Below are 72,089 nucleotides of genomic sequence, written 5' to 3'. Positions count from 1 at the left end.
AAGATCATAGCTGAGGTAACAAGCTAAACGTCACAATCCACGCGAAGCTACTAGTGAGACTGAAGTCTCTCTGCAAAACATAAAATAAGCAGATGTGAGTACAAATGTACCCAGTAAGACTTACATCAGAACTAACTACATATGCATCGGTATCAACAAAGGGGGCGGTGGAGTTTAACTGCAGCAAGCCAGCTTTGACTCGGTGGCTATCCTCAACTACGACTGCAAGTAACTCTTTTGAGGTGGCGCACACGAGTCCACATATTCACCATATCAATACACCACTATGGATCCGCTCCCGTCTCCCTACGAGAAGGCCATCCATAGCACTCACGCTTATCTTGAGCATTTTAGAGCACTTTCACTTGTCTATGAACTGTTATAGGCAACCCAGAAGTCCTTTACCGTGGACGCGGCTATTCGAATAGATCATTTATAACCCTGCAGGGGTGTACTCCTTCACACATGTTTCCACCACTTAGCGTCTGCACACGACATGTGCTCGACAGACTTCAAGCGAAAGCGGACGTGGGTGTAGACCATGACCTGACTAACCACACAAGTCTCTAGTCTAGGTTTATTGCCTATTCGGGTTCCATCAGCGAGGAGATCCGACCGGGGTTTCGCTCACAGCCCCAAACGATGTGTGCAGGGTTCCCGAGACACCAAACGGGCGACTCGGTACACCGGGCCACGGTGTATCTACAGCATCATAGCCCACCCCTAGGGTCAGCGCTACGCACGGCCTCCAACACATATCCTACAAACACTAGAAACTAGTTGCAACTCCTGGACAGAGGACAAGGGCGGTTAATAAGTCGAGCGGGGTCATATTTCCTGGCCCAACGTGTGGTAGTAGCTGTTTCATGGATCACAAACACAGAACTCAGTTCCTGAGGACGGTTTCAATGAGACAACCCACCATGTACTCCTACATGGCCTCTCACCGCTACCTTTACCAAATCATGTTCACACACTTAGCTCACACACAGTAGGACATGTTCATCACCATTCCAATTCATCCCCGATGAACCAGACCTGACTCAACTCTAAGCAGTAGCAGGCATGACAAACAAGCATGAATGAGTAGGCACATGAGGGCTCAAACAACTCCTACTCATGCTAGTGGGTTTCATCTATTTACTATGGCAATGACAGGTCATGCAGAGGAAAGGGGTTCAACTACTGCAGCATGTAACAGTTGAATCGTTGTTGTCCTAATGCAGTAAAAGAGAGCAGAAGTGAGAGAGTAGGATTGTATCGGAATTAACAAGGGGGTTTTGCTTGCCTGGCACTTCTGAAGATAGTATAGCTCTTCATCAGTGTCATCGAACTCATCGTCGAAACCATGTCTACTGAGAGGGGACAAACACCGGCAAAAAGAGGGAACACAATTAATGCAATGCAACAATATGATTCATGATCATGACATGTCAAGAATGTTATGATTTACACTAATGCATCTAGCAACAGTTTAAATGAAGTCCATATGAGCTAAGGGTTCATATGCAAACTCCATATTTAGCATTTAAAATGTCATTATCATGTTTTCACCTATACAGCAGGTATAACTTAGTTTGACATGCATGAAAATTATACAGATGGATAGATTGCATTTTTCTGATAATTTTTCATATATAAATTATTTCATTTGGAGTTACGGTTGAATTTCTATGATTTTTAGAAGTTTTGGGAATTTTCTGAATTTCCTGAATAAGAATAATTCCAGGAAAACCTATTACTGCGTCACCATCGTGTCATGCTGACCTCAGCAGGTCAACAGGCGCCGTCCAGGTCAAACCTGACCAGTGGGGTCCATTGGTCAGTGACCCAGTGCTGGTTACAGAGGCTGACACATGGGACCAGGTCAACGGGCACATCAACAGGGTCAAAGGTGACACGTGGGTCCCATCGGATTAAGAACTAATCTAAACAGAAAATTAAATTAAGCTAAACAGGCACAGGGCGCACATGGCAGCGGCACTAGGGGTGTTTAGCAGGGTCATTAGTGCTAACTAATCCGGCGCCACGTCAGCAGTTGATGCCGGCGACCAAAAGCACGGCGGTGGCACGTCGGAGTTGCTCGGGACGGCACTATAGGCGGTGTTTTGGGGCGCGGTTTGGAGCTACGGCGAGCTGGTGTCCGTGCGCAGCTAGTGGTGCAATCAGCTTCACCGGGGGCAACCTAAATCGACCGCGGCGAGCTCAAAGGCGGCGGCCGGAGTTCAGGTGCGAGCGGGGATGCGGTTGCGGTGTGCGAGGGCGAGAACGGAGAGGAGGAGGAGGAGCAGCAGGTCACAGCGGTTGCAGCAGGCGTCGAACCAAGCTCGGGGAAGGCCGGACGGTGACGTACGGGCGGCGGCGATCCCGGACGACCGAGGAGGAAAACAGCGGCGTTGGAGATGAAGCAGAGCTTCTGGCGCCGCACGACTCGATGGAGAGGACGAGGAAGACGCGGCGGTGCTTCTGGGCTGCTCGAGGGGATGAGGGAGAGGCGATGGCCGCGGTGGTGCTTGTCGGCGGCGGCGGGCGCGTTCGGTGAGGAGAACAGAGGAGGGGGAGAGCGTTCGGGGGAGAGAGAGGGAGAGCAGGATGGCTCTGGGGGTCGCATGGCGTCGTCCAGACGCGTCGAGGAGGAGCCAGGCAGGCAGGGAGGGAGGAGGTGGCCACGGCGTGCGTCGGGCGCGTGCTCCTGTCCTCCTGGCAAGAGGAGGGGGACGACTGGCAGGGGCCAGTCGGCTGGGCCGACTTGCTGGGCCGCCAGGTAAGGCCCAGGTGAGTTTCTCTCTCTCTAATTTCTACTTTTGTTCTGTTTTCGAATTGGTTGCCTCTGTTTTGATTTAGTTTAACACCAAATCATTTCTTATAAATTCTGGAAAAACTTTGAGTATGCAAAATGGATTATTACAGAGACCCACCATCTTTTCCAGAATTATTGGAGTTATAATATTACCTATAGAATTTTACAACTCCAATTCAAATAAGTAGTCGGTTAATTCAAAGACCTAAAATGCCAATGAAAAATATGCATCATCACAGGATAAGGTTTACACCGTTTTCGTTAAATCATGAACATTTTTATGGGCATTTTGGGATCATTGAAAATATTTTTAGGTTGAACCTATTTGAATTTCATTCGATGCTAGGGTTTGAACATCCCCCATTTCAAATTCATTTGAAATTAACATGATGTCATGAATGCTTATGCAACTATCTGCAACCAAATTCTAGGGCTGTGACACTACGGGAACGGCCGCACTGTTGTGGATGTTGTGCAAAATGATGGTGGTATCCGGCCAGAGGTATGCAAGCAAATCTTCATTGGCACTGACTCAGACCTATATATAAGATGGTGGGCAGCGGAGAAATTACGGGATGGAAATGGAATAACTAAGTACTACATGATCAAACTCCATGACTGACCTGCTCATCGGACAAAATCCGACTACCTCTCAACGTCGGCAACTCTAGCAGAGTCAATGTGCAACCATGGCCAGGGAGCGGTGGACTGTTCGAAGGATTGTCCCATAGAAGAACATTCTCCTCGAGGATGCATGGAAGACCAACAAGCATGGCCTTTTTCCAAGCCTGTTTAAGCACCTTATGGAAAAGGTTGGTGCAGGAAGCACCGAGACTTGCGGCGGTGAGGATGTCGGAGAGGCGTGCGATTTCTCCCAAAGGATCATTGTCCAAGGTCTCCCAGCCCCGACGAGGAGGAGAACCGCCTGGCGAATCCATGGGAGCAGCGACAAACTGCCTTCTCTTCGGGGGGAGGGGAATTGGCGAGGAGGAGATAAGAGCGTAGTAACCGGAGGGCCTCATCCCTTCCAACTGTAGCTCCTCGATCATTCCTTAGCCAAGGGGTGAGGCTATTATTTACTACGTACTCGTACTGTAGCAGTACTAGTACTATTTTCTCAACTAGTAGTGCGATGTACTGTACTTCTAGTATAGTGCACCAGTTTTGAAATCTTAATCTCAGGGCCGAGGAGCTATAGTTGGAAGTGGAGGGTACTATTGTTCTCTAGAACCATCGTTGTACTATCAATGCAGGGAAAGTACACCTGCGTAGTGGGTACTCTCGGTGCTCTATTCAAGCGCGTAGCTGGCCTACTCAGCCGCTCCTCTCATGCACACACTAGCAGCCTATTTATCATCGACGGTTACTGCGGGGGCAAAACATTTGAGTTATTTGATACAGCGAGACTAGGCTTTTTGCTTCCATTTGTGGAGATGTAATGGGTCTCGTCGAACTTTGTTAGTAGTTCCTTCTTTATGAATGAGATGAGGCAAGGCTTTTGCCTCCGTTTCAAAAAAAATCACACCAAGAGGAATTTCTTTTATAGAGCCGATAATGGAGTGAAGTCCATGCGTGCAACGCCACAGGCTACAGAGTAGTAGAGTACAGCACTTTACGTACAGAGCCATATTGCACAGTTCCCAATGCCGCGCCAGGCTTTTCTGACTCCTCGGGCTTAATTGGGAGGTGCTAGTTTAAATATGCTACTAGCTGATGAGGAAGCTGCAAGCAAGTGTGATTAGGGCGAGCATGCGAGCCGCGAGATGATGGGAAGGAAAACCCGTTCACGTGGCTGGGCTATCCAGTGCACCCAGATTGTGGTGCGACACGTCCGTTCGACTTCAAAACTCAAACTACCCGTGTACAATATTGGCTCGTAGCGAAGTTACTATTTAAAAAAAGTTCGCCGTGCGTTCGGCCAGGATCGAACCCACAAAACGAGGTATAAACTCCTGCGACCACTAGTAGTTCTCGTTGGAGTACAACGCAACCTAGAATCGCCTTTGTCGCTAGTATTACATTGTTCCTTACAAGAAACCACTAATAATGCCAAGAAACCACTAATAATGCCAAGAAACTGCTACCACTTGCATACGTGGCCGACTTAAGATAAGACTTCCTTATCAACCATTGTACATGCCCTTACCAACCAGCCCTACCAAGAAACGACTACTCTACAAAGTGCCGTTATAGGCACGTTTCAACCCTTGTCGCCCCTTAAGTCAATGCCTTCTATTCGACCGGCAAGTTAGGCGTTATGACTTGTAGGACCTACATGTCAGTCTGTACAAAAATCCCCGAGTGACCTCCTACCTCCGGCCCGTCCACCTAGTCATCCTCGGCCATAGGACGCAGCTACCGCCGCCGGCAGAATGCGAGGTCAAAACCGCCGGCGGTGCGGAGCCCACCTTGCGGCAGCCCGGATGCCAGCTCTGTCCGGCCCTCGCGGCTGCTAGCTAGCCAAGATAGCTCCGTCCAGCTGCTTTTCTGCAAGGTTTGCTAGCTAGATTGGCATGGCGGCGCGGCGGCTTGCCCGCACGCGCCGCACTAAGGCCAGCCATCTAGCTTGAGCGAAGGCCAACGCGGCGGCTTGCTCGCGCGTGAGTCATGCTCGGGCCAGCCTGCCAACCCGTGCGGAGGCCAGCGCGGCGTCCGGCCCGTCCGACGGAGCGGCGGCCAACTCCCTCATCACCGGCGCCACCGGCGAACACGCATCAGTACTGTTTGAAGTAATGTTCAGGAAAAATAATGATTTGAGGGGGAATATAACAGGATAGAAGGTCAGATGTGGGTCCCTCGTGTCAACGGTCAAACCAAATGTGTTGGTTTAAGCCGCCTCGTCAGCACTGATGTGTGGGCCAACCCTGTCATAAACGGGTTTAAACGAGCCTAATCGGCACTAGGTAGTAGTTTTTGGCACGGATTAAGAAATTTTGGGTACGTTTTTGCTATTTTTTGTACAATAGTTTCTTCCTAGGGCTGGTTGAAAGTGGTAGTTTTTTGTTAAATACTCTAGATATCGTAAGTAGGAGTGAAAGTTAAGCTTTGGAAGCCAATAAGCAAGGCTAGTTACATAGTGCCTATGTGTACGTGATTGAAAGTAAATATCAACCATGAGTGACTAATATCTTCATGGAAAACTCGAAACTATGGAAATACTAGCATTTTTTGGGGAATGGTTGGAAATACTAGCAATGTTCACGTGCGTTGCAATGAATCATAATTAGAATAATACTTATTCACAAACTTGATACAAAACACTCTAATTTTGATATACATATATCATTAGAGATATATTATGTTTCAATCAGAAAATATTCCCGGGGCTGTTTTGGTGAGGTGAGGGAGGGGTGTGGTTGGTTTTAAGATGCTAATTATGGGTTTTTCCGCAAATTGGTAGATAGGTGGGATGTTGGTGAGAAAAGGCAACAACGTACCTCACAGACGTTAGATGTAGATCTAATGGTCAGAAATGACGGATGGCAGACACACCATCGTCACCAACTTAGTCTTCTGTAGGAGTACTAGCAAGATGTCCGTGCATTGCATGGAACATCAAGATGCATATTTTTCAAAAACACTTGTTTGTGATTGACCCATGCAGGACTAATCCCATGTGTAAAAACTAATGATATCTCATGAAAGAGGATATAAGGTGAAGAGGAGTGGGGCGTGGTGGTGATTGGTGGTTGGACTGAGAGGAGGCGAGGGGATGGACGATGCCGGCAGCGGCCACCAGGCCAGTTTGTTCCAGAGGCTTCCTTTTTTAATTGCTCAACAATGTGGTTGTTCGAGATAAGGATGTACGAGGGAAGGCCTTGTCTGCAAATGTGGACAGAGGTGCGGGTATCTTTTAGTTTAATTTTCATCCGTCAGATATAGATCGGACGGTCTATTGCAACATGGCATGCATACCATCATCACCAACTCGGTTTTTTATAAGAGAAGAAATATAAGTATGGAGATACAAATGTATTATTGATACTTGTTTCCGTAAACTATAATCTACATTCTATTCAATGGCTCAGCATGTGGGGCCTTAGCACAATGATTTCTTGACTGTGTAAAACAAATGTTTTCCCGTCGCCGATAAGGAGGGGGAGACGGCGGTGCACTTTTGGCTTACTCTAATCATAGTAGTCATACTAGGTGGTCTACGCACGTGTAGATTTATTCTTTGTCATGTCTCGTGTTCGTCGTACTGCCACGACTGTTGATGAATAGACGGTAAGTTATTCACGGGGAAAGCCTTGTTGATCGTGTTTGCGAGAGAGAGAGAGAGAGAGAGAGAGAGAGATAGAGAGAGTGCATGTGTGATATGTCTAGAGACTGAGGCAATGATAATATATTCTTTTGTGTCTATGTGTGTGGAGGATAGAGAGAGGCATGTACATGGGGCTTTGTGTTGTGTAACATGGAGACACATAGACATAATCAGAGAGTGAGTGTGTGAGATACACATGCGGACATGGGGAGAGAAGTGTGATTTAGAGAGATGGAGAATTTTGGTGTGCATCTGAGCTAGAGAGGGGGGTATATACATATCTAGAGCTGTAGAGAATATGCAAGGGTGTGTGTCTTAAAAGAAGGATCCAGATAGCTAGATGGGTGTTTGTGTGTGTCTGTGTGTGTTTGTGCGCACGTTTGTGTGTGAGAGGGAGTGTGTGTATGTGGAGTAGAGAGACCACTAATGATGTAAACCTAATATAAGGGAAGGGAGAATGGTGTGACATGTGTGTCAAAGACAGACAACGGCATGTGTAGTAGCGGGATAGCATGGGTGCGGGCGGGGAGCAGACTATTTGGAAGAGACATCGAGTGTGTGTGGGAGAGGGTGTGAGAGCGAGAGAGAGAGAGCTAGCGACGGAGAGAGAGAGAGAGGAAAAGAGGGGGGAGAGGGGGGCCGTTTGTGTCCATAAGTGGCGTATAGATAGGAGACGATGTTGATGTTGTTCGAAATTGGCCTATGTACGGAGACGCAAGGGAAGCGAGTCATCGTGTGTGTGATAGGGACTTCATGAGAGATCTAGAATAGATGGTGTAGAGAACAACGTGCAAGATTGAGAACGATGATACATTAGGGAGCTATGGAAAGAGTCACGGCATATATGTATACAGGGAAGGAGCTGGGGCGGGTCCGCATGTGGGAGAGATAGAAAGAGAGGAGTGGTGCACAAGGAGACAAAGTGTGCTTGTTTGCAGTGGGGGTGGTGTGTGAGGTGAGTGTGCGAGAACCACATAACTAGGGAGATAGACGTTTGGGGGCGACGTTTTGTGTGTATGAGAAAGATACACTCTACATAGTGTGTGTGCTTGGGAAAGAGAGATGCCGGGAGACCTAGAGAGTGGGGAAAGAGATGTGTGCATGCCCGAGAGACAAAGTGATAAGAGACCTATATTGGGGCCCGGACTTTAGAAGAGAGGGGGTGTTAATGTGCTCGTGTGTTCGTGTCTGGGGGAGAGAACGGCGTGTGTGGGGGGCGACGGAGGGGGGGGGTGGGGGGTTTTGGCTTCAGATAATGAGTTAGGTGTCTTTATTTGAGGGACTTTAGCATAATTGAGATATATATGGTCAATAGTGTGTGCACTCATGGTTAAGCAATTTGTTTCACAGTCTGGACTATGAGATAACGATACTTTTGAACATGCGTGATATACCTTGATGTACCAGAATTACAAACCTAAGATTGGAATTTTGGAATTCGACTCCATCATTAGCTTTTATAATTCATTTAAACGGAGGTACATTTTTTAAGCCGGGATTTCATGATTTCAAATTCATATATCAAACCTAGAGATATACACATGCGGGCATCACTACAAAAAAAAGACACTTCTGTGATGATACATGTTTGTCACAGTAGGTCACGTTTTCTGTCATGCATGTACATCCATGACAAATTTATGACAGAATCAAGATAGTCATACCTGTGTTGTCGTAGAAGTGTTCCATGACATTACCAAAATTATCATCACGGAAGTGTCCACTTCCCTGACGATAAGTCGCGCGTCTTGGTAGTGCTTTCATCAAGGGTGACCGACACGTGGCATACATCGTAACGGAACGCCGTTAAGCTATCGGGTCCAATTTTGGATCCGATAACCCGCTAACAGCCCGGACCAATGAGGATTTTCTACGTGTAAAATTCTCATTGGCCGGAGCAAACACGTGTTGGCTCACCGTTGGGACAGATGTCATCCATTCATTGGACAGGAGGCACCTATGATACGTCGACACGTGGCACGGCCCAACAAAGGCCATTCCGGTGAAAAGGCCAGCCCGTTTGACTTGGTCAAAAGGTAACGGGTCGGCCCGCGGAAGCCTGTTAACGGTATGTTCGTATATAGCCCATTTACGGCCCGCTAACTCACGGCCCGTTACGACCTATCCGAATTAAGCCCAGTAGTTTTATCTAGGCCTTCCAATATGATTCCAGCCCGTTGTAACTTCCGGCCCATGTATGGCCCATGATGTCTTCCGGCCCATACGAAACCAGTTGTAACTCTTGGCCCATTAACGGCCCGTGGTGAATCTGGCCCGCAATGAACAGTGTACCCATTTATACCCATTAACGGCCCATTATTCCATTGGGCCATTTCCAACCCATGTTATCTTTCAGCCTTCTCAAGGCCCATTTATTGGGCTCATTTCCAGCATTCGGTTACTTACGGCCCGTCATTGGCCTTTTCTGCCTGTGGGCCAAATTTTGCCCGCGGTTACAATTGGCCCATTTGCGGCCCGTTACTCCGTTGGGCCGTTTCATAACGTCATCAAATACGGACGATTAACGATGGCCTGTTATTGTCGGCCCATGAACGGACGATTCCAAATCTAGCCCGTTTACGGCCCATAATGCGGTCTGTTATTGGCGCATGTTTGGCCTATCAATCATACGGTACGTAGAAGGCCCATTGATGCTACGGCCCGTAGAAGGCCCATTCTTTCTACGGCCCTAAGAAGGCCCATTGTTTCTACGACCCGTAGGAGGCCCATGGTAACTACAGTAAATATGTAGCTCATGGTTATTGTGGCCTAGTTTTAAAAAAATAGGTTATTGCGGCCACTAGCAAACCGAGGAAAAAGAATAGCACTGACTACAAGCAAACAAATAAACAAGACAACAAGGAAATAAATAAGCAAGCAACTTACGCTAGGCTATCATGGCTATTACACATATTACATCCACTGGGCATCAAAGTTCACCACCAGTGCAAATATAGGGAACAAAATAGCATATGATATACACTGGTTGTCAAAGTTGGCGACCAGTGCAAATAAACACCGCAGCAAAACAAGTCCAGAACTGAAACCACTTCAGAAGATCTCAAGAAACAATATCCTGGGTACCCATAATGCTGGCAAGATGCTTAGCAAGCTTATTAACTTTCTCTTGTTTGGCGCTTAAATCCTCCGGTGCTTGCTGTTGCACCAGAAAGTATGCATCTGAATTCTGCAGGGACTTCCTTAGTCCTTCAGCTTCCTATCGTAGCACATCTGATCGATGTCTTTCAACTTGAAGTTGAGACTCAAGAAGATGAACTGATTCAGGCAGCGAGTCCGAAGAGCTTGTGCCAGCAGTAGTGGCCAGTAACTTGAACACTACATCAAGACATGACTTTTGGGTTCTCTCACTGTCGTCAAGGTAGTTTTTATCAGCTTTCTTGGAGACCAACATGGATGTCTCACTATCTTGAACCTTATCTGCATTACTTTCTTTACCATTGCATAACGGGGGTATTGTTCTCCAATATTTTTTCCGCATTCTAAAAGAGAAAAAACCGGACACATCATAGGTTTACCATGTTGTATATGAAACTCATTTTGGTAAATCAGTTCAGTAGTAAAGTGCACAGGATAACAGCATGAAACAAACATATATCTATGTACCATGGTCACTTTATGGTCTATATCATTCTAGTTTTGTTGACAAATCAAGATAGAGACACAGTTCAAATTATATTTGTTCAAGACAAAGCAGAATAGACAGAATATAAGTGTGGGAAACTATAGAGCAATAAGAACACTTGTAATGTGCATGACATGAGAACATAACTGTTTATTCAATTGAAACTGAAATCAACATAGAGCAAGTTACAATAGCAAACCAGTTAAAGCAACAGGTTTAAAACATACCTGTTGCACCATTGGAGTTTCAATTCCATCCTTCAAATTTGAAAATAGTTGGTCTGAGTAAATACAGTGATGCAAGAGCAAAGGAGTATGAACCATAGCTACAGGACCTGACCTGAGAACAATTCTTCTTCTCCTTTAAGCATTGAGTTGGGATTCGGAGTGGTGGTCCTCTTGCTTTGGGAACTGCAGTTCCCTTACTAACTGCTTCTGTTTGGGTGCTCTATGGTGGAGACAGTGTTGTGTCATCTGGAACTGGGTTACTATCTGCTGGGGTTGGGGTTAGAAGGGGTGTAGATGGTTCTCTGTCCAACTGGGTAGGGGTACAATCTGCGAGAGTCTGGGTTATGTGTGGTGGGGCTGGTTCTTGGGCAAGTACAACCGTGGTTCTATCTGCATCAACTGGTAGCACTATCTTTTCTGAAGACCGTGTTGTTACTCCCTTAGATACTGCCATCACCCTCTCCAATTCAAATGTCTGATAAACAAGAAAAGTAATTGAATGTACAGACATTGTATGATAGACAGGTGCAATGGATAGTGGGGAATAAAAGAGGGCATGAAATAATTCACATTTATGTTGTCTAACCAAACAGGATAGCATGACACAATTTCACATATATGATGGCTAACTAAACAGGATAGCATGACACAATTTCACATTATGATGGCTAAGTAAAAAATATGGAAAGACATAGTTCAAAATATGATGACTACGTAAACATGATGAGATGATATAACTATATAATGTGTTTATTAAATAGGTTGGCATGCCATAATTCACATACATGCCGCCTATGGAAACATGATAGCATGATATAATTCCCGGATAGAATGACATAATTCAAAATATGATGACTGTAAACACTAAACAGGGTGAGATGATATAACTATATGATGTCTTTATTAAATGGGTTGCCATGCCATAATTCAGATAGATGTTGTGTATGTAAACATGATGGCATGATATAATTCAAATATATGATTTATATAGTAAGAAAGTAAGCAGATGGCAATCCATATATGATGTAAAAACTAAGCAATGCAAGACAACATGCATGACATGGGTAATATAACCCTGCCAAGTTTGAGCATAGACCTCAGGGGTGAAATAGGACTGGTCATCGGTCTCTGAATCCTCCTCTGAGGAGCTCTTTGTATCCAGCAAGATGTTTGCTTCAGTAGGTAGCATTGTCTGCTCTGAATACCTTGTTTTCACTCCAGATACTTCCATCACCGCTTCAAATGGCTGATGCACAGGAAGAGTAGTTGAATATACAATTGTTGTCGACAAATGGAACACGTAATACAAAAAATGATAGCATGATATAATTCACATACATGATGATTGGCTCAACAGCATGGCATTGCACAATTCACATATATAATGCCTTTGCAACAAGATATCATTGCATAATTCACATATATAATGTCTTGCAGCAAGATGGCAATGCATAATTCACATATATGGTAATTAGACACTAAACAGGTGGCATTCACACAAAGCATGTCTAAACTAATCAAATGACATAGCAATTCAAGACATCATACGCACGATATGAGCAACATAACCCTGCCAAGTTAGAGCATACACCTCGGGGGGGAATAGGACTGGTCATCTGTCTCTGAATCCTCCTCTGAGGAGCTATCCTTAACTAGCGAGATATGCGCTTCGTCAGATAGCATAGTCTGCTCTGAAGACTTTGTTTTCACTCCAGAATTTTCCATCACCGTGTCAAATGGCTGATGCACGCGAATAGTTGAATGTACTAACATTGTTGACGAATGTAATACGTAATGAAAAAAAGGATGGCCTGATATAATTCACATATAAGATGACTGGCTAAGAAGGATGGCATTGCAAAATTCACATATATGATGCCTGGCTAAACAAGATGGCGTTGCATAATTCACATAAACGATGAACAAGCTAAGCAGATGGCATTCACACAAAGCATGTCTAAACTAAGCTGTTGACATATTTGATGTATAAAATAAGCAATGCAAGGCACCATATGCATGATATAACCAACATCAGCATGCCAAGTTAGAGCGAAGACCTCAGGGGGTAAATAGGAGTGGTCTTCTCCTTGTGAATCCCCCTCAGAACAGATATCTTCCTCTCGATTACAATCCGAAATGGGTGGAGGGGGGCTGCATTTGCGCCTACCATGGAGCGATGCCTGCATAAAATTTCATTGCCACACAAGGCTCGTCTCTTTTGCTCTACATGTTCTATTCCATTGTGTACAATAATGGACATGCATAGGAATAAAACATAGTGAGATTATGTAAGGAGTGCATGCAGAAATCCAGAGTGATGGTAGCAACCTGTGGATAGACCCAAAACCAATGATAGCAGGTAGATAATGGCCTCAGTTAAAAAATACAGATAATGGCTTCTTTACTGTATGTTTCCCACCCAACATGAAACTCATAGTAGACACCAGAGGTTAACCAGATAGTAGATAGATACTATTGATTGCGGCCCCGATATGTACCCCACAACCATTTAAAAACTCAAGTTTGACCATTAGTTTGGAGCTGAGTCTAATCAGTGAACAGGACGATAAAGTAGCATGTAATATTAAGCGATGCATAACGTAAGCAGGCACGAAAGAGTGCGACCTCTCTTGCAGACCCGTGCAGTCCTCGAGGTCATCTGCTCGGTTGATGATGGTAATGCAGTTGTCATGGCTGCCGGTGGCGGGGAAGAAGATCTGAGGAGGCGAAAGACGGTCTAGAGGCCGGATCCCTGCTGTGCTGGACCCTTCTATCATTGGAGCAGCTGAACTTGGGTGGACGATGGCGCAGCAGGAGCGGGACAAACCACACAAGGTTTTCTTTGACAACTATCTGTAAGAGAAGTAATTCTGTAAGGGCTCGTTTGAATTGGAGGATTCTAACAACGCAGGGATAGGAAATACACAGTAATAGGATAGGAATGCACGTGCAAAACAGAGAATTTAAAAACACAGTATTTCTGCCAATCTGGGTGTTTCGTTCACAAGAATTGGAAGATCACAGGATGCAAAGAAGCATGGTGAGATTAAGTCAAACCACAAGAAAATGTACGGTTACAATGCTATTATGCTACTATCTCTTAGTCTTGTCCTTCATGAATAGGAATTTGAGAAGGAGGACAAGTGGAAATTAAAATCCGTACGGTTTTTCTTTGAAGGAGACACTAAAGGAACAAATCCTACAGTTTTCCTTTACTCCATTCCTTTGAACCAAATGCACGAATAGTAGTACCATAGGAAACTTTCCAATTTCCTATGTTTTTCCTTCACTTTTCCTTTCAAGCACTGGCGATTCTAGTAGGCAGGCTTGAGCAAGGAAAAGCTACACTAAAAAAATGTTTTTGTGCTACTTGCCTACTTCTACTACTTTGGATCCAGGCCACTACCGTACTAGCTCAACTCCCAGGCCCATCGACAAATGCACAGCTCAAACACGGAGAGATAAATAATGATGGCATTCAAGAGAGTCCATCACGGATAGCTAAGTTGCCTGGTACCTCACTGCTTGTCATATAGTAGGAGAAACTAATCATATTTCACGTTACTACGTGTGCTTAAGGGACAATATATATAACATGTAGAGTAAAAAGGAGATGCAATAAGTGTACAACCTCTTTGGCGAAGCCATGTCAGTCTCAGCGTGATTGGGTTGGTCGGTGAGGATGATCCGGCTGACTTGGCTGTCGGAGGAGGGGAAGAATATCTTAGGCATCTTGAGATGGAGCCCGGGGTACTGCTCCGCTGTGATGGAGGGTTTCATCATTGGAGCAACTCCGGTGAGTTGTACGACGCCGAGGCTGAAGCAGGACAGGAGAGACAACGTTAACCTGAGTGGAATTCTAATAGCATCTCCAATAGATGACGTAAAATACATAACCACAAAGTGCTAGATGTAAAATACATCAGCCGCTCATCTCTGAACTTAACTGTCGAAACTGAATTTAACTGTCGAAACTGAACTTAACTGTCGAAACTGAATTTTGCTTTCGAAACTGAATTTTACTGTCGAAACTGAATTTTACTGTAAAAACTGAATGCACTTGCTAGTAGCAGAAAAGCAATAGCAGCAGCAGCGCATGCGAGAGCCGGTCAACTGAATTTTTCATCTCTGGTCAGTCGATTTTCCAGCCGTTGGATACGAAATCAATGGGCGTGCAGTTCAACTTCAACCTCCACCCCCCTGAGCCGCCAGCCACCACCGACCAAACTGCTGTCCTCCGATGCCCGCGGCTGGCGGTGCGCCGCCCCGCCCGCCCCAAAACCACTCCCCACCGCCGGTCCGCCGCCGCCCCGGCCATCCCTCTAGGCCCCCCGTGCCGAGCTTTTTCTCCGGCGTTCCCCATGCCACCGTCCCACCACCGCCGGCGACCACCGCCCCCACCCTGAACCCTAAGATAGATAGTGGGGGTACCTCTGCGGCAAGCCCCCCTCTCCGTTGTGGCTGGTTCTACCTTAACTCCGGCGAGCCCCCCACCCCCTGAAAATCGACTGACCCGAAAGTCTATTCAGTCGACTGAAGTGTAGCTAAATCGGAGCAGCATCGCAAGCAAGAGCAAGAGCGAGAGCAGCAACACAAGCAAGAGCAAGAGCAGTAGAAAGAGCATACCAAGCAGGGGACCGAGAGCAAGAGCAGAGCAGCAGCGCGAGCGAGAGCTAAAGCAGCAGCAACTCCTACTGATGTGGACGTCGCCGCCGAGGGAGCGGCACCGTGGAGGAAGTGGCCGGCGACGCCGCCGTGGATGGAGCCGCGCCGTGTCAGCTTGGGACCAAGCGCCGGTAGCACCGTGAGATCGAATCAAGAAGAAAATGCGGCAATTAGTGTACAACCCCTTTGGTGGCGCTGATTAGGCCTCAGCTTCATCCGAGGAAACGGTGATGATGATGCTCTTTCGGTGGTGCAGGTGAAGACGGTGGTGTGGGAATGGAGGTGGTGCGAAAGACGAGGGGAACATCGGGGCAGCTCCTTGGAGGTGGAGGAGGGGTGGCTGAACCGGCGAGACGATGAGATCGATGACGGACCCTCATCTGGTACGGTGGATGAGGGACGTCGAGGTGTTGTTGTGGACAACGTCGTCGGGGAAGAGGCTCCGGCTGGGTGGCGGACGGAGGAGGGTGTGGGGCTTCGCGGGTTTTTGTGGCCTCGGTGTATGAATGGGTGGGCGGATGGGATGGGAGTGGGGAACCATGGCTTAGGGACGCGCTTGTCCGAAATGTTGGGTAAGTTACAAAATTACCCCTACCGATTTGAGCTAGGCGGTTCTTTCGGTTCAGGGGTATCACGGGCGTGCTAAATTCATGAAAGCATTGGTATCCATAAAAGATTTAACACAATCAAACTTAGGTGTTATACCTAACTCCTTACCTTCACCGAGTTCCCAATATTCAGAGTTGCGTTTAATTCTTTCCAATAAATCCCATTGAATTCAATAGTCTTCATCATAAAAGAACCAGTACAAGAAGTATCGAGCATGGAGCGATTATTGAGAGAAAGCCGAGCATAAATATTTTGAATAATAATTTCTCTTGAGAGCTCATGATTGGGGCATGAATATAACATTGACTTAAGCCTTCTCCAAGCTTGAGTGATGCTTTCTCCTTCGCGAGGCCAAAAATTATATATATAATTACGATCACGATGAACCAAATGCATAGGATAAAACTTCTGGTGAAATTCCAATTTCAATCGGTTGTAGTTCCATGGTCCAATATCACCGCATAGCCTAAACCATGTCAATGCCTTTCCATTTAAAGATAAAGGGGAGGCCTTCTTCTTGATAACATCCTCGGGCATACCTGCAAGCTTAAATAATCCACAAACTTCATCCACATAGATTAGGTGCAAATCGGGATCTAATGTTCCATCTCCTGTAAAAGGATTAGCTAGCAGTTTCTCTATCATACCCGAAGGAATTTCACAGTAAAAATTTCCAGTAGGTTCAGTAGGTTGAGGAGCAACTCTTTGCTCTACTGGTCGGGGTGAAGATACCCTGAAAAAGCCCCTCAAAGGATTACTTTCCATAGTAACAAGTGACAGTAAATTTCAGCACACTATATAAATTTTTCCTTACCAAAGGCGCTTCACACGCCGGCAATGGCGCCAGAAAAGAGTCTTGATGACCCACAAGTATAGGGGATCTATCATAGTCCTTTCGATAAGTAAGAGTGTCGAACCCAACGAGGAGCAGAAGGAAATGACAAGCGGTTTTCAGTAAGGTATTCTCTGCAAGTACTGAAATTATCGGTAACATATAGTTTTGTGATAAGGTAATTTGTAACGGGTAACAAGTAACAAAAGTAAACAAGGTGCAGCAAGGTGGCCCAATCCTTTTTGTAGCAAAGGACAAGCCTGGACAAACTCTTATATAAAGGAAAGTGCTCCAGAGGATTTAAGCTTACGAAGCAACGCATAAACCAGGGTTTAAGCTTCTGTGACTCTAGCAACCCATCATCTACTTATTACTTCCCAATGCCTTCGCCTAGGCCCAAATAATGGTGAAGTGTCATGTAGTCGACGTTCACATAACACCACTAGAGGAAACATATCATACATCTCATCAAAATATCGAACGAATACCAAATTTACATGACTACTTATAGCAAGACTTCTCCCATGTCCTCAGGAACAAACATAACTACTCACAAATATTCATGTTCATAATCAGAGGGGTATTAATATGCATAAAGGATCTGAACATATGATCTTCCACCAAATAAACCAACTAGCATCAACTACAAGGAGTAATCAACACTACTAGCAACCCATAAGCACCAATCTGAGGTTGTGAGACAAAGATTGGATACAAGAGATGAACTAGGGTTTGAGATGAGATGGTGCTGGTGAAGATGTTGATGGAGATTGACCCCCTCTCGATGAGAGGATCGATGGTGATGACGATGATGATGATTTCCCCCTCCTGGAGGGATGTTTCCCCGGCAGAACAGCTCCGCCGGAGCCCTAGATTGGTTTCGCCAGGTTCCGCCTCGAGACGGCGGTGCTTCGTCCCGAAAGCTTCCTTCTGATTTTTTTCCAGGGTAAAAGACTTCATATAGCAAAAGATGGGCACCAGAGGCATGCCAGGGGGGCCATGAGGTAGGGGCCTAGGGGGGTAGGGCGCGCCCCCCACCCTCGTGGAAAGGGTGTGGCCCCCCTCTGGTGCTTTCTTCGCCCAATATTTTTAATATATTCCAAAACTGACTTTCATGGAGTTTCAGGACTTTGGAGTTGTGCAGAATAGGTCTCTAATTTTTGCTCCTTTTCCAGCTCAGAATTCCAGCTGCCGGCATTCTCCCTCTTCATGTAAACCTTGTAAAATAAAAGAGAAAAGGCATAAGTATTGTGACATAATGTGTAATAACAGCCCATAATGCAATAAATATTGATATAAAAGCATGATGCAAAATGGACGTATCACACGTACAGTACTCTTCCAATGGAAGTCGTTCCTTGACCACGTTGACCACACCGCGCTGAGAGCACCAGGGCGGTGGAGGACGGCGAGGCCTGGGAAGGGGACGACGCGAAGCCGGGGAAGACGCGACAGTGGATGCCCACGCTGAAAGGAGTACGAGGGTTCACTGGTTCGACTGCGGTGTGAGGCTGCCGTCGCCGCAGGGCCTGGCCAGCGGTGGGAATAGTAGGGGCGGTGAGGCCTTCGCGGCAGCACAGCTGGCCACGGGAGCCAGGAGCATGCGGCACGACCAACACCTAAAACATTTAAGCCCACACGCATTTGAAATTTAACATCCTGGAACAAAGAGCCTAACTCGGAGAGATCATACTTTGTTGTAGTGATAGCCTGTTTTAGTACCATTGAATCTGCCTCGAACATCACCTGATGGCACCCCATCTGAACAACTATATTAGAGCATCTCCAGCCACGCCCCAACCGCCCCCAAGGCAATTTTTTAGCGCTGGCGTCCGAAAATCGGCTCAGTCGCGCCCCCAGGATCTCGTTTATCGCCGGTTTGGGCCAAAAAAACAGACGGCGAACCCGAGCCGAACCCAGGCCCCCGGGGGTCGCCTGGGGGCGCCTGCCGAAGCGAAAAGGCGCGTGGGTCTGCTCTGTCGGCAAGAGAAGTCATTTTTCCCGCCGATCCCCCTGCTTTCCCCCTCCGTTTCCCTCCATTCCCCCTTTCTCCCGCCATTCTCATCCCTCTCCCCTCTCCATCTGGCCGCCATGCCGCCGAAGACGTACATGGCACCTCGCGCTGCTACTGATGCCACCGCCACCCAGCCGAAGCAGAGGGAGCAGAGGGCGCCGCCGTCCAAGCCTCCGGGCATATCTAACACCGACTGGAAAGCGGAAGTTCAGCGCAGGGAGACGGTCACCGCCGACCGGCTGAATAGGGCCAACGCCAAGAAGGCTCGGGACAAGGCGATGCTCGCGGCGGCGGCAGCTGCGGCCGTGGCGGAGCAGGCAGATCGCGCGGCGGAACAAGCAGAGGCTTCTCGCGCGGGGATGATGAATTTGCCCGTCGGCCACGGCCCGTACGCTCCCTGGAGCCAACAGAGCGGCGGGTCGCCGGTCGGCTTCTCGTCGTCGCCACACCCATGGGGGTGCATGCCCTCGCCTGGCTACGCTGACGGCGACGCGCACGACAGGTTCAACCCCAACATCACCTTTCCACATGGCCACCCGACCCAGCGCACGCCCTCACCCGCGTTCCGCCGGCGTCCAGTACCCCCCGCACACCTACTCACCGCCGGCCTACGCATCCTCCCTGACGCCACCTCTGCGCCATGGCGCGCTGCTCTTCTCACAAGCCTCCTCATCGCATCTCGGCGACCCCAACGCGACGGAGGCCGACATGGATGACATCATCACGACCGGCTCGGCCGCCGCCGCCGCCTCCCCCGGCTTCACAGCCCAAGAAGATACAATTGACCTGAACGGCGACATGGATGGCGAGCTCGACTACGACAAGGAGGAGCCAGAGGAGGAGGACGACGAGGAGGAGGAGGACGAGGAGCCGACGCCTGCTCCGGCGAGGAAAGGGAAAAAGAAAAAGCGGGCGGCCAGGACACTTGTTCCTCGGCACAGATGGTGCAGATGTTCACCATGTATCGCCAAGACAACAACACCGACCAAGATTTCAAGTACCTCCACGTGTTCTCCTGGATCGAGAAGTGTGAGAAGTGGGAAGAAGTCCGGTGCACCCTCGCCAAGGCCAAGGAGACGTACAAGCCGGACGCGCCGACACCGGGCACGGACGATGGGCGCCTGGACGGCAACAAGCGAGCCAAGTCGGTGAAGGATGCCACGCCAGCTATCATGCATCTGCAAGAGTCCATTGAGCATTGCATCGCCGACGCCAAGACCCGCGCCGCCCAGAGGGAAGATAAATCCGAGGCGCGATGGTCGGCATTGATGACGAACAGCGCCATCAAGCTCGACCTGCTCCGGACCAACGTCGCCGCGAAGAAGAGGAACACCGACCTGGCTTTCCTGATGGGGGGGTGGGCGGGGCGGACATGTTATGGGGGCGCTGGGGGGCGAACAAGTGGAGTTTCTCTTAGTTGCTTGTTGTAGTGCTGAAGCTTCATCATGCAGGGGATTTGAGACATTCTCCAGATTACCTGCACCAGCTGCTAATAGAATGCCATGGTCATTTCGAATTGCAAAGCCCCATCCGCCTGTATGTTCTGCTTTAAAGAAGGCCCCATCTGTATTTATCTTCAGGGTTTCAGTAGGAGGAGGCTTCCGTTTTTGCTCCATCGTCCTCTTCGGCTCATTCCTTTGTGACCTGGACGAAATACAATCAAGTAGGTGATACTCAATAGATGATGATACTTCGGAGATGGTTCTCATTGTATCACCAATGTTTGCTTTATTTCTTTCATGCCACCACAACCACAATAAGAAACAAACCTTTAAGCATTCCTTCTCCTTGAGTTTAAATATTTCCTCACAATAAGTTTTTGAATCTGGACAGAGGAGAAGCTTAAGCCTGATGTGTTCAAGTAATGATACTGTTTAGATCACTAATACAAAGGAAATGCAGTAGTGGACGAGCTGTTTGATGTGTCAGAGCAACTCTAGCAGACTCCGCATAACGCGCGAACCCGCATAATTCCGGCGAGTATACGGGCTCGACCCAATTTTCTGGCCAGAACAGAGCCCGTATACTCGTCCGGCCCGCAATTTTTTTTGCCGCAACCCACAACCGTTACCCCCAAAGCAGTATAACTGCGGGTTTGTGGGGCAGATGCGGGTCGAAACCCTACCCCCCCCACAGCCGTGTTTCTCCCCATTCCCCATCGCGTCGCTCGATTTCTCGCCGCCGGCCGCCGCGCGCAAGCCTGCGAAAGCCATGGACGGCTCTCGGGATGAGGCGGAGCGCCGCCGTCGCGTCAGATCTGACGCCGCGCGCAAGTAGGGGACGCGTCGGTGGCTCAACCGCGGTTCCCGACCGCCACCGGCGTTCGATCGCCACGAGCTTGACGACTTCGATCGTGAGCTCGCCCGCCGCCACCATGCCTTCTCGGGCAACTGGTCCGCGGGGAGCTCATCGGGCGCATCGAGCTCGCGGCTCATTCCGGTGAAGAGCGAGCCGAAGGAGGAGATCTCGCCCCGCGCCGTGCCCGATGCACCACCGCGCCGAGGCGTCATCGGGCCCGAGGACTACCTCCCCCCGGGGCAGGAGGAGCTCCTCAAGCGTGTCGTCCTCGAGCGGTCGGCGAGGGAGCAGGAGCAACTACCGCACGAGCTCCGGTGAGCTCAATTTTGTGTAGTGGTACGATAGCGTAGGTCCGTTCTAGCTCTGGCGTACTTATATGTAATATATGCATGCTGTGTACGAACTTATGCGAAGAAGAACTAACTATGCGAAGAAGAACTATCTGTGCGAGCGAGTTCCGGCGAGCTTTTGCTTAAACTTCTCCCACGAAACAAGTTTTTTAAAATTTTACGGGTTTGGATACAGTTTCTACTCTGTCACCGCGATTTTCAGCCTACATAAACGCCCCATGCAAACTGCAAACGCAGTTTATAGTTCGACAAAATACGGGGTCTGCTGGAGATGCTGTCACGAGGGCGCTGCCGTGGGAACTTTCCCCATCGGGGGAGGTGAGGAGATTTTTTCTTCGGAGAGTTTTTTCTTTCTTCAGCCCGCAACAGACAACGCGGTCGGCCCGGCGGCAGTTTGCGGGCCTTTTTTCCGGGGCTGCGTGGCGGCCCATGTCCGGCGCCGCTTGCACTAACCCTTGACCCACGCCGCCTCCTCCTCCTCCTCCTCCCCACCCCCGCCGCATTCCCCAACCAAAACCCCCCCCAAAACCGCCCGGAGAAATGCCGCTGCTGCCGCGCCGGCCGCCGGCGGCGCTCTACGTCCCGGTGCGGGGCCTCCTCGAGGCCCGCGTGCCGTGGGGCCGGGACCGCGCGCTGGACCACGTCGTGGAGCGGGAGCGCCACCTCGTGCCCTTCCTCCTCACCAAGGACGCGCTCCTCACGGCCGCGCCGCCGCCGCACGCCGTGCCGCTCCACGCGCTGCCCTCCACCATCCCCTTCCCCTTCCGCCCGCTCCGCTTCCTCCGCCTCTACGCCTCCGCCTTCGCGCTCTCGCCGCACCCCGTCACCGTCTCGCCCACGCACAGGCTCAGCGCGCTCCACCTCGACGAGGCGCAGGCCGTCGACGCCACCCGCGCCGACGCCGCCGACCGCCTGCTGCGCCTCCTCATGCTCGCGCCCTCCCGCGCGCTCCCGCTCCACCTCGTCGCGCGCATCCGCCTCGACCTCGGCCTCCCCTCCGACTTCCCCCGCTCGCTCCTCCCGCACTACCCGGACTACTTCGCGCTCTCCGCCGACGGCCGCCTCCTCGAGCTCGTCTGCTACCGGAAGGACCTCGCCGTGTCGGCCGTGCAGTCCTACGCGCAGCGGACCGGCGGCTACAAGGTCGGCGACCCCATCGCCTTCCAGCTCTCGTTCCCCCGTGGATTTGAGCTCGACAAGAACGTTCGCAAGTGGCTGGATGAGTGGCAGAAGCTGCCTTACATCTCGCCGTACGAAGATGGTTCACACCTGGCTCCGAGGAGCGACATCACGGAGAAGAGGACTGTGGCGGTGCTGCACGAGGCGCTCAGCCTCACTGTGGGGAAGAAGATGGAGAAGGAGGTTTTGGTCAAGCTTGGGGAGGCTCTTAGGCTACCGCCGGGGTTCAGGAAGGTGCTTGCGAGGCACCCAGGGATTTTCTACCTGTCGCATAAGCTGAGGACCCAAACGGTGGTGCTCCGGGAAGCCTATCGGAGGCATATGTTGGTGGACAAGCACCCAATGATGGGGATAAGGTATCAGTTCCTGCATTTGATGCATATGGGGAGGGAGGAGGCTGGTAAAGCAAAGGGCAAGGAGAGGAAGACAGTTCGTGGCGACCAAATGATGGGAGACGACTATGGTGCAGATGGGGAGAATGAGGATGACTATGATGATGAGGAGGATGAAGAAGAGGATGAGGAGAACATTGAAGCGGGTGTTGCTTCACAGGACGAGGAGAGCGATGACGAGGATACAGAGAACAGGGGAGAAACTGGAGAACCGCAGCAAGCCGCTAACTGAGACAAGAACCTGCATCATAGTTGGTCTTGTGATGTTGGTGGTGATGTGTGTTTGAATTGCATGAATATGCTTGAAGACCTAGCAACATAATGTACAATCAGCTTCTATAACAGGTACCAAACCTACTAGAAGATGGTTCTTATTTTTGTTTAACTAGGTTGTGAAGTAGCTGGTGATTATTAAGTGAAATCATCCTTGTTGTACCATGGTGGCTTCACTTAAGTTAATCATATATATCTTAGTTTTTCAGGTAGATTACTGAAAGCATGATAGCTATTGCCATTCTCTCATGTTCAATAAAAAAGACTGCTGATCACAATTAAAGCTGCAAATTTATCCTTCCGTGTTCTGATTAGAATTTGTTTTCTGTCCATAGCAAATCGATTGAGGTGATCCTTGCTATTGGTTGATTCTCAGTGAATTCTTTTATGTACCAACTTGTTGCACATGGATACCACTGATATCTTTATAAAATTCTAAGGATTTAAATCTACAGGCGTGCTCCTGATTTACTAATGAGAACGATATATTGAAAGGATGCCGCATAATATTAATGTATGTGACAATGTTATTCTCATTGATATCAAAGTTGAAAATGTATCTCTTCGAAGGAAAAACTCGAATCAGGCATATACTTTCATGAGAATAAAAATGAAACACACACACAGAAACCCTTCTGTTTCATCTCCGTTCAGATATTAAAAGAATTGCTGCATTAACTGTACTAGTAAAACTGCAAACATGGGGTAATGTTTGTACAGTTAACCATATTATTTGGTAATTTGGAGGTATGTTAGATTACTTTTTCTGTTGACAACAGTTCTCATCTATCTGCATACCTTTAGCAGACAACAAGATATTGGTTAACTATCAACACATCGAAATATCATGATTTTAGATTGAGGCTCATCGCGCTGTTCCATTTACTTGCAATGAAACAACTGTCGATGTTATACATCATGCATGATACAGGCCGTAAGGGATAGAATTTAAATAGAATCCAGGACAAAAAGGAAACATGCTAGAAGGATAAGAACATCAAGCGCCAGCTTGAGTGCCATATCCTGGGAATTACTGCTTTGGGGATTCCAGAGCCCAGCATCAGAACAGTCTTTCGCTTCTTCACACAGAGCCAAGCCATCAAAATATATGAGGTAATGGCAATTTTGTTTTCATGAAGCCTGAGAAAATGTTTTGTTGATGAAGATCTTAATAAGCTTGTAGGTTCCTGAGATTCTGCTTTCTTACTGTCTGAACTGCTACAGCTTCTGTTGATGCTGAGGAAAATTATATAATACAACTGTGCTTTGGTCCGTTGTGGTTCCATATCTATAACAACACTAGCATTACCTTTCTCTGTGAAATGAAAATCGCCTGAGAATCCATTTGACTTAATCTGTGCTGCTGAACCAATGTTTCTGCTATGACTATTTACAATTGCTAATGAGTAGTAGTAATATTTAGCCGGTCTCCCATGTATTCACAGTCTTATGACAGTTCACATGAAACAACAGTACACATGTAGAGTTATTTCTTGTACATTCGGCTTCAAGCAGAATTTCCAAACGTGCTGCAAAAAGGAAACACATGGTGGTAGAGAGATAACTAAAAGGTGTTATTTTAAACTTTTGTCATGACATGCCCTGTTCAACCATGTAATTCATAGAGAAAGCAGGGTTATCTGTTTAATTTACACTAACATAGTAGCATATTCTGCAGCAACCTTAAAATTGTTCCTGCACAGAGTTTTCAAACGACATTTGCCACCGATGTAGGTAGTCATGGCGCAGAGTTTTCCTGCACAGATCTTTTATATGAACATAAATAAAACAATACTCCCTCTGTCTCAAAATCTAAGATGTTTTTTGGCAGTCTCAAAATGTAAGATATTTTTTGACAAACATCTTACATTTTGAGACAGAGACCCACATAACACAGTGCACGAACTGACCCCCAGGTACACTAACTCTAGACAGCCCATTGTTCTGATTTCGAAAAGTTTATGTCTGTGTTGGTGTTCTTTTATAGATGTTTCTTCTTGAATTTCCTGCTGCTTTTTTCTAATTGATTCAATCCCATGCCACTGGAATGACATACTTCACTGGTGGTTGCTACAATTGTTTACTGGCTTACCTTTTCTCAAAACTCCAGAATTTATTGTGTATTTTGTTTTCACTCTCGCTATATCTAAGTTATGATCGGAAAGGCAGCAGCAAGCAGCCCCTAATCTCGCCGGCAACGTGGCCGTGTTAGCCGAGATGGAGGCAGCATTGCCTAGAACGCCACCTGGAGTTTGCCTTCTATATCTAGAGCATGCTCCAATCTTTCTAAGCGCACCAAAAGCCTTGATGGCGTGCATTGCTCTTGCTCGAGCCAGCAGCACACTGATAATCTGCCCACGACGGTGAGAACATGATGTAGTACACCGGTGACCAGTGACCAATGACCAATGACCTCAAGGAGTTGGAGCTGCTAGACACATACACTGACATCTTGGACACCAGTCTATTGTGACAAGACAATCCATGTTTATTGGGTCGTCTGGTCTTATGCACTTTAGATCCACTTAACCTACAGAGCGCACACAATTGAATACTAGCATTTGCAAGGAATGTAATTTTAGTTTAAGAAAACCTCAGATTATATACACGATTTTCAAGTTTTATTTGTTTATATTTCGATATTGAGTATATCATTTGATACGTGTGTTTACCATAGACATTGCTTGGGTGCTTGGTTCAACCATGCTTCTGTACAGGGCAATGGCATGAAAATGTGTGATTGGGACTCTCAGTTGATTTAATTCTGTGGATTGTTCGTCAAAAACCATGTTAAGAGAAATACGTGCCTCTGAAGGAGCTGATTGGTGGTGTCTACAGTTGACCTACCTGGTCCTCTTGTAAGTGAACCCCCAGGTAACGGGTGTTGGAAAATGAAAATCATATAGAGGTACGGGCATTTTCATTTATTTACACTGCACCTGAAAAGAGCATAAAAGGCTTGGTAGCTGAGCTTTTTAAAATGTCATTGTTCTTTGTGTGTTGCCTCTGTCTTTGATATAAGCAATCGCTGTATGTTCTCACGGGATCTCGTGTGATGATTCTGGTGTTTGATGCCATGTCAAGTAACAAACAACCTGATAGGGAAAATGAACAATAGGGTAGTTGCTGTACCAAGGGCGCTACAACCAAAAGAGGATATTATGCCGATTTGAGATGTCACTAGCTAATAGTGGGTGTGGTAAGAAGGCAGTAATGATGGACGCAGCATCTTTCCAACCGAAAACACCATGTGAGCTGCTTGGGTGCTGTTCAGTCAGCTTTGTGGTGTCCAGTCTACTAAGTGATGATTCTGGTGTTTGATGCCATGTCAAGTACTCCCTCTGTAAAGAAATATAAGAATGTTTAGGTCACTACTTTAGTGATTTAAACGCTCATATTTATTTACGGAGGGAGTAACAAACAACTTGATAGGGAAAAGGAACAGACAGGGTAGTTGCTGTACCAAGAGTGCTACAGCCAAAAGAAAATGTTATGCCGATTTGAGATGTCACTAGCGAATAGTGTGGTAATAAGGCAGTAATGATGGACGCGGCATCTTTGTCCCCAAAACACCATGTGAAACTGTTTGGGTGCTGTCTAGTCTGCTGAAAGTTTGGAGTCACTAGCTGCTTCAAATGCTGACTTACATGCCCAGGAAATCACCCATTCAAAAGGTTCCCTGCGTGTTAGTATCTTTGAATATGATGAAGATTTGGCTGGTGAAAGCTCTGCTATGCACATTCTGCCGCCTTCCTTTTCCCCATTATTTGATCTTTGTGTCTTCACTCACTCTTTCTTTACCCTACCATCTTACGTTTATATGGCCGACTTCTTCGGGTTTCCTAGTTGATCCGGCAATATCACTGTACACTTTTTTTTTCGATAAACAGGGGAGCCCCCCGGCTGCATTTTTATTGAGTTCTTACAAATCAATACTGCGGGAACCATGTCCATAATGGCAGGCACAGAGTTTAAACCATAAAAGATATTCACAGGAGAGACAGGTCGAACAGAAACACTCAAGATATTACTCCCTCTGTCCCATAATAAAGGACGTTTTTGCAAGCTAACATAGTTTGCGAAAACGTCTTATATTATGGGACGGAGGGAGTAGTTAACTATCTACACTTCAAAATATCCTGATTTTAGATTGAAAGGCTCATCGCCCTGTTCCATTTACTTGAAGTGAAACAACTATCAATATTATACAGCACCAAATGATACAGGCCATAAAGGATGGAATTTAAATAGAATCCAGGACAAATAAGGACACAACGCTAGAAGGATAAGAACATCAAACGCCAGCTTGAGTGCCATATCCTGGGAACTACTGCTTCGGGGGTCCCGGTACCCAGCATCAGAACAGTCTTTCGCTTCTTCACACAGAGCCAAGCCATCAAAATATATTTAGTATTGGCAATTTTGTTTTCATGAAGCCTGAGAAAATGTTTTGTTGATGAAGACCTTAATAAGCTTGTAGGTTCCTGAGATTCTGCTTTCTTACTGTCAGAACTGCTACAGCTTCTGTTGATGCTAAGGAAAATTATACTTCCTCTGTCCCAAAATAGTACTCCCTCTGTCCCAAAATTCTTGTCTTAGATTTGTCTAGATACGGATATATCAAGTCAGGTTTTAGTATTAGATGCATCCGTATGTAGACTCTTGATATATCCGTATCTAGACAAATCTAAGACAAGAATTTTGGGACGGAGGGAGTACAAAGTTGTATCAAGTCTGTGACACTCATTTTGGGACAGAGGGAGTATAATACAACTGTGCATTACCTTTCTCTGTGAAATGTATATTGCCTGAGAATCTATTTGACTGAATTTGTGCATTTAGCTGGTCTCCCATGTATTCACAGTCGTATGGCAGTTCACATGAAACAACAGTACACATGTAGAGTTATTTCTTGTCCATTCGGCTTCATTTAGAATTTCCAAACGTGCTGCAAAAAGGAAACACATGGTGGTAGAGAGATAACAAAAAGGGGTTGTTTTCAAACTTTTGTCATGACATGCCCTGTTCAACCATGTAATCCATAGAGAAAGCAGGGTTCTCTGTTTAATTTACACTAACATAGTAGCATGTTCTGCAGCAACCTTAAAGTTGTTCCTGCACAGAGTTTTCAAGCATAACATTTTCCATCGATGTAGGTAGTCATGGCACTGGATATAAACTCAATCCAGATCTTTTATATGGACATTAAATAAAATAATACCACCTCTGTAACTAAATAGAAGATGTTTTTGCTGTTCAAATTGAACTACAAAAGCGTCTTATATTTTAGTAGTAGTATACAGACCCATATAACGCATTGCCCGAACTGACCCGAGTACACTAATCCCCGACAGCCCATTGTTCTGATTTTGAAAAATTTAAGTCTATGTTGCTGGTTCTTTCTTAGAATTGTTTTTCTAGAATCTCCTACTGCCTTTTTTCTAATTGATTCAATCCCATGCCACTGGAATGACATGCTTCAATGGTGGCTGCCACTATTGTTTATCGGCTAACTGTTTCTCAAAATTCCAGAACTTACAGCGCATCTTTATTTTTACTCTCCTGCTATATCTCCAATTTATGATTGGCAAGGCAGGAGCTCCTAATCTCATCGGCAATGTGGCCGTGTGTAGCAGCATTGCTAGAACGCTGCCTGGACTTTGCCTTCAATATCTGGAGCATGTTCCAATCTTTCTAAAGCTCACCAAAATCCTTGATGGCGTGCACCGCTCTTGCTCGAGCCGGCAGCACAGTGATGATCTGACCATGATGGTGAGAACATGATGTACTACACCGGTTTCCAATGAGCTCAAGGAGTTTGGAGCTGCTAGACACATACACTGACATCTGGACACTAGTCTACTGGGATAGGACAATCCCAGTCTATTTGTCTGCCTAGTCTGATATACTTGAGATCCACTTAGCCTAGAGACTGCACACGGTAAAATACTAGCATTTGGAAGGACTAGAATTTTAGCTTAAGGAAACCTCAGATAATATACAGGATGTTCAAGTTTCATTTGTTTATATTCCGATATTGAGTATATCGAACGTTTGATACGTGTGCTTACCATAGACATTGCTTGGGTGTTTGGTTCTACCATGCTTCTGTACAGGGCAAGGGCATGAAAAATGGGTGATTGGGCCCAGATAATATGAATTGCTCATCGAAAAACATGTTAGAGAAATACGTGTGCTCATGCTTGCCTCCGAAGGAGCTGATTGATGATGTCTAAAGTTGTCCTCCTGTTAGTGAAAATGAAAAACGTAGAGGTACATTCATGTTCAGCAGATGAACCGAGCTTTGCTAAATATGATTGCACAAGTAACAAATTGCTATCTGTTCTATCATTGTTCATAGTGTGTTGCCTGTCTTTGATGCTATAAGCGATTGCTGTATGTTCTCACGGAATCTCGTGTGATGATTCTGGTGTCTGATGGGTTGTTGCTGTACGTACAACCAAAACAAGATATTGTGCCGATTTGAGATGTCACTAGCTAATAGTGTGGTAAGAAGGGGGTCAGTAATGATGGACGCGGCATCTTTCCCCCAAAACACACACCATGTGAACTGTTTGGGTGCTGTTCAGTCAGCTTTGTGCTGTCTAGTCTGCTGGAAGTTTTGAGTCACTAGCTGCTTCAAGTGCTGACTTACATGCCCAGGGAGGAAAGCATCCACTCGAAAGGTTCCCTGCCTGCATGTTAGCATCTTTGAATGTGATGAAGATTTGGTTGGTGAAAGGCACATTCTGCTGCCTTCCTTTCCCCCACTAGTTGGTCCTTGTGTCTTCACTCTTTTCTTTACCCTGCAAAACTTTGGGTGACCGCGGCGCAAAGAAACTAGGGAACATCATAGTGTACGAGTAATTGCCATGCCGCATTTGTGAGTGCGTTGTAAAGAAGTCTGAAATCTACTCTCCCTTATTTAACTGAAGAGGCAAATCTTTTGCCTCAATTTCAAAGAAATAAAATAGCAATCGCATCGTATGCATGACCGCCAGTGGTCATATCCCTGTGCATTGTCCGTCGTCTTTCACTGGGATCTTTACAAGCCTTCTTCTCTACAGTAGCTTTTACTACAATCGAAACTTCCTCTTTAATTCCTTCTTCCATAGCAGGTGCGCCACTGCAGAAGAAATGGCCAAATGGATGCAGAGATGTATGATACTTGATCGCGCAAACCAATCAATCTGAGGAAGCGCGCCTACTGGCTACTGGGACGGGATCTTTGTCGGCCGGGTACGCGGCGGTAGCGACGAGTGAAGTGACACATAACATGGACTGCCCACCGGAGCACCCGATCCCGATGGCTGGCCCTCGTTTCCTGGACGACTGGGCACGGCCATGTGACCGAGCGAGCACCCAACCCAACCGCCGGGAGCAAGTGCCGACTGCTAGAGGGTCCCTGCTAGAGTGGTGCTAGGCCAGTAGGAGTAGCACCCTAGTACCACCATGTGCGGCTGCCGACTCTGGGAGATGAACGCCGTTGCGCCGGTACGTAAACCAATGCTTGGTGCTGAGACCCCGACAGGCTCCTTGGGTCAGTCATGTCGACGTCCGGAATCTGAACGTGGCATGATGCATGCTTAGATATTTCTACGCCATGAATGATGATACGTACTCGTGTATGATGATATGTGTGTGCATATGGCAAAACACATGGGCACGCACTGTATCGTTAGGTCTTTAGTGTTGGTGTGTATGTGGTTCCTCATGCTGGCCGAACCGATAGCCAAACGTGATTGCACCCGTACATGCCGCCTTCGATGCGGAGACGTAGGTGGCAAACATTTCAGAGCCTTTCTTTCTCTAGATTCCTTGTGAGGGGAAGTTTGTTCTGAAGCTAAGAACATCTTCAGCAGAAGATGTAAAATTTAGATCTTCAAAAGGTGTTTTATACATCTAAAAAAAAGGGTCAACTCCAAACGATGCAAAACGAAGATGTAAAACAGCTACTCCAATAGAAGATGCAAATGGAGATGTAAAAACTATATTTCAACTAGTACTTCATTTGAGGGGACGGCGGGGTCATGCGAGGTCGGAGCGGCAGTGTGTGGAGGTGGACGGCGAAGCAGAGGCGACGGGGCGGACGACGTGGGGGCAACGTCGAGCGGCGGTGACGGGGTGGAAGGCGCGCGGGTAGTGAGGTTATTGGGCGAGGTCGGAGCGGCGACGTCGGGCGGCGGGGTGGGGGCGGGTGACTCGAGCGACGGACGGGGGTTGGGCCGAATCGGGCGGCGACGGGCGGCGGAAATTAGTGGCGGCCGACGGTGGAGGAACTTGGGGCGGGGGGGGGGGGGGGGGGGGGGGGGGGGGGAGTCATGGCGGGCCCGACGGCTGGTCACGCAGAAGAGAATGGAACGACAGTTGGCAGGCGGTTGCGTTTTTACATTTTCCATAGGTGGAGATGCAAACTTGCACCGCGAGATGTTGTAGCTTACATCTTTGAAAGGCGCAGATGTAATTTTTTTTTTGCATCTACACTATCCGTTGGACAGGTGTTTTTGGTCCTTGAAAATGAAAAATTAATTATTTTTGCATATATATATATATGTGTATCTTTTATTAGAGATGCTCTAAAATGCTCGAACAGGCAGATCAGATCAGGTGGTGGCGGAATTGGCAAACCAACCGTCCATCCCTGTCGAGCAAGACCATGCGTGCAACTCGAAAATGCTTATACCCTACGTAATGATTCTACTTACCGTGCAACTCTGGCCGGCAGCGAGCGAGGCAACGACCAAACGGAAGGTCCAGAATCGCCGCATGCAGGCCACAAGCCCGGAACCGTTGCTTTGCGGAGGAGTACGTCAGATTACGATTCGAGTGGGAATGGACGATCGACCAACCCAGACCAGACCCAAGACATAAAGCTTCCACAAAGCTATGGACTTCTAGTGGCTCTCGTGATTTCCAAACATATGATCCGATCGAGTACTAGCTAGAGTTATCATGCATGTGCACCTCATGCATGGGGACACCAACCACGCACGCACGCGCGCACGTTGAGAATTCGTCCGTCCGGTCGTCGAGTCTTCTTCACAAACTTGTGAAGAGCACCTACCTACCTACGTAAAAAAAAAGAGCACCTACCTACGTCACGGCCGGGTGTATTGGAATTCTCTCGAACTGAACTTCCTAGTTTTCTACATACGTATGTACTCCTTCCGTCCGGAAATATTTGTCGAAGAAATGCATATAAAAATAAATGTATCTAGAACTAAAATATATCTAGATACATCCATTTTTCCGACGAGTATTTCCGAACGGAGGGAGTACCTAACCATGGTGTTCCGTCGCAACAAGTTTTCTTGTTTGCTTTGTTGATGGCATCACTGCCTACGTACGAATCATGGAGTAAGACGCTTTTGCCAATACTTAATTGCTCACTGTCACTCATCTTAAGCATGCATTTGGGTGATCGCTACGCTCCCACTAGTTATCCATCGTCAGGCATCAATGATTGCAGAGTTTGGTCATGAAATTTGTTAAACGCGCGCCTTGTGCCAGTATTTGGATGCGTCTGGTAGTCTACACGAGGGCCTACCAGACTCACGCGGTGCAAAAAATAGCATGTCTAGTTGCTTGAGCTGCATCTGCCCGCACGACTTTTAAAGCACTTCCAAACCAGGCTGAGGGGGAACGACCAAATCGACCGCCATTTCTTGTGCTAGGCTGTGTGGCGAGCCACGCTTGGCTCTCGCCTGCACCTGTGGGGAAGCGGAAGAGACGGATGGGACGTCTCTAACACGCCTTAACTCTCACGCCTCGCTTCCCTCACTGCCCAACCCCATTCACTCATCACTCTCTCACCGTCGCTTCGGTCTCTCCGATGGCCGCTCCACCACCACGCCGCCCCAGTCCCATTCATGTCGACCCAAAGTACAACAACCGCTAGGTCGAAAGCCTAACGGAGGAAGGCGTTGACCACAGCCGGTTGCTGACGGCTATCCGGTCCCCGTCCCCCTTCTGCAGGAGGCCATGGTCCGCAACAATCAATCCTCCATCGGCGTTCACTCCAATGTCTACGGCAGGGACCGGTAGTTCTTCAGTTGTGGCGGCGGCGACATACTGGATGGGAGCTGCACGTGCCAGCACCTCGACCGCACCCGGGGCGATGTTTGCCATTCTCGTGCGAGAGTTTTCTACACTCGCTCAGGCCACTCCCTCAACTGCGACGCTGTGGACCTCTAGTGCGGCGATTGTGACGGCTGTTGCAGCAACAATTGGGTTGTCAGATTGGGTTTCGACACATCCACCTTGGCCGGACCATCATTCCCATCTGGGTTTGGTCCAGCGCAGTCTACACCTCCACCTCCGGTGGCACCCCAGGTAAATCTGGTAAGTAAATCTCTTGTCTACATATTCAAATTGTGGGGCGGTTAGGGTTTTGTTGGGGAAGTTGCTTTGATCTGAATGATTTGATTGGATTAGATTAGATTCGAATCTATTCGCGTCGAATCTATTTGAACCATGCTATGTGCATACAATTTGTACTTTCCATGTGCTTATAATGTGTTCGTGTTGATGCTATGTGCATGGTTCCTACGAATGTGTCCATGCTATTTATGATTACTGATTTTTTTAACAATGCTAGAAACATGTTGGTGCTATGTATGATTACTAGGAATGTTAGCCTAGTGCTTGCCATATGCTATCGTAGAACATGCATGATCAGAGTAGGAATGATATGCTTGCTATGTTTGCATGATTACTAGGAATGATATGCTTGTTAAATGTGTTTGCTATGTTTACATGCCCACTGCTCATAGCAATGTGCATACGTACTGATCAGTGCTATGATCAGTAGGCACTGGCCATAGCAATGTGCATGCCCACTGATCATAGCAACATGCATTGCTCAAGTCACTGCCTAGTTGTGCAGTGCAACGATGTTACTCGTTGTTGTCTTATGAACTAAAAAAGCGATGAAGACTGAGTAAGACCGAGTCGGTCATGAGGTCCCAGTCGTGGAAGACACGGCGTCGAGGACTTCATCCCCGAGAACCAGTGACTAGCAAGGATAGACATGTCAGGGAGGAGGAAGGAGGCGGCGAAGCTGTTGCCCAAGATTGGTTGTCCACCGAGGATTTTGCGCGCGGATCCGAAATGCTGAGAATATCACCATGTTCGTCATCCCAAAGGCTTTTCAGCCTGTGATGAGAAAGTGGATATACGCCTGCCTCACGCTCAGCATCAAGCTCTCCGCCAACAGGTGGTACGAGTACTTCGTGCATGTCTAGGACTTCAACGAGGAGCTCGTGCTAGGGCAGGGCTGGCAGTGCTTCTCCCAGAAGCACAAGATCAAGCCCTGCGACATTATTGTTGTCAAGCTTGATAACCTCGACCCGAAGGTTCAGATATCGACGTCAAGAACTCTAGGATTTGCCGGTTAAGATGCCATAAGCGCGTCTATCAAGGGTCATCTAACCCAGCCCAGGCAATCTGAAGGTCCGCGAAGGCCGTTTGATGTAAGCAGTAGTAGTCTGATCGGTGGGTTTGTTAAAACTGGCCATATTTTACTCAGGGAGGAACACCCTTCTGATGTGGTGCGGGGGAAAGGGATGCCCCCACTATTCTAAAAACTAACATATGTTAAACCGTTGATGTCGGTTAAGTGGTAATTTAGGCACCGTTGATGTGTTAATCTTGTGTTGTTGCATGTTTTATGTGTTGTGTATTAAGCTATGAAGTGTGGTGCACATTGATTGCTAGTTTACTTGATTTGAAAGGGGCGGGCAGAACAACATATTGCACACAAATAAATTGTTGTGATTTGCATAGCAGAACAACACATTGCACACAAACAAATTGTTGTGATTTGCATATGCTCACACCCGAATCACAAATACAGACGACCAAACAACAGGTATAAGTCTGCTCAGTGGTGCGATGCAGAACATTGTCGTTTGCACTCAGCCTCTCCTAGTTGAGTATACATGCAATTGACCCAAAAACGGTGGAGGCATCCAAACAGACCCTTCGTGTGCGGTGCATGTGTTTATTTATTTTCCTTTTTCTTTTTTCTCAGCTACTGGAATTTTATGTTTAGTTTCCTGAATGCATTTTCTTTTCCGTGGAACTAAAGGTAGGTCAAGAAACCCAGCCGGAGCTTGGCCAAACTACCTACCTAGACTCTGTTCGGTAATCACCCGCTCCCAGAACCTGCGGAGCGGGGAAACTGCGACTCCTCCATTTTACACTGTAGCTCCGCCAACTCCGCTCCGAGAGTTGTGGAGCGGAGTGGTACCGAACAGGGCCCTAGTCTATCCCAATCCCACTACCAAATGTTTGGAGCATTGATCCCGCGTGATCAGCCGCCAAGCACACTGTAGTATACCACATAAACAACAGATCAGGACACGTCTGCGAGATAATGACTACTGGTCTTAGCTTAGAAAGCCTAGCGAGCATGCGTTGCGCGCTCAGCTGCTTCCCACGTGCACAGAACTGCAGACCACGCAGCGCTGCATATTTTAAGCAGCTCTCTTTAGGCACAAGATTCGCACCCAGGCGTGCCGACGTACTACTACGTCCGTTCCGTTAGTTAACCCCATTTCTTTATAATGATCCAGTAGAATTATGCCGACGGCCGGTCAGTGTCCAGTGGATGCGAAGCCTATGTCATGCATCGTCGGCTGATCGGGCTTGCAGAGGTTTGGCCTCCTCCTGCGCCTTTTAGTCATCGTCATCATCATCCCCGGTCGAAAGGTAGGCCGTCGAAAAGATACACTATCATATCATATCCGTTGAATTAACAACTAAACAAAAGCGTGTGGTTCATTTCGGTAGCCATGCCGTCCGGAGGTGCTGTAGTTCATCGAGTGAACGCGCTGTTCGTTTCCACGCCACACCGGTCGAGGAAGTAATATATGTCGATCGTGTGGCCTTCTGATCACACACCTTTTCATTTCATAGTGTATCTGGGCAGCAAAGCGAATTGGCCAAACTAAAGGGAACCCCGGGCGTCATGCTTGTCTCTTTGATCCACACTTATATTAGGGTTACTTTCATTAGTACGTATAATTTTTCGGTGCTAGACATGCACTAGTGCATGAGATCCTGGACCACACACGTTATCCGTGGTGCAGGAGCTTCCCTTCTTCGATCCATCTCATAATCCCCTTTATTTGGTTGAGTCACTTTAGTATTTGGATAGCTTGAGTTGCAAACGGATACTGTACTATAATTCATTCTTATTTATGTATTTCTGTGGGAAGTATTGTAATGCATTCAACAACTCAAAATGGAACGGGTAAGGTGACAATTATCTTCGCTAAAAAAATGTTACGACGTAATGGATTTCAAAAATTACCTTCAACCACCATCGTTGTTTTATAACTTTTTTATGATATATAAATATGAGACATAAAAAAGTTATACTCGTATAATCTAGAATAAAATTTCCCCAACTCCTGATCAACCTTATCACCGGTGGTCTCATAGATAGCAGAAGCGGTGTAGTCTGTTGGTGAAGCCCGATGGTTCCCGCAGCTAGGTTATACCTCTCAGCAGGGAGAATTTCTCCGAGACAATTCGCCGATCAAGAGTCGAAGTAGACGACCCCTCCGGGGTTCCACACGTTCCAAACTAGTGGCACAGAGGAGGGCAGGGGGGTCGTCTGGTCGTTGCTCTTATGGAGTGGTGGATCTGGTAGTGTCTTCGTGTGGGGCGATTTGATTTTTTGCCACCCTTTACTTTGGACTTTGACATTTTGCCACTAGTTACATTGTAATTGATCTGATGACACTTATTTCTTTGGACTTTGATCTTTTGCCACTTTTCAACACAAAAACAATTTATGAAAATAATAGACAAACTAAGTACAAGAAATAGAGGACCATTGTACCCTTGTACCTGTTTGACCTAAACAGAGCACATCCTTAGCCATTCCCATCCAAATCAGTGCATGAACCCCTGCACATAACCACAGCCGCCGCCGGTGTACCCTGCTGCTCCCCCGCCGGGCCTTGCTGCTGCCCTGCGGCCTTCGCCCTCTGCTGCCTCAAAAGCTTCCCCGACTCCTCCTGCTGCCTCACGTACGCGGGCTGCCCCTGCTGCTCCCATGAGCTCCATTATACATCTCCATAAGGTCAAAACTGAAATGCATAGAGCCGTTGAACCAATGATCCAAATTGCGTGAAACCTTCCCAGATTAGTCACACATATATGAATGATTTACTGTAATTTTTTGAATTTTTTCTGACAACTTTTAAATTTCGGTCAAAAGATGGTCAAACTAGTTAAGCTCAAAGTCCAAAATGCATTTTGCCGTTGAACCAATGATCCAAATTGCATGAAACTTTCCCAGACTAGTCGTACATATATGAATGATTTTTTGAAATTATTTGAAACTTTTCTGACAACTTTCAAATTTCGGCCAAAATATGATTAAACTAGTTAAACTCAAAGTTAAAATGCATTTTGCCGTTGAACCGATGATCGAAATTGCATGGAACTTTTCCAGATTAGTCACACATATATGAATGATTTTCTGTAATTCTTTGAAAATTTTCTAGGTGGTTCAAAAAAATTGTTCAAAATTTGGGCAGCATTTTGGATCAATTTGGACAGCATTTTGGCTGTTTTTTCACTTTTGAAGACATGTATGCGCACAACATCCAAATTCAAACATATATTTTCAGATGGACATATTCATACACCAGGACAGAATATGAAGACAATATAGCGAAATAAAGCATTTAACATGTTTATATACCATCTACCATAAGGCCATAATTGCTGTCATGTTTTACAAACAAAAGCACAAGGCCATAGTAGTTGCCATGTTACAAACAATAGCTGCTGGCATGTTACATCCAAAGTAAAGGATGCTAAGTTTGTCATATTACAACCAAAACTATAGAGAAGATCAAGCACAACACTAGTACTTCCTTCTCTTCGGGGTCGACATTCTAGCTTTTGAGCTTGAGGCCATGTCATATGCTATCATGGTGTCCTCCACGGTTGGGGTAGGTTTCTGCGACGCCTCATCAGCCTATGCCATGGCCAACATCCTTCTTGTCACTGGATTGGGACGTCCTTGGAGACTCGCTGGCATAGTGATCATGTGCCTTGTTGGAGTGACAGCCACATCAAGCTGTGGTGCTGCATGTGTTACCTCATCAGCCAATGCCGAAGGCAACAACTTGCTCGCTTCCATCGTCAAGCTTGTAGACATAACGAGCTACTCTAATAGTTAATGTGAAGACCAGCAGCAGAGGAGGCGGCCTACTCAACAATGACCAATAAGGAGCAACATACTATGGAGTTAGTGTGTATTCGCTAATGTACTGGACAATGAGCACCAAAAAGAAGCTACTTTGCTTTCTCACCTCGGCTTGGGAACAAACAAAGGAGGAAAGTCGAAGCCGTCGTAGTGATCACCTCTCTCCGGTTCAGCAGTCTTCAACACCTAGCTCATCTGAGTTATGTGGTCTGTAACAGCAAAAAATCAAGCAAAAATCATGATATGTACAGCAGCAAGTAAGCAGCAGCGGCAATAGAAGCAATACACAGCAGCAGCACATAGCAGCGGAGATCAATGCCTGAACAGCAACAACGACTACATGGACTCACAGTGGAGATCAATGCCAAGATGAGGGGCAAACTAGTGGACTGGATCTTGGAAGTGCACAACAAGTTCGACCTGATGCCAGGGTCGCTCTACCTGACAGTGTACATCATTGCGCTTACATCTTCCTACTGCGCTCCCCCAAGGCCGCCTCAGATCAAAAGGACAAGGAGATAAAAAGGACTATGTAGATTCTTGTGATGTATGAGCACTGCATGTACAGCAAGAGTTTGTGTGCTGATGTCTTCGCCTGGGCTTATGTATGTGCGCAGATGGACAGCAGCAGCACATAGCGGCCACGGCAGAAGCATGAACCTGAGAATCCGCGAATTCCAGGTGCAGCGGCGGCCGTCGATGCGCGGGCGAGCCGGGGGCTGTGCGGGGCGTCGCGAGCCGGCGAGTAGCGGCTAGGCTCTGACCGGCCGCCGCCGCCGCTCCGCTTGCTTGTTACCCTAACCCTAGGGGCGCCGCCGAGGAGATGAGCGCGAGAGAGGGAGGGGAAAGAGGGAGGGAGCGAGAGAGAGGGACTCACCAGGGCCGCCGCCGCCATCCAGTAGCCGCCGTCGTCACCTGCGTTCGACCCTGCGTGCGAGAGAGGGGATGAGAACGACCGACAGCTCCTCTGTTCCTGGTCAATCGAGAGGTAAGGGCAAGTTCGTCATTTTTTGTGGGACCCATTTGACAGAGGGCAAAATATCAAACACCCAGGTAAAAAGTGTCACCAGATCAAATACAAAATAAAAAGTGGAAAATCGTCAATGTGCCAAGTAAGGGGTGGCAAATTGTCAAATTCCCCCTTCGTGTGAAGGGTGGTCTTCGATCAAATGTCTTTCGCTAGAGTAGACGATGTCGCTTCGTGTCTTGGTTATGTAACTCCTTTGGTCCGCAACGTTCGCCAATTTTGCTGTCGTCGGGGAGCTTATGAGGTTATGTCTCATCGGATCTCTCTAGTTAGATTTTAGATGTTGTCCAACCCTCTTCTTCGCCTTCTTCGGGACAACGATCTATTTTTCAAATTGTTATCGCCAACATCTTCTTACTCCGATCGGTGAATTCCTGGTTGATGCGTCAATGTTAGCATGACTCTGATGGTGTTTCAGAGGTGCATATGTGACATCGAGCTTCACTCTGGCACGGCACCGACAAGTGCACGAAGTAAACAACACCCAATTTCACAAGGGCATGTGTGTAGTTTTTTTTAGGATAACCTAGCAAGGGTTTGTCGACATTAATATAGGATATTTGGCTCGATTTTTTAAGTATCCAATTTGTAAAAATGGAGCACGTGGCGATCATCCTATTGGAAGAAAAACATGTTAATATGTTCAGAGACTTGAATCTCCATCGATCTTTTTCTTTTTCTGCGTAAAATAGTATTGCCCAGTGTAAATCACAAAGCAAAACTCAAATGGTCTTTAAAATCAACTCATATTTAAGAAAATAAGTAGACAAACAAGGCAGTAGCAAAACTTTTATGAAGTCCATGTAGTCAAAGCTTTTAGAGTATCGATGGATTGTACCCTTGTATTCAACTAATAAAGGAGAATGTACATTTATTGACAATTTTCACTGTAGCTGACACAAAAATGCTTGGATCATGGTAATCAATCTATTTATAAACGGAAATATCGGTGAGACACCATCCTCTTAACCAGTGACGGTGCCAGGATTTAGCTAGGACCCAGGCAAGCCCAGACGGGCTACTTGCTACACTGTGAAACAGTGTCCTATTTGCTACAGCTCTTGACTATTCAACCATTGGCTGATTCTTGTGGTTAGCAAAAAAAGTTGTAAATATGTGATCTAGCAATTTGCGTTCATATAAGCAAAAAGGTATTCATTATCATAATTTTTGACGGAGTATATATCGTAATTAATGAAACATACTGTTGCACGGATCTTGAAGTATGTCGGTTTGTTGTGACGCCTAAGCGCTACAAATTCTTGTTTTTTTGAAAGTTGGCTGATTAATACGGAGTAGTATTAGCAAAAACCGAAAGAAGATAAAAATCGTGTGTAACCACGGGGAGGGATCGCATCCACCGCGCCTATCCGACACGTCGCCCCCCTCGCGCTCGTCCCGGGGCCGATCCTTCTCGGGCCCTTCCGGAAACGCACCGGCGTCGGTTCGACGGCATTCCCGCGGCCGGGCCAGGCGTCCGTAGATGGCATCGCATCAACGGCGCGGCAGGAGGTTGGCGGCGCGACGCGATTAGATCGATAACGATATTACCTGTCGCCTCATCCCCTCGGCCGATCGCCAGCGGGCCGCGCGTGCGCGCTTTAAATTCCCCTGTGCGTACGTGTGGGGAGGGAGCGGTTGGTTTGCCCTGGCACGCCCGCCGACCGCCCGACGTCGACGGCCGAGCCTCCCTCCGTCCTCGCGGGGCCGTTTTTCGGGTAAAGTGGTTAATCGACATCCGCCATGCATGGCATGCACGCAAGCGTGCCGGATGTGTGCGGCCCTCCGTGCACCAGCCGTCCATTTGTCGATCGGGGGGTCGATGGATGCACGGCCGACCGGAACGAAAGCACGCGGGATATGGCCTGGCCTCGTTGGGTCGTGCACGCTAATCAGTAGCTCGGGTGCTTGGACTTGCTACCAGCTCGTCTGGTTGTTAGTTGGATCTTGATCTAGTGTGTCAACCAACCTTTTCGAAAGACATGGCCCCTAAAATAATATGAATTGTCGAAGAAGAAGAATTGCTCAGTTTGAATGGCTCTACACGACAACTTCTAGACTTCCCAGGTGAACATCCTTCGCGGCATCACTGTCGAGCACCTCTCTAAGTTTGTCATCCTTTGGGAGAAAGTCTTCTATATCCACCTCAACATGTACACGCCCGACACTATCACCTGGAAGTTCACCATTGATGGACACTACTCGGCGACGTCGGCCTACAAGGCGCAGTTCTTTGGCCGTACCGACACTGAGATGGTAGATTTGGGCGCCTCCTAAATGCAAATTCTTCGCTTGGTTGGCAATCAACAATAGGATCTGGACAGCGGATAGGCTTCAACGTCGTGGGTGGCCAAACTGTACCCTTTGCCCCCTATGTAAGCAGGTTCAAGAGTCAGCGGCCCACCTTCTATTCCAATGCAGATACACTATGAGAGTTTGGCGCATGATCAAAGATTGGCTAGGCCTCCATGATGTGCATTCTAGTGATTGGAGTGACGCGACTTCCGTTAAAGAGTGGTGGAGCCACAATGCTACCAAGAAGACACAATCGCGAAGACCACTCGCTTCCTTGATACTTCTTATCTCTTGGGAGCTGTGGAATGAGAGGAATGCGCGGATCTTTCGTAATACTGATGTCCCGGTTGGAGTCATTGTTGCTAGGATTAAAGAGGAGGCGTCGCTTTGGAGCATGGCGGGGGCGAGGCACTTGAGTAACATAATGCCGCGAGAGTAATTGTTGTAATTCGGCCATGGGCCTTAACCTCTTAAACTTCTCTCTTAAGCAATGAAAATGGCAAATCTTTTGCCGCGTTTCAAAAAAAAAACTTTTCGAAAGACGTATGGACTGATCAAAGACCTGTATGCTAGTCCTGTGTTCAAGGACGGATACATTAGTTTTCAGCTAACAGTACTGCATCAGCATTTTCGCACTGCTGTTTTCTCCGAAAGTGTGTCTACACGTTTTCCAGAAAGTGGAATTAAACAAACATAAACAAATCCAACTACTCGTGCAGGAAGGAACACAGCTCCATTCGTTCAGGTGAGAACTGAGGACTGAACTCTGAAGAGATGCAGAGTGGGAGGGCGTCTTCTCCTTTTCTTTCCGATTAAAAAGAGCCATTAGCGCTTTTTGGGGTTGTGCGGTTCCTGTATCCTTCTTCGGGGGACCCCTCATCACCTTGTAGTACTGCGGTGCGGTGGTTGTGAAACACGGTCACCGTCTCTCACTCGCACGATAGAGCGGCAAGAAACATGACGACGATCGAGGGCCATACAAACATGCCGAAAGCTACAGACCGACCATCGATCAGGAGGAGCGGACCCAAAACGTCACATTTTTCACGCCGCCGATCCGTGCCTGCCCGCTAATACCCTCACCTTCAAGTCTTGTCTTCCTCCGTGTACTGACTAGGTGTCCGTCTTGCAAAAGGGCTGCCTAGCTACAAAAATGGGTCAAATTTCACGGACGGATAACCATGCTGCCTCCACTACGGACCAAATCGCTCGTTCGGCGTTTTGGCTCGAGCCTCCCGCGGTCATGTTTGGAAGAGAACATAGTACGAAACCAAGTTCCACAACAAAGACAAGAGAGGCAACATTTTCCTCACCAGATTCAGCGTCCACCCTCTCGCATCTGACGACGGACGACGGGCGGTGGCCGTGGGAAAAAAATACAAACGACAAGCCCCCATTTCAACCCAAAACGCCTAGAAGCAAAGAAAAAACCTCGGTTCATCCGAATTGGACTACTGTAACTCGCAGCAATGGATCAATCTATCTGATTCTGATCTTTTACTGACAGAGCAGAGAGGCAAGCAAGCAAGCTTCAGTTTTACATGGGCACCAAATATTGCTATTCACTGCACCGCACCCCCAACAGAAACACACAAGCAGAGATGCATAGAAAGTAAGTAACACTACGCGAACACATGACAAGAAACTGTAGTCAGCACAATCACCATATGATTATCATTACTATCAACAAATGTACACACGAGGCATGACATAAGCCAACAAGCATAGGCAATAGCAGTCGACACTCAACAGTGTGTACATATACCAACATGTGTGATCAAATGAACAATATAACTAGCAGCGGGCACCAGCTGAGCTACGGTCGCTCTGTAGAAGCAAGCACCGGCAGAGCAGCTACGAGCTGGGCCCCTCTTCCTCTCCCTCTCTCTATTTCTAATCCTCACTTCCCTGTGCCACCATGAGTGGCAGCTAGGTTTTACTACAAGCACTACTTAATTACACTGGTGTGGGCTGAAGCAAGTGTGAGCTAACTGAATATGAACAGAGACCAACTACTAGTGTGAGCTAACCGCAGGTGCAGGGGGGGATGGAAGGGAAGATTCCGGGGATCTCCTATGCCTAAGGCGAGGCTCCCTCTGGCAACTTCCTCTTTCCATCTCCTCCTCTGCTTCTTGCCGTCCTCCGGGAAACGTGGAGGCGGCAAGCGTGGCCGGGCTCGATCGGCTCAGGCCTGGGATTCGAGCTCCTTGCCGGTGACGAAGGTGCCGTGGAAGCCGTATGGCACGCGGGACGGCAGCTGGATCGTCGCCTCCAGCCGCATGTCGGCGGCATTGACCACCAGGAGCTCCGACGTGCCGGCCGCCTCGTCGTGCACGAAGGTGAGAATGTACCCGTCGTCCTCGCCGCGGGACGTGGCCGGGTCCATGGGCACGAAGCAGGGCTCGCCGCCGAACCGGCCCTCGCCGTACTCGAACTTGGTGAGCTCCCCCGTGGCGAGGTCCACCTTGGCGAAGCCGGACACCTTGGGCCACGGCTCGGCCACGGCCAGGTAGGCGTACCGCGTCTTGCGGCCCAGCAGGTTGGAGTTCACCATGCCGACCTCCAGGTTCACCTGCTCCGACAGCGCCAGGATGGGGCGGCGCGTGGACTCGCCGGTGCGGGTGTTGAGGCGGATCTCCGTGAGCACGCTCTCCAGGCACTCGTCCGACTCGTTGAAGATGGAGTCGGCGGGGGTCATGCAGGAGCCGATCACCACCACCTCGTCGGTCTCCTCCTCCTCCCACGCGTTCCAGAGGTGGAAGCAGAAGCAGTCCGGCACGTCCACCCACACCATCTCCGACGCGTCCGCCGCGCACTTTGGCAGCACGCCGAAGCGGGACGTCTTCTCCTTGTCGAGCACCACGGGCGAGCCGCCGCGCAGCATCTCTTGCAGCTTGAACACCACCTGATGGTCAGGCACGACGACATAATTCTCGGTGATGGCGAAGTCGTGGATCATGGTGGGCTGGTCCAGCGGGATCTCGACGTCGGCCGACTTGGTGCCGTCGGCCTTGAAGTAGAAGTACTTGAGGTAGGGCTTCTTGATGACGTCGTAGCTGAGCGCGTGGAGCTCCCCGGTGGCGGGGTCGAGTTTGGGGTGCGCGATCATGGGGCACTCGAGCTGCCCGTCGAAGTCGTAGCGGCCGACGGTCTGGAGATCGCCGTCGTCGGTGACGCGGACGTGGTACGGGATGTCGTCCTCGGACATGGCGAGGAGGTGGCCGTTGAAGTAGACAAGGCCGGCGTTGGCCACGCCGGTGCCGCGCGAGGGGTCGATGAGGCCGCAGGCCGCGCGGGCGTAGAACAGAGCAAGGCGCGCGATCCCGGAGTGGCCGTGGAGCTCGCCGATGGCCTTGGGGAACATGGGGCGGCCGAGCGCGCGCTCCTGCTGCAGGCGCTCCGTCTCGGTGAAGCGGGAGGCGTAGGTCTCGGCGACGCCGTTGCGGATCCGCAGGGCGTGCACCATGCCGTCGCCGTCGAACAGGTGGTGCCCGGCGACGGGGTCGAAGTGCGGGTTGGCGCCGTTCCGGGCGTACACACCGTTGATGAAAGGGGGGATGCGGCCGGTGACCGGCAGAGCCTGCACGGGCGGGGTCTCCCCGACGGGCGCGAAGTTGCCGGCGATCTGCACCGCGGGGTCGACCGTCCTGGAGAGGCCGTGGGGGCGCTCCAGCACGTTGGCCACGAAGCCCTCCTCGAAGGCGTCGAGCGCCGTGGCCGCGGCGCGCTGGAAGAAGTTGAGCTTCTTCTCCTGCCTCTCCACGGCGGGCGCCTTGGGGACGGCAATGAGGGGCTTGGCCGGCGCGGCGTCGGCGCCGCGCACGAACCGGGACGGGGCCGGCGCGCGCGGCGGGGAGCTGACGGCGCGGGCGGAGAAGCTGAGCGAGCCGGACCGGCCCGTGCGGCGCGGCGTGTGCCGCTGTATGGAGGAGACCGAGGTGGAGGCTGTGAGTGTCTGCATCTGCGGCGGCGGCGAGACTCCGGTGGGGTTTGGGCGGAATTGGCGTGGGTTTTGTTGCGAGAGAGAGAGAGGGAGAGCGTGCGGTGCGGGAGTGAGGAGGTCTGGATGGACCGGTGGATGGTTGATGTCTGGAGGTCGGAGGGCGAGCGTATATATAGAGTTTGAGCGGGCGGGCAGGGCAGGGGAGGCCGATACGCGTTGGTAAAAGAGATGGATCGACGGGAGTGTGGTGGACGGTTTGAACGGGGAGTCCAAGGACTCGCACACACTGGGGGGAGTGGGGGGGCGCCCACGTGGTGCGCTGCGGGGGGCGGCAGCGGGGACGAGCTGACTGGGACGTGCCCCGAGCGCCCACTTTGCTGCTGCCGCTGCGTCTTCTTGCTGGCTTTTCTTCCCTTTTTTAATCCATATAACATGTGTCGACAGGTAACAGTAGGGGGCGAGTACCGACTAACGATCGAGTTTCTCTCCCTCGCGCCAATTCGGAGGCTCTTGTTTTCTCTGCCCTTGGTACTTGCACCTTGGACTCTTCCATGTGCCCTATCCCTTCCTTTGCTTGCTTGGAGGACAGCGCGGTGCCATCAGCAGATATTTTTCCCTCAGCTCCGGTAGCAGCACCATTAGCAGCATAATTAAACAGTATCCCCGTTGATGTAGCACGCAGGGTACCCCGACCATCCGCCGTCGACGATCGCGCCTGCAGCGTACAGCGAGGCTCAGCATCTGCGACAAGGGCGCGCGGTGTGGCCTTGTGTATCGTCCGTCCGGGGACAGTTGGGCAAATCAGACCGCGGAGGCCCTAATTTGCTGCCCCTTTGGCGGCACCACGCTCGTCAATTGCGCCTGGTCGGCTGAATTGTCTCGACCGGAGCATCATTTCCCCGGTGTAACGGAGGCTATGCCAGGGGGATCGCCCAGCATCCGTATGCCGAACAGAGACACGTTTTACTTAGATCGTATAACAAATATAATCGTGGCTTAATTAACCCCGGCACGGCACGGTGGTTCCAAGTATCAAGGGACGGCGGAGCGGCGGGGAGGGGACAAGCGCGGGGTGGGGGGCTCAGGTGCCGCCCGCGCGCGCCCACATGGTCCCCGGCATGGCCGAGCGGGCGAGCCAGGCCGCGCCCGGCAGCGTCTTCTACCATCGGCCCCCCATGCCCCTACGGGCGCGTGAACGCGCCACGTACGCCGTCGGGCGCTTGTTCGCTTCTGCTGCGTGCCCGGAGGAGGTGGTCACCCGTGGCCCGGAGCCGAGATGGACGCACGCAGCCGCAGCGGCAGAGCGGCCACCCATCCCACGCCGCGGCCATGCCATGCCCCCCGCCCCTCTTGACACCCCACATGCGCCCCATTTGGCACGGCCACGGCTGGGCGGCTCGCTGCCGGCCGGCCTCTCTACTTCCTAGTACTCGCACTGCACGTTTCACATGACCTTATCTTGCTTTCACACTGGCATCCACTGGTGAGTGAGTGAGTGAGTGAGCCGGCCAACGGTGATTTGGTCGGTGCACCCCGACCGCCCGGTGGTTCTGTTTCCACTGCCGCACGGTGGGCCGCGCGGGCTCGACAGTGTCTTTGACTAACGAGTACTAGCAGCGACCAGTGCCCAAGTGAGCGCGAACTATAGCTAGTAGGAAAATGATAAGTTGGTTTTTGTTTCATTTTTCTTTCGATTCGAAGCATGCATACGTGATGGCTTCACTTTCGTGGGGCTTGCTCAGCTCTGTACAGTAGTGTACAACAGAGTGTAGAGTACGCGGACTTCGCTTTGCAAGGTGGTTAAGCGTGCATGCTCTGTCGGAGAATGGTTGGTGGACGACGCGGTCGGCGTGGTGGAAAACAACAGCGTGCACGGCGGCGTGGATCACTCTCGGGCCGACGCTCCAGTGGAGTACCTCCCGCGATATTTTTATTTTTTTAGATAGGCATATAACCACATGCAAGTATGTCATGTTCTCCGATCTTCCATCAAAATATATCCTCACGTGTTTTTTTTCTTTAATAACCATGTTGAATCTGCTCAAGTTTATAAAAATAACCAATCAGCATTTGCTACACCAACACAGCGGTCCGACAGCCGTTTCCTCCAGTAGGGCTCGTGAACGCCGCGTGGCACCGCTCTGGCTCGCCGCTGAGGCCAAATCAAGCTTTTTAAGCCGGTCGGCGCCCCCCAACCCTAGCCACATTCACCTCATCCCTCTTTGCGCCGTCAGCCTGAGCCCATCCTCCTCTCTCCCGCTTCGCCGCTCTTCCCACGCCCTTCGGTTTCGTCATGATTCGGCAAAAAAAAGACCATGCATGCTATGCTCACGCCAGAGCGCCGATTCCAGATTGAGCAAGAGATCTGGGCGAGGCGCGCCACCCGCATCGCTGCCGGCCTGCCTCCGGACTCGCCAGAGGAGGAGGAGAAGGAGGAGCCAGAGGAGGGAGGGAGGAAGAGGAGCAGCCGGAGATGGCGCCAGCTCCGAGCTTCAACATGGAGGATGCGGAGGCGGAGTTCACGGTTGCACAAGCGGCTGAGATGGCGGAGCAGCTGGCCATCCTAGAGTCCATCTAGGACGAGGCCTGTGTGGAGGCCATCCTGGAGTCCATCCAGAATGAGGCATGTGTTCGGCTTGTTAGGCTCGAAGCTCGCTTCATAATGATCAGAGCCGATTAACAATTTCAGCTCATTAAGCTTAACGAGTTCAACGAAAAAACTAACAAGTTTCAAGAGCAGCACATTAAGCTCTTTAGTACATCACAATACATATTTTTGTCTTCGTCACAACATTTTTGTAGCATGTCTCACATCTAATCGACCCAACCTAGACCATAGGAGGTAGAACACTAGTGCACATACTCATGTAGTCACCATCTTCTTTTGTCAAAACCACACATGCACTCTCATCTCGTAGAAGGGAACACATCGTAGTATGTTAACGAGAGCCCGTAAGCGCTCACGAGCTTATCGAGCTTCTAATGAACAGAGCCTAGCAAGGTTTTCTGCTCGTTAAGCTTAACGAGTCGAGCAGCTCGCTAATCCACCCCTACCCCTGCCCCCTCCCCCACTTTGTCCCCATATGCCCAAACTATTCGCAAATCCTCATCTCCAGCCCCCTCCCTGTAATCCCCCCCCCCCCCCCCTTGTCCCCCTATGCCCAAACTATTCCCCAATCCCCCTCCCCCGCCCCCCCCCCGTAAACCCCCCCCCCCCCTCATATCCAACCCATATCTAGGGAGGATATGAGGGCTCACGGACAAGCCTAGTCAGCCTGCCCTGTAGGACGCTGCCCATCTCGGACCATTTTTCTCTTTCTTCATTCTTTCTTTTTTCTCTCTCTTCATTCCGACCAATCGTAAGCATGTGACTGGACAATCTCACGGTGTGAAATGGGGGACATGGTTGCATGCATATACATAAATAGTGCATGGGGGGCGGTGAACAAGCAACGGACTCCGACGAGGAGTAGTGCGTGGGAGGCGGTGGGGCCCCGAGTCCCAAGTAGGCCGATCTGTGCCCTATTCTTCCTTGCCAGCGATCGGACCTTCACTTCGTGGGTCTCATCTGCACCGGAAATGGGCACGGCCAACACTGGATGGTAACAAGGACTTGGAAGACGGCCGCCGTCATAGATTTAGAGTAGACTTAGGTTCGATCACTTTTTCAATGAAATATGTCGAAAATGTAAATTGAATGTGCTTCAGTTTAGATGAAAATCATCCAGCTTGCATGTAATCTCTTGCGATTTGTTAAAATCCGATTTGATATGTATGTAGGCATGGTTAGATGGCGTGCTATCGCATCATTGTCCGGAGACTGACCCTCATAGGTTCGCGGACGGATACAGTGTTCGATTTGAGGGTCAGCGGTGGAGTTGTGATATACTTGTTAGGTCGATCTCTCTCCCGTTCGAACCCAACGGGTCGAACGGGCCCTTGACTCGCGCCCTGATCAAGGGCGCCCAACCAAACCATGGTTGATGGCCCCTGTGACCCGCGCTATATAAATAGAGGTGGGGTCCGAGGCATGTTTCACGAGGTCAATCGTTGCCACAACCCCCACCGACACACCCTACCGATCTAGGGTTAGCGCGGTGCTCACGGGAAGCACACCATCGCCGCCATCTCGCTGCCATCATAGCCGCCACAACATCATCATGGCTACTGGTTCAAGCTCGCAAGGGAAGGCAGAAGGTAGGTTACCGGATTGATCTAACCGTCCCGATCCAAAGCATTCTATCAATGGTATCAGAGCCAGATCGGGTTAGACCTTTTCGGTAGAAAGAACTCAAAGCAAAAGTATCGTCCTTCCCCCAAAGATCCATAGCAGGGCAGAGAAAAGCAAACAAAAAAAACCCAAAAAAGTTGACCGGAGTATGGCCTCGGGCCTCGCCGGCAAAGTGCGCCGCCGTCATGGCCGCGCCTGTTCCTCTCGATCCCCACACGCATCGGCAAGCCGAGGTGCAGGGACGAAGAACCAACCCCTGAAAGGGGCAAAGTGCACCGCGGCCGATCCGTTCGACGGCGGCGCGCTCACCACAGAGGGGAACGCGCAGCCGGCGAAGGGAATGGCAACGGCAAAACCACCGGTTGCTCCGACGCCGACGACCATAGAAAACAGGGGGGTGAGAGGGGGCGCAGCCGCGTGCCTTTCTCTCTCGTGTTGGAGCTGTAGGTGGCAGGAGAAAGAAAAGAAGGGAAGGGGAAAGGGTGCTCGCGCGACGCGGTGGCGCGCCGTCGCCGCCGCCGGCTCGCGGAGCCCCAACCCCGCTGCATCACAGAGAGAAACATAGGCGGGCTCAAAGGTGAGAAGAGGAGGGCGCAAGTCCGACCCTGTCTCTCTGCCGCAGGAAAGGAAGGAAGGCGAAGCGCGGCGCAGTGGCGTGCAGTGGCTTTTCGCCGCAGTCGCCGGCGACTGGCGCGGCTCGGTGACCAGCCGGCCGTCGTCGAGTGCCACGGCTCAGAGCGAGAGAAGAGCGGCGCAGGGGGAGGAATGGATTAGGTTTTCCCCCGCAGGCGCTGGGCACCGTTTTTGCTCGGGCTACAGGCGCGCTGGACCGTCGGATCTCATCCGACGGCCAGGAGAGAGCAGGGCGGGCGGCTGCGGGCCTTTTGGGCCAAAAGAGGAGGCTGCGCTGGGCCAAAGGCCAGCGGCCCAGGCCGAGGCCAGACTAGGCTCGCGCGAGCGCGCGGGGGAGCAGGCCGTGGGCCGCTGCGGGCCTCCCGCGCCAGGCCGAGGCCGGCTAGAGCTGACGTCTAATTTCGTTTTAATAGTTTTAGTCCAGTTTTTGGGCAGTTTTTCAAATAGTTTTCCTATTCAAAATCATCCAACGAAATTTTGTTTAGAGAACCGAAAAGTAAACAGAAAAGTTTCTGAAAATTAAAATAGAAAATTTTCAGAAAAAGAAATGTTCATGAATTTTACAAAGAAAATAATTAAGTTCATGAATTTTTTTTGGTCAAAGAAAAGTTACTGTAAAGATTAAAAAGTTCATGAATTTTTTATTCAAGTTTTTCCGTTGCGTAAATAATTAATAGTGCTCTTTTACAAAGAAAATAAAAGTTTAGATAGAATTATATTTAAAGAGCATATTAAAGTAATTATTGAAATGAAATGATTATGTTATTTTTACGACCAACGTTGTTAATAACATGATCATGTTTTATTATTGAAAATAAAAGTGCTCTTTTAAAAGTTAATAGAACTAAAGTAAAAGATTAAATTGTTGCTTCTCTAATGCATTTTTGAACCAAGCGGTTAAAATTTCTTAGAGAGTAAAAGAGTAGAGAATTGTTTTTGAATAGAATATTGTAAAGCTTCTGTTGCAAAGTAAAAGTTTTATCATCCAATTAAATTGGAACCAACGGAAAATTTTAATTGAAAGAAATGTTCTTAGCAATGTTTTTCCCCTATGGGTGAAATAAGATGCAGATAGTTTCTGCTATGACAAAAGAAAGATATTTGTTTAAAGTTAAAATATGGTATTGTTATTTTCTGACCAACGTTGATGATAACAATGCTATAATTCTGTGAGTCTTATGTTCAAAGTTTAAATCTTTGATAAATTTTGTATCAAAGTGATCAATTTTTAGAGAACGGACAAAGATCAAGAAATGCTCTTGAACTAGAGAAATGTATATTCCTTGTTCCCGCTGCAATAAAGTTGATGATGATGATTAATTCTTAGCAAAGTTGTTTAATAGAAATACTATCATCACATTGTTTATAAGTTATACGCATTATTTCCATTTCCGCCCAACGGTGATATGGAATTAATGTAGAAGGATGATGTGTTATTTTAATTCTACCACAACAGTGATTTATAATATAAAAGAAAGTTTCAAAAGTTTAATGTGCATTTCTTTTAACCAGACCAACATAGGGTTATTTTTATGCCCATTATTGTTGATTATTGGCTATGTTTTCTCAGACTAAAAGTTTTCCACATTTTCATTCGTGAAAGCGAATGGCTGGGTACTTGTGACCCGAAAGATGTCATAACGTGAGGGAGTATGTTCTCTCTAAAGAATGGCATCAAAAGAAAAGAGATATATCATTGAGAGTCTTGGTTGATGAATGTCTTTCATGTACTCTCTATGAAGAAGATTTTTTAGTCAACATGATTTGAGATGAAACAAGCAACATGCGTGTTTAATTTGACCAACGTCGGATCAAGCATGTGTGTCAAAGAGCATTCGGATTTATTCCTAAATTTGATGATTGAATATGCAGTCAAAAGAGCCAATTATGGCATTAATGTCCCCTTATAGGGAATTACCCGCATGGCGGGAAAATATGATTATGATAAAACCTGCATGGAGGGAAAAGTTTGGGAAAATACGTGCGTAACGGGGTAAAGCTGACATAATATTATGTCAACAATCCCATATGGCGGGAGAAATTATAGCAAGAGAAAGATATGATAACTCATGTGCTTTTAATGTATCCCACTCTGGGAGAAAAGAATGGAGTAGTTGAAAGGCGCTACCGTACACTTATGGATATGGTGCACATCATGATGAGTTATTCCAACTTGCCATTGAGATTATGAATGGAGGCGCTTAAAACCGCCATTCACATTCTCAATAGAGTACCAAGCAAGTCGGTGCCCAAAACACCGTACGAGTTATGGACAGGAAGGGTGCCCTCCCTACAACATTTCAGGGTGTGGGGGTGCCCTGTTGAGGCCAAAATGTTTAATCCAAACATTGCAAAGTTAGATCCCAAAACAGTAAGTTGCCACCTCATTGGCTATCCAGACAGATCAAAAGGTTTTCATTTCTACTGCCCAGACAGATATACAAAGTTTGTAGAAACGAGACATGCAGTCTTCTTAGAGGACGAAATAATGAGGGGGAGCTTGATAGCTCGGAAAATTGATCTTGAGGAGAAGAGGGTGCATGCACCTAATGCGATGATTCAAGAGCCATTTTTCTCACTACCAGTTGCAACTTCACCCATGAAAACTATGGGAGTAGACCCGGAACCTGTCTGTCAAGAGTCGACTGAACCCATTGTTGAGCATGAAAGGGAGGTGCAACAGCAAATTTTAGAAGAAGTGCCAGAAGTTGAGGCATAGAATGTGCCAGAGACTGAGGCCCTTAGAAGGTCTACAAGACCAAGAAAGTTAGCTATTTCTACTGACTTTAAAGTTTATAACACGGAAATGGTTCATATGGAAAAAGATCCCACCTCATATGAAGAAGCCATGAGAAGCCCTCATTCATCGAAGTGGATGAAGGCAATGGAAGACGAGATGAAATCGATGAGTTCCAAAGATGTTTGGGACTTAGAGGAAATTCCTAAAGGAGCCAAAACAGTAGGCTGTAAATGGGTCTACAAAATTATGTATAACTCTAAAGGGAATATAGAAAAGTATAAAGCAAGACTCGTGGCAAAAGGATTTACACAAAGAGAAGGGATAGATTACAATGAGACTTTTTCTCCGTCTCATGTAAGGATTCCTTCGGAATCATAATGGCATTAGTTGCTCATTTTGATTTAGAGTTACATCAAATGGATGTTAAGACGGCATTTCTGAATGGTGTTTTAAAAGAAAAAGTCTACATGAAACAGCCTAAGGGTTTTATCATGGAAGGTAAGGAAAATATGGGATGCCGCCTGAAGAAATCCATTTATGGATTAAGACAAGCCTCTCGGCAGTGGTATCTAAATTTTAATCAAACGATTAAAAGTTTTGGATTTAAAGAAAATATTGAGGATAATTGCATTTATGCAAAGTTTAAAAATGGGAAATATATTTTCCTAATCTTGTATGTGGTGATGTTAGTCTACTACAAGAAACAAAGAAATACTTATTCTCAATTTTTTTATATAACAGATCTTGGTGAAGCATCATATGTTTTGGGCATAGAAATTCACCGAGATAGGAACAATGGAGTCTTAGGACTATCGCAGAACGCATATTTAGAAAAGGTTCTTAAAAAGTATAATATGCATGCGAGTAAAGCCACACCTGCTCCTATAGTCAAGGGCGATAGTTTTGGGAAATTCCAATGTCCCAAGAACCAGTACGAGATCGATCAAATGAAAGCAGTACCATATGCTTCGACAGTTGGCAGCTTACAGTATGCACAAATGTGCACTCGCCCTGACTTAGCTTTTATCACCGGGGTACTCGGTAGATATCAAGAGAATCCAGGCATGGAGCACTGGAAGATGGTAAAGAAAGCATTGCGTTATGCACAAGGCACAAAGGACTACATGCTAATATACAGGAGAAGTGATTCCCTAGAGATAAAAGGGTATTCAGACGCAGATTTTGCGGGGGACAGAGATGATAGAAATCCACGTCAGGATGTGTCTTTACTCTCGCTGGGGGAGCTATTTCGTGGAAAAGCTCCAAACAGTCGATAGTTGCATCATCCATGATGTATGCAGAATTCATAGCATGCTTCGAAGCCACGGGGCACGCGATATGGCTAAAGAAATTTGTACCCGACTTGAATGTGGCAGATTGTATTCACAAACCACTAAAGATGTACTGCGACAACCAACCCGCAGTATTTTACGCTCACAACAACAAGTCGAGTAATGCTGCCAAAACAATAGAAATAAGGTATTATGTTGTGAAAGATAAAATCTAGGATCAAACTATAAGTCTCGAGCATATAAGGACAAAGGATATGCTTGTGGATCCGCTAACGAAAGGCTTACCACCCAATATGTTCAAGGAACACTTAGCCGGCATGGGTTTAAGGGAAAGCCTTATGATTTCTGGATAGGCCCAAAAGGAACAGAATTTGCTTCTGAACATAACGTATGTTGTAGCTGTATGATTCTATCGGCAATTAAGCTGTGACGATGAAACATGCTCTATGTACCAATATGTAATGAAACAAATAAACTAGAAAATATAAAGTTAAAAGTAAAGTTGAGATCAAGGGGGAGAATGTTAGGTTGATCTCTCTCCCGTTCGAACCCAACGGGTCGAACGGGCCCCTGACTCGCGCCCTGATCGGGGGCTCCCAAGCAAACCATGGTTGGTGGGCCCCTGTGACCCGCACTATATAAACAGAGGTGGGGGCCGAGACATGTTTCACGAGGTCAATCGCTGCCACAACCCCCACCGACACACCCTACCGATCTAGGGTTAGCGCGGTGCTCATGGGAAGCACACCACCGCTGCCATCACAGCCGCCACAACATCACCATGGCTGCTGGTTCAAGCTCGCAAGGGAAGGCAGAAGGTAGGTTACCGGATAACCGTCCCGATCCAAAGCATTCTATCAATACTCCATCCGTTTCTAAATATAAGTCTTTGAAGAGATTCCACTATGAACCATATACGGAGCAAAATTAATGAATCTACACTCTAAAATGCATCTATATACATTCGTATGTGGTTTATAGTGAAATCTCTATAAAACTTATATTTAAGAATGGAGGGAGTACTACTAAACACAACACGGCCCTGCGAAAAAAATATAAACCCACTCATAAAATCATAGTGAAAATCGTACGTACTACCATGTTTCAAAAAAAAGCATATAAATTTCCATTTCCAATCTTTTGTGTACAAGTCGGGAAAGAAATGAAAATGCATGTATACGTGTGGACCGCCATTCGACAACAAACCACGTTCCTGCACAACAGAGCGGGACGCGTCCGCAATTAGACGCGCCTAATTAGGCGAAGCTTCCTAATCAATCAGATAGACAATTTTCAAGGGGCCGAACCTAAAATCTGAGCAAGGCCGACATAGGAAGGCATGCCCGTTTGCCATGCATGATGCCGACCCTGAGAAGGACGTGACAGCACACGCGTCGCGCGGGGATTGGCGCGCCCGTAAAAAATTCCCGCGATCGAGCCCGGTCAAATTGAAACCGACACGGCCTTTTCCCTGAGCCTCGCTGCTACCGGACAGATGGGCGTCGAGCAGCGCCCAAAAACGGCAAAGCGCAGCCCGCGTCCGCCTCTGTTGCTGCGGCCGCCCGCCCTACGACGACGACGACGTCACTGTTGTAGTGCTACACTTGGAAACATGCTTTCCCTCCCATTTGTATGTCGTGGAGAAAAGCTGCCGGGACGCGTGTGGCGCCGCGACTGGCCGCCGGGCGGTGAGGTGGCGCCCTGGACCAGCGGCTGACGGCGTGGGCTGGGGGCACGTGCCGCGCGCCCATTCGCCGCCGGGGCGGGCGGGCGCGTGCCGTGCTCTGCATGTTAAATCTGCTGCTCCTGTCTCGCCTGTCGTTTTCCATGGCCGGATGGATCAAGCCACAGTACATTCCGCGTCGGGATCGGAATGAAATAAAAGAAAAAGAAAAGAAAACATTTCGTTCTATTTTATCCGGATCGGCCTTGGACCACTTTATCGCGCTCGGATTATAACTAATTGTCGTTTTATATTTTGCATGATGGCCTTGGACTCGCGCGTCAGTGTTGCCGATGCGCTGCACTGCAGCACGCAGTTGCTATCAGGGGCATGTGTCGACGGCACATTTTTCGTCCGGGTTTCCCTCGGCGGCCATGGATTTGGGAGTCCTCCGCCTCCGGGGTCTGAAATATCTTCTTCCTGCTTCACCATGTGCATGCGTCTGAACGGACTGTTTACTCCGGTCAATCAACGACCAGTATAGTGCTGGTACGTGACAGGAAACTGTACAATGGCCGGTGACGTGAAACACAGATTTTGTCCTCCGCGGAAACGAACAAAGCAAACACACAGTTTCGTGCTAGCACACCCAAGATAGAGGCGAAACGTGCTCGCAATTTGCAGGTAGGTTTTCTTCTTTTTCTTCTTCTTCTTCTTCTTCTTCTTCTTCTTCTTCTTCTTCTTCTTCTTCGTCCATCTTTTTTCCGTTTTCTTCTTGTGTTGGTCCGCGCTGCGCTGTGCATGCATGAGTGGCACGGCAAGCAGTGACGGCGGCGGATGGGTTCTCCTCTCGTCTCCTCTGCTCTGCTCAGGTGAGGTCAACGTCGCACGTTACATGCGCACCACGGACGGCAGGTGCCCATGCTCCATTGGCGCTCGCCGCCACTGGCAACAGCGACGCCGCCGCCCACGCTTTCTCCCGCTCCCTCCCTCCCTCTGTCTCCTGTCTCTACGTGCGCTTTTCCGATCGACGCTTTCTTGACATCAATTCAACGACGAGCTTCTTTTTTATTTATTTAGAAAAATGATCTCAAGATCTCTCTCTCTCTCTCTGCTGTTGCTGATCGCGTACGTTAGCTACTCTAATCAGGCGCCCTTTTGTCCTAACTAACACAACTGATTAACGACGGTCGACGCTCCTCTTTATATTAATGGATAAAAGGTGCCTTGGTCGGCGAATTCTTTTCTATACTTTCCTGGGCCAGTCATTTTCCATGTCCCCGCTAACTGCAACTACAACTGACCATTTTTATTTTATTTTTCGTTGAAGCTGAACTGACTGACTGACCCGATAAATTGATCAGCTTAATCTCGGAGCCAGAGGAAAAGAGATGATGGAAGAGCTGCACGCTACGTGCTTACGTTTCACGCTCCAATTGGCCATGCACCAACTAGCTAGCTAGCTAGCTAGAAGAACAGGCTTGCACTTCTCTTAAATGATTTTATTACTCTTGTTTTTTTTAGGGAAATGGTTTTATTAGTTAGTATAATTTGAAGCTTCCCTAAAAAGGTAATCATATAATACAGAGCACATAACTAATAATTTTATTTTATTAGTTAGATTTTTTTTGGAAGATTTGAGCTTGTTTCTCAATTTAATAGAATGTTTGTGTGCATCATATGATGTAGAGGTTGGGTATTCCCTCCTTTTTTATAACAAAAAACTATATCCAATTTAATCTCGCAAAAAAGGCTATAGCCAATTAAAAGAATGGCAGCGCAATAGCCCTGTGCACGTCGATCGCTTGCGTATAAAAGTTTAGACCACACTTTTGGATCCTAAAAGATTTACATAAGTAGAAAATGCATGGCCAGCCACCTGCTGACCGGTAGTTGGATGGCATAACCTCGACGGCCATACACGTGTTAAGCCTATGTCACTCGCCAAGTAGGTTTGGCCACAAACCTCTGAAAAATAAAATTTTCGTTTGTATATACTTTGTTTGTTGATTCTGTTACCCATCTCTGTTGCACTTTGGCACTCGCCGGATCGCTATTGGCGCAGATGCTTCTAGCTTGCCAACAATTATTTTTCCTCAATCATTTTTGCGGGCCCGGCCCGGCCCGCCTGACCTCTACTATACTTTGTAGTTCGCCTACCGTTTTTCCGTTTAGTGGCTAGGATGTCAGGTCACCCGACTAATGATGTCTGGACTTGACCGGAAATAGTGCCGCTCTATGCGTGCGGCGGCACTCCATCAAATCCCATGGACCGCAGAGCTCCTGATCCACCTAATTCGCTTAGAAAACTAAGCTCACTGTACTTGCTCCAGCTAAAACAAACAATGGAGTTTTCAAATGCCAAAGATGTTGTTTTTATATATATATCACGTCCGCAAGTTAGACACCCCTTGACTGCTATTACATCCACTCGTTTCTCAACCAGTAGTTCACTTGAAAGTTTGATCGGTACGTGCAAGTGTGCATTCGCTCTAACTAATTAATCGATCGGACAATATATGACATGATAAGATCTCTAGCTAGCTGGTGAGCTAGACAGTCACTAATGCACCCGTCAATTCCCCAGCATAATGGAGCAAGCTAAGCTTAGCAAGTTGCAAGTTGCGAGGCAGTGGGGATCGATGGTTATCACGTCTACCGCCCGTGCGTGCAATGCCATGAACCACGGCGGTGGCGTATGCACCACAAGCACCCGTCGACGTAGGGTAACGTACGTACTAGTGCAGCGATGCTAGGCTAGGCTACTGCGTCCCACATGTTCCTCCTCCTTGATTGTGGGGTGGAGAACGGAGGAGAGGACCAGCTCAGGTAAGTGGAATGTACATGCTCCCGGCCCCTGATCGGCGAGAGTGGAAACACGACGTGGCGAATAGGAGCGTGAAATTCGCTGTTGCGGATGCAATGCTGCCTGACTCTTGTCCGGGCTTTCCCTGGCACGTCCCGATAGCAACAGAGTTCGTATGGTAGCAGCAGGTAAAGGAAGAACGAAGATAGGATGAAATGATGGGTGCACCATCAATCACCATGTGCATGTGCGCCAGAAAATTGATGTGATAATATGATCATAAGAGCATCTCTAGCCCTGCCCACCTATGATCCTTTAATCCCTTAAGAAATTCGTTTGGGGGAAGTAATCTCCACTTAGGCCTTTATACTTATATATACCTTTACTGCCTCAAAATATTACAGTTATCCCTTCCGCTCCTCCTGCCTCCTTCTCTCACCGAGCCGCTGCCCGAGGACGCCATCGGGTAAAGTCTGTGCGGCCGGCGGCGGCCGGCGCCTTCTCACGGTAGCTCCGGGTTCGTTGGACAGCGGATTCGGGGGCTTGACCAGCGGCGGTGCGCGGCGCTTGCTCGTGGGGCGCATGCAGTGACCTCCGGCGGTGTGGTTGCTTGGCTGCATCAGGGTTTGGGACATGGGCGCGGTCTTGGAAGTGGTTGTGCCAGATCTGGTCGGCGAGGGGTGGTTGGAGTCCCTCTGTCGGCGTTTTCGCGGCTGCGTACGCCTTCACGGCGTGGCTCTGCGCGGATCTAGTCAATAACGGGGTCGGGGTGCCATGGCTGCCAGTGAAAATTGTGCCGACTTCGGTCGTGGCGGACGATGGCGCCGTTTTCTCCTTGTCAAGGCATTGTCATTACTGTCTTCGTCATCTCACTCGGGGCTATTGCGGAGAAAACTCAAGATCCGGGTCTCCCGAATCAAATGATGACGGCGCCTTCGGTGTCGTTCTTCCTCTTGGGGGCATCGTTTTGAAGCAGGTGCTGGCTGGAAGGGCCAAGAGGTGGAGTGGTGTTGTAACTACCGCATCGATGACTGCGAGTCTCGGCGGCAAGGCGCAGCAGGGTCTCGGCGATGGCTGCCGTTGATGGACGTGCGCAAGATGGTAGCGTTGTCCGGCATGGTGGTGACATCGAAGGCAGGCAGGTCTGGCAAGGTCAATGCGCCGATCCCTCCTGAAGATGGGCCGATGAAAGATGGCGGGGGCAGATTCTAGAGCGTGTGCATCCAGTGCGTGTTGAGGGTCTGCAAGACCGGTTGGTGCTCCCGGCTTTTTCCTCGAATGGCTTTGCTGCTGCTGCTTGATGAGTGGATTTTATGAGTGGCTTAGCTATTTAGGCATTTTTTCTTTTGAATGGCTTTGCTACCACTTGATGAGTGTATTTTACGCATACTTTTGAGAGTGTATTTAGTGCTGAACTCAGTCATATCATATCCTTCCAACACTTATTCATGTCCCCAATGCATAATCTTTTATTTTTACTCTCTTTCCATGTTCGTTGCACAACTTTAATTTTATTAGTTTTCCTTTGTTTTGTTCTCTTTGTAGGTATGCTGGCATATTCATGGACTTGGCACATCAAAAGCATCAAGGAGGGAGTCAAACTGGAGAAGTTCCAGGCACCAAATTAAGGCCCTATTGAGTGTTTGATGGTTTGACATCTATCAAAGGCCCAAATTGAATATCCAAAGCCACTGGCAGATCGGGATTTTAGATAGCAATCCAACGAGCTCACGAACGTCAAAATCGGAGTTCGTACAAAGAAATGGGGAGCAAAGTACAAAACCCTTCCCAGAGTCCAGAATATTCGACGGGGTGTGGTACAAGCGCGGGCGGTCGTACCAACGCTCATACCAGATCCCGACAACGTAGTAAATTGGCCACAACTTTTCCGATTTTGCTTCAATTTCGTCCCCGTTTGTTCATATGAGAACCTTGACGGTCAAGGCTTGTTTTGGGAGAGGAATTGGATTCCCTAGAGCCATTGGATGAAAGGAGGAGAGACACATCAGCAGAGGACACCCGAGGAGGCCTCCTATATTCATCTTTGATACGTCCATTTTGCATCATGCTTTTATATTGATATTTATTACATTATGGGCTGTTATTACACCTTATATCACAATACTTATGCCTATTCTATCTTATTTTACAAGGTTTACATGAAGAGGGAGAATGCCGGCAGCTGAAATTCTGGGCTGGAAGAGGAGCAAATATTAGAGATCTATTCTGCACATCTCCAAAAGTCCTGAAATTTCGGGAGCACGTTTCAAAATATATAAAAAATATTGGGCGAAAGAAGTACCAGAGGGGGCCACCCACCTGTTGGGGAACGTAGTAATTTCAAAAAATTTCCTACGCACACGCAAGATCATGGTGATGCATAGCAACGAGAGGGGAGAGTGTGATCTACGTACCCTTGTAGACCGACAGCGGAAGCATTATGACAACGCGGTTGATGTAGTCGTACGTCTTCACGGCCCGACCGATCAAGCACCGAAACTACGGCACCTCCGAGTTTTAGCACGCGTTCAGCTCGATGCTGATACCCGGACTCCGATCCAGCAAAGTGTCGGGGAAGAGTTCCGTCAGCACGACTGCGTGGTGACGATCTTGATGTTCTACCGTCGCAGGGCTTCGCCTAAGCACCGCTACAATATTATCGAGGATTATGGTGGAAGGGGGCACCGCACACGGCTAAGAAAACGATCACGTGGATCAACTTGTGTGTCTAGGGGTGCCCCCTGCCCCCGTATATAAAGGAGCAAGGGGAGGAGGCCGGCCGGCCCTATGGCGCGCCAAGGAGGAGGAGTCCTCCTCCTAGTAGGAGTAGGACTCCCCTCTTTCCTACTCTTACTAGGAAGGGAAAGGAAGGGGGAGGGAGAAGGAAAGGGGGGCGCCGCCCCCCTCTCCTAGTCCAATTCGGACCAGGGGGGAGGAGGCGCGCGGCCCACCCTGGCTGCTTCTCTCTCTCTCCACCAAGGCCCATAAGGCCCATTACTTCTCCCGGCGGGGTTCCGGTAACCCTCCGGCACTCCGGTTTTCTCCGAAATCACCCGGAACACTTCCGGTGTCCGAATATAGCCGTCCAATATATCAATCTTTATGTCTCGACCATTTCGAGACTCCTCGTCATGTCTGTGATCACATCCGGGACTCCGAACTAACTTCGGTACATCAAAACTCATAAACTCATAATATAACTGTCATCGAAACCTTAAGTGCGCGGACCCTACGGGTTCGAGAACAATGTAGACATGACCGAGACATGTCTCCGGTCAATAACCAATAGCGGAACCTGGATGCTCATATTGGCTCCCACATATTCTACGAAGATCTTTATCGGTCAGACCGCATAACAACATACGTTGTTCCCTTTGTCATCGGTATGTTACTTGCCTGAGATTCGATCGTCGGTATCTTAATACCTAGTTCAATCTCGTTACCGGCAAGTCTCTTTACTCATTCCGTAATACATCATCTCACAACTAACTCATTAGTTGCAATGCTTGCAAGGCTTATGTGATGTGCATTACCGAGAGGGCCCAGAGATACCTCTCCGACAATCGGAGTGACAAATCCTAATCTCGAAATACGCCAACCCAACATTTACTTTTGGGGACACCTGTAGAGCTCCTTTATAATCACCCAGTTACGTTGTGACGTTTGGTAGCACACAAAGTGTTCCTCTGGCAAACGGGAGTTGCATAATCTCATAGTCATAGGAACATGTATAAGTCATGAAGAAAGCAATAGCAACATACTAAACGATCGGGTGCTAAGCTAATGGAATGGGTCATGTCAATCACATCATTCTCCTAATAATGTGATCCCGTTAATCAAATGACAATACATGTCTATGGTTAGGAAACATAACCATCTTTGATTAACAAGCTAGTCAAGTAGAGGCATACTAGTGACGTTTAGTTTGTCTATGTATTCACACAAGTATTATGTCTCCGGATAATACAATTCTAGCATGAATAATAAACATTTATCATGATATAAGGAAATAAAATAATAACATTATTATTGCCTCTAGGGCATATTTCCTTCAGTCTCCCACTTGCACTAGAGTCAATAATCAAGATTACACAGTAATGATTCTAACACCCATGGAGCTTTGGTGCTGATCATGTTTTGCTTGTGGAAGAGGCTTAGTCAACCGGTCTGCAACATTCAGATCCGTATGTATCTTGCAAATCTCTATGTCTCCCACCTGGATTAGATCCCGGATGGAATTGAAGCGTCTCTTGATGTGCTTGGTTCTCTTGTGAAATCTGGATTCCTTTGCCAAGGCAATTGCACCAGTATTGTCACAAAAGATTTTCATTGGACCCGATGCACTAGGTATGACACCTAGATCGGATATGAACTCCTTCATCCAGACTCCTTCGTTTGCTGCTTCCGAAGCAGTTATGTACTCCGCTTCACATGTAGATCCCGCCACAACGCTTTGTTTAGAACTGCACCAACTGGCAGCTCCACCATTTAATGTAAACACGTATCCAGTTTGCGATTTAGAATCGTCCGGATCAGTGTCAAAGCTTGCATCAACGTAACCATTTATGATGAGCTCTTTGTCACCTCCATATATGAGAAACATATCCTTAGTCCTTTTCAGGTATTTCAGGATGTTCTTGACCGTTGTCCAGTGATCCACTCCTGGATTACTTTGGTACCTCCCTGCTAGACTTATAGCAATACACACATCAGGTCTGGTACACAGCATTGCATACATGATAGAGCCTATGGCTGAAGCATAGGGAACATCTTTCATTTTCTCTCTATCTTCTGCATTGGTCGGGCATTGAGTCTTACTCAATTTCACACCTTGTAACACAGGCAAGAATCCTTTCTTTGCTTGATCCATTTTGAACTTCTTCAAAATTTTGTCAAGGTATGTGCTTTGTGAAAGTCCAATTAAGCGTCTTGATCTATCTCTATAGATCTTAATGCCCGATATGTAAGCAGCTTCACCGAGGTCTTTCATTGAAAAACTCTTATTCAAGTATCCCTTTATGCTATCCAGAAATTCTATATCATTTCTGATTAGTAATATGTCATCTACATATAATATCAGAAATGCTACAGAGCTCCCACTCACTTTCTTGTAAATACAGGCTTCTCCAAAAGTCTGTACAAAACCAAATGCTTTGATCACACTATCAAAACGTTTATTCCAACTCCGAGAAGCTTGCACCAGTCCATAAATGGATCGCTGGAGCTTGCACACTTTGTTAGCTCCCTTTGGATCGACAAAACCTTCCGGTCTCATCATATACAACTCTTCTTCCAGAAATCCATTCGGGAATGCAGTTTTGACATCCATCTGCCAAATTTCATAATTAAAAAATGCGGCAATTGCTAACATGATTCGGACAGACTTAAGCATCGCTACGGGTAAGAAGGTCTCATCGTAGTCAATCCCTTGAACTTGTCGAAAACCTTTTGCGACAAGTCGAGCTTTGTAGACAGTAACATTACCGTCAGCGTCAGTCTTCTTCTTGAAGATCCATTTATTCTCAATTGCTTGCCGATATTTGGGAAAGTCAACCAAAGTCCATACTTTGTTCTCATACATGGATCCCATCTCAGATTTCATGGCTTCAAGCCATTTTGCAGAATCTGGGCTCACCATTGCTTCTCCATAGTTTGTAGGTTCATCATGATCTAGTAGCATGACTTCCAGAATAGGATTACCGTACCACTCTGGTGCGGATCTTACTCTGGTTGATCTACGAGGTTCAGTAGTATCTTGTTCTGAAGTTTCATGATCATCATCATCAGCTTCCTCACTAATTGGTGTAGGTATCACAGAAACTGGTTTCTGTGATGTGGTACTTTCCAATAAGGGAGCAGGTACAGTTACCTCGTCAAGTTCTACTTTCCTCCCACTCACTTCTTTCGAGAGAAACTCCTTCTCTAGAAAATTTCCGAATTTAGCAACAAAAGTCTTGCCTTCGGATCTGTGATAGAATGTGTATCCAATAGTTTCCTTTGGATATCCTATGAAAATACATTTCTCCGATTTGGGTTCAAGCTTATCAGGTTGAAGCTTTTTCACATAAGCATCGCAGCCCCAAACTTTCAGAAACAACAACTTTTGTTTCTTGCCAAACCACAGTTCATAAGGCGTCGTCTCTATGGATTTTGATGGTGCCCTATTTAACGTGAATGCGGCCGTCTCTAGAGCATAACCCCAAAACGATAGCGGTAAATCAGTAAGAGACATCATAGATCGCACCATATCAAGTAAAGTACGATTACGATGTTCGGACACACCATTACGCTGTGGTGTTCCGGGTGGCGTGAGTTGCGAAACTATTCCGCATTTTTTCAAATGTACACCAAACTCGTAACTCAACTATTCTCCTCCACGATCAGATCGTATGAATTTTATTTTCTTGTTACGATGATTTTTAACTTCACTCTGAAATTCTTTGAACTTTTCAAATGTTTCAGACTTATGTTTCACTAAGTAGATATACCCATATCTTCTTAAGTCATCTGTGAAGGTGAGAAAATAACGATATCCGCCACGAGCCTCAACATTCATCGGACCACATATATCTGTATGTATGATTTCCAACAAATCTGTTGCTCTCTCCATAGTACCGGAGAACGGTGTTTTTGTCATCTTACCCATAAGGCACGGTTCGCAAGTACCAAGCGATTCATAATCAAGTGGTTCCAAAAGTCCATCAGTATGGAGTTTCTTCATGTGCTTTACACCGATATGACCCAAACGGCAGTGCCACAAATAAGTTGTAGTATCATTATCAACTCTGCATATTTTGGCTTCAACATTATGAATATGTGTGTCACTACTATCGAGATTTAATAAGAATAGACCACTCTTTAAGGGTGCATGACCATAAAAGATATTACTCATATAAATAGAACAACCATTATTCTCTGATTTAAATGAATAACCGTCTCGCATCAAACAAGATCTAGATATAATTTTCATGCTCAACGCTGGCACCAAATAACAATTATTTAGGTCTAATACTAATCCCAAAGGTAGATGTAGAGGTAGCGTGCCGACCGCGATCACATCGACTTTGGAACCATTTCCCACGCGCATTGTCACCTCGTCCTTAGCCAATCTTCGCTTAATCCGTAGTCCCTGTTTCGAGTTGCAAATGTTAGCAACAGAACCAGTATCAAATACCCAGGTGCTACGGCGAGCATTAGTAAGGTACACATCAATAACATGTATATCACATATACCTTTGTTCACCTTGCCATCCTTCTTATCCGCCAAATACTTGGGGCAGTTCCGCTTCCAGTGACCAGTCTGCTTGCAGTAGAAGCACTCAGTTTCAGGCTTAGGTCTAAGTTTGGGTTTCTTCTCTTGAGCAGCAACTTGCTTGCTGTTCTTTTTGAAGTTCCCCTTCTTCTTCCCTTTGCCCTTTTTCTTGAAACTAGTGGTCTTGTTGACCATCAACACTTGATGCTCCTTCTTGATTTCTACCTCCGCAGTTTTCAGCATTGCGAAGAGCTCAGGAATAGTCTTATTCATCCCTTGCATATTATAGTTCATCATGAAGCTCTTGTAGCTAGGTGGCAGTGATTGGAGAATTCTGCCAATGACGCAATCATCTGGAAGATTAACTCCCAATTGAATCAAGTGATTATTATACCCAGACATTTTGAGTATATGCTCACTGACAGAACTGTTCTCTTCCATCTTGCAGCTATAGAACTTATTGGAGACTTCATATCTCTCAATCCAGGCATTTGCTTGAAATATTAACTTCAACTCCTGGAACATCTCATATGCTCCATGACGTTCAAAACGTCGTTGAAGTCCCGATTCTAAGCCGTAAAGCATGGCACACTGAACTATCGAGTAGTCATCAGCTTTGCTTTGCCAGACGTTCATAACATCTGGTGTTGCTTCAGCAGCAGACCTGGCACCCAGTGGTGCTTCCAGGACGTAATTATTCTGTGCAGCAATGAGGATAATCCTCAAGTTACGGACCTAGTCCATGTAATTGCTACCATCATCTTTCAACTTTGCTTTCTCAAGGAACGCATTAAAATTCAACGGAACAACAGCACGGGCCATCTATCTACAACCAAACATAAACAAGCAAGATACTATCAGGTACTAAGTTCATGATAAATTTAGGTTCAATTAATCATATTACTAAAGAACTCCCACTTAGATAGACATCCCTCTAATCCTCTAAGTGATTACGTGATCCAAATCAACTAAACCATGTCCGATCATCACGTGAGATGGAGTAGTTTCATTGGTGAACATCACTATGTTGATCATATCTACTATATGATTCACGCTCGACCTTTCGGTCTCCGTGTTCCGAGGCCATATCTGTATATGCTTGGCTTGTCAAGTATAACCTGAGTATTCCGCGTGTGCAACTGTTTTGCACCCGTTGTATTTGTACGTAGAGCCTATCACACCCGATCATCACGTGGTGTCTCAGCACGAAGAACTTTCGCGACGGTGCATACTCAGGGAGAACACTTCTTGATAATTAGTGAGAGATCATCTTAAAATGCTACCGTCAATCAAAGCAAGATAAGATGCATAAAAGATAAACATCACATGCAATCAATATAAGTGATATGATATGGCCATCATCATCTTGTGCTTGTGATCTCCATCTTCGAAGCACCGTCATGATCACCATCGTCACGGGCGCGACACCTTGATCACCATCGTAGCATCGTTGTTGTCTCGCCAATCTTATGCTTCCACGACTATCACTACCGCTTAGTGATAAAGTAAAGCATTACAGCGCAGTTGCATTGCATACAATAAAGCGACAACCATATGGCTCCTGCCAGTTGCCGATAACTCGGTTACAAAACATGATCATCTCATACAATAAAATTTAGCATCATGTCTTGACCATATCACATCACAACATGCCCTGCAAAAACAACTTAGATGTTCTCTACTTTGTTGTTGCAAGTTTTACGTGGCTGCTACGGGCTTAAGCAAGAACCAATCTTACCTACGCATCAAAACCACAATGATAGTTTGTCAAGTTGGTGCTGTTTTAACCTTCGCAAGGACCGGGCGTAGCCACACTCGGTTCAACTAAAGTTGGAGAAACTGACACCTGCTAGCCACCTTTGAGCAAAGCATGTCGGGAGAACTGATCTCGCGTAAGCGTACGCGTAATGTCGGTCCGGACCGCTTCGTCCAACAATACCACCGAACCAAAGTATGACATGCTGGTAAGCAGTATGACTTATATCGCCCACAACTCACTTGTGTTCTACTCGTGCATATAACATCAACACATAAAAACTAGGCTCAGATGCCACTGTTGGGGAACGTAGTAATTTCAAAAAAATTCCTACGCACACGCAAAATCATGGTGATGCATAGCAACGAGAGGGGAGAGTGTGATCTACGTACCCTTGTAGACCGACAACGGAAGCGTTATGAAAACGCGGTTGATGTAGTCGTACGTCTTCACGGCCTGACCGATCAAGCACCGAAACTACGACACCTCCGAGTTTTAGCACACGTTTAGCTCGATGACGATCCCGGGACTCCGATCCAGCAAAGTGTCGGGGAAGAGTTCCGTCAGCACGACGACGTGGTGACGATCTTGATGTTCTACCGTCGCAGGGCTTCGCCTAAGCACCGCTACAATATTATCGAGGATTATGGTGGAAGGGGGCACCGCACACGGCTAAGAAAACGATCACGTGGATCAACTTGTGTGTCTAGGGGTGCCCCCTGCCCCCGTATATAAAGGAGCAAGGGGAGGAGGCCGGCCGGCCCTATGGCGCGCCAAGGAGGAGGAGTCCTCCTCCTAGTAGGAGTAGGACTCCCCTCTTTCCTACTCCTACTAGGAGGGGAAAGGAAGGGGGAGGGAGAAGGAAAGGGGGGCGCCGCCCCCCCTCTCCTAGTCCAATTCAGACCAGGGGGGAGGAGGCGCGCGGCCCACCCTGGCTGCTCCTCTCTCTCTCCACCAAGGCCCATTACTTCTCCCGGGAGGGTTCCGGTAACCCTCCGGCACTCCGGTTTTCTCCGAAATCACCCGGAACACTTCCGGTGTCCGAATATAGCCGTCCAATATATCAATCTTTATGTCTTGACCATTTCGAGACTCCTCGTCATGTCCGTGATCACATCCGGGACTCCGAACTAACTTCGGTACATCAAAACTCATAAACTCATAATATAACTGTCATCGAAACCTTAAGCGTGCGGACCCTACGGGTTCGAGAACAATGTAGACATGACCAAGACATGTCTCTGGTCAATAACCAATAGCGGAACCTGGATGCTCATATTGGCTCCCACATATTCTACGAAGATCTTTATCGGTCAGACCGCATAACAACATACGTTGTTCCCTTTGTCATCGGTATGTTACTTGCCCGAGATTCGATCGTCGGTATCTTAATACCTAGTTCAATCTCGTTACCGGCAAGTCTCTTTACTCATTCCGTAATACATCATCTCACAACTAACTCATTAGTTGCAATGCTTGCAAGGCTTATGTGATGTGCATTACCGTGAGGGCCCAGAGATACCTCTCCGACAATCGGAGTGACAAATCCTAATCTCGAAATACGCCAACCCAACATTTACTTTTGGAGACACCTGTAGAGCTCCTTTATAATCACCCAGTTATGTTGTGACGTTTGGTAGCACACAAAGTGTTCCTCTGGCAAACGGGAGTTGCATAATCTCATAGTCATAGGAACATGTATAAGTCATGAAGAAAGCAATAGCAACATACTAAACGATTGGGTGCTAAGCTAATGGAATGGGTCATGTAAATCACATCATTCTCCTAATAATGTGATCCCGTTAATCAAATGACAACACATGTCTATGGTTAGGAAACATAACCATCTTTGATTAACAAGCTAGTCAAGTAGAGGCATACTAGTGACATTTAGTTTGTCTAGCATGAATAATAAACATTTATCATGATATAAGGAAATAAAATAATAACATTATTATTGCCTCTAGGGCATATTTCCTTCACCACCATCCACGAAGGTGGGGGGACACGCCCTACCCCCCTAGGCGCGCCCCCTGCCTCGTGGGCCCCCTGGCATCCCTCTATGCCCATCTTTGTCTATATGGAGTCTTTCGTCCTGGAAAAAATCAGAAGCAAGCTTACGAGACGAAACTCCGCCGCCACGAGGCGGAATCTTGGTAGAACCAATCTAGGGCTCCGGTGAAGCTGTTCTGCCGGGGAAACTTCCCTCCGGGAGGGGGAAATCATCACCATCGATCCTCTCATCGGGAGGGTGTCAATCTCCATCAACATCTTCACCAGCACCACCTCATCTCAAACCCTAGTTCATCTATTGTATCCAATCTTTGTCCCAAAGCCTCAGATTGGCACCCGTGGGTTGCTAGTAGTGTTGATTACTCCTTGTAGTTGAGGCTAGCTGGTTTATTCGGTGGAAGATCATATGTTCCGATCCTTTATGCATATTAATATCCCTCTGATTGTGAACATGAATATGATTTGTGAGTAGTTACGTTTGTTCTTGAGGACATGGGAGAAGTTTTGCAATAAGTAGTCATGTGAATTTGGTATTCATTCGATATTTTGATGAGATGTATGTTGTCTCTCCTCTAGTGGTGTCATGTGAACGTCGGCTACATGACACTTCACCATTTTTTGGGCCTAGAGGAAGGCATTGGGAAGTAATAAGTAGATGACGGGTTGCTAGAGTGACAGAAGCTTAAACCTAGTTTATGAGTTGCTTCATAAGGGGTTGATTTGAATCCATATGTTTCATGCTATGGTTAGGTTTACCTTAATACTTCTTTTGTAGTTGCGGATGCTTGCAATAGGGGTTAATCATAAGTGGGATGCTTGTCCAAGGAAGGACAATACCCAAGCACCAGTCCACCCACATATCAAATTATCAAAGTACCGAACGTGAATCATATGAGCGTGATGAAAACTAGCTTGACGATAATTCCCATGTGTCCTCGGGAGTGCTTTCCTTTATATAAGAGTTTGTCCAGGCTTGTCCTTTGGTACAAAAAGGATTGGGCCATCTTCCTGCACCTTATTTACTTTATTTACTTGTTACCCATTACAAATTACCTTATCACAAAACTATCTGTTACCGATAATTTCAGTGCTTCCAGAGAATACCTTACTGAAAACTACTTATCATTTCCTTCTGCTCCTCGTTGGATTCGACACTCTTACTTATCGAAAGGGCTACGATAGGTCCCCTACATTTGTGGGTCATCAAGACTTTTTTTGGCGCCGTTGCAGGGGAGTGAAGCGCCTTTGGTAGGTGGAATTTGGTAAGGAAAAATTTATATAGTGTGCTGAAATTTACTGTCACTTGTTACTATGGAACATAGTCCTTTGAGGGGCTTGTTCGGGGTATCTTCACCCCGGCCAGTAGAGAAAAGACTTGCTCCTAAACCTACTGAACCTACTAAAAATGTTTACTTTGAAATTCCTTCGGGTATGATAGAGAAACTACTAGCTAATCCTTTCACAGGGGATGGAACATTACATCCCGATTTGCATCTAATCTATGTGGATGAAGTTTGTGGATTATTTAAGCTTGCAGGTATGCCCGAGGATGTTATCAAGAAGAAGGTCTTCCCTTTATCTTTGAAGGGAAAGGCATTGACATGGTTTAGGCTATGTGATGATATGGGATCATGGAACTACAACCGATTGAAATTGGAATTTC

General features: G+C 47.7%; 2 protein-coding genes and 1 long non-coding RNA gene across 3 annotated transcripts; 1 reads left to right on the top strand and 2 right to left on the bottom strand.

Annotated features, from left to right (window-relative positions):
* The first annotated feature begins 22,165 nt into the window (after positions 1-22,165).
* Positions 22,166-23,837, top strand: LOC125510510 (protein WHAT'S THIS FACTOR 9, mitochondrial-like). Its single transcript, XM_048675718.1, has one exon. The coding sequence runs from the start codon at positions 22,243-22,245 to the stop codon at positions 23,503-23,505; it is 1,263 nt and encodes a 420-aa protein (XP_048531675.1). The 5' UTR covers positions 22,166-22,242; the 3' UTR covers positions 23,506-23,837.
* Positions 23,838-38,232: 14,395 nt separating this feature from the next.
* Positions 38,233-39,788, bottom strand: LOC125556639. The gene is made up of 3 exons (XR_007305160.1): positions 39,653-39,788; positions 38,882-38,984; positions 38,233-38,777 (listed from the first exon to the last, which is right to left on the bottom strand). It is a non-coding gene; the product is annotated as an uncharacterized LOC125556639 (long non-coding RNA).
* A 3,957-nt stretch (positions 39,789-43,745) lies between these two features.
* On the bottom strand, positions 43,746-46,180 carry LOC125510509 (9-cis-epoxycarotenoid dioxygenase NCED3, chloroplastic-like). Its single transcript, XM_048675717.1, has one exon. The coding sequence runs from the start codon at positions 46,056-46,058 to the stop codon at positions 44,283-44,285; it is 1,776 nt and encodes a 591-aa protein (XP_048531674.1). The 5' UTR covers positions 46,059-46,180; the 3' UTR covers positions 43,746-44,282.
* Positions 46,181-72,089: the final 25,909 nt, after the last annotated feature.

The sequence above is a fragment of the Triticum urartu genome, chromosome 5, assembly GCF_003073215.2.
Source record: "Triticum urartu cultivar G1812 chromosome 5, Tu2.1, whole genome shotgun sequence".
NCBI classification, from domain to species: Eukaryota; Viridiplantae; Streptophyta; class Magnoliopsida; order Poales; family Poaceae; genus Triticum; species Triticum urartu.
Note: the sequence above shows the minus strand (reverse complement) of the source record. Positions and strands in the feature narration are given on the sequence as shown.

Bases quoted from the DNA above. Each gene is read 5' to 3' on its own strand.
- LOC125510510 (XM_048675718.1), top strand. From the start codon at position 22,243: ATGCCGCTGCTGCCGCGCCGGCCGCCGGCGGCGCTCTACGTCCCGGTG.
- LOC125510509 (XM_048675717.1), bottom strand. From the start codon at position 46,058: ATGCAGACACTCACAGCCTCCACCTCGGTCTCCTCCATACAGCGGCAC.